Source organism: Sorex fumeus, unplaced genomic scaffold, assembly GCF_029834395.1.
Source record: "Sorex fumeus unplaced genomic scaffold, SorFum_2.1 ptg000122l, whole genome shotgun sequence".
Classification (NCBI taxonomy): Eukaryota; Metazoa; Chordata; class Mammalia; order Eulipotyphla; family Soricidae; genus Sorex; species Sorex fumeus.
Window position 1 is genome coordinate 48510398 of NW_026606179.1, and position 64337 is coordinate 48574734.

Consider the following 64337-nt stretch of genomic DNA (forward strand, 5'->3'; position numbering starts at 1 on the left):
GTCCCGGGAACGGCGCCGGTTCAAACAAGCAGCAAATGAACAGGCTAAGCCCCATCCTCTGGCTGCCCAGCCAGCCTGCAGGGGCTGGGGACACAGCTGGATGACAGCCCCCTAGCAAGGCCTTGCCGGAGTCTGGACTCTCTCACCTTGGTGATCTGCTCGGCCCACTGACCTTCAGTCTAATCCCCACACTCTCGGGGGCCGGCAGGGGACACTGCAGGGCACAGGGCAGCTGGCAGAAGGAACTGGGGGTGACAGAGCAGGACGGGGAGAATGCGTGGGGCAGGGGCTGGTGCAAGGGGAGTGAGCTGGACCACTGGTGGGGTGCAGGTAAAGCAAGGACTAATTATGAGGCCTAAATAGGCATGTTTGCCGCCCCAAAGCAGGGTACATGAGGCACACCCCATAATACCCCAGACGGCTAGACACTGTGGGACAGAACCACATGTCCTGAACCAGCATGCCGGGTTCAACCCGAGAGCTCGTCCTGGACCTCTGCATGGAGTGTGGTCTCAGCCTCTCTCTCTCTCTCTCTCTCTCTCTCTCTCTCTCTCTCTCTCTCTCTCTCTCATACACACACATGCATGCATACACATGCACACATACACATGCATGTACATACACAAACACACAAGCACACATACACACACACGCACACGCGCACACACACACACCACATAAACTCCTCTAACTTACCATGAGAAAGAGACCCCACAAGCTGCAACCAATCCAGCAGGTAGGGCGCTTGCCTAGCGTGTGATTTGCCCAGTTTCGATCCCTTGCACCCCTACAGTCCCCTTCAACACTGTCAGGAGTGATCCCTGAGTGCAGAGTCAGGAGTGACCCCTGAACACCATCAGGCATGGCCAAACCACGCCCCCCCTTCAAAATTAAAAAAAGATTAAAATGGAAGGAATGTATCACGGAGCAGGGGGTTCCCCGAAAGGACATACACACCAGGCCTCACTGCCAGACACAGTGGCCACTCACCGGGGGTCTAGGGGACCTAGTGGCACATCTGACTATCCTACCTAGAAGATGCCCTCTGCTGCCCAGTGGGGGTGTCCAAGTCTGCCCAATGCAGACAGGGCAGTGGTCCATGGGGTTTCAGATGAGCAGCTGATGATGTTTATCAGCAGGTGAGGTCCGGGCCAGCATCTGCCTCCCCAGGCTTCCGAAATGCTGCCTAGACAACCTCCTGCAGGAGGAGGCTAAGAGGGATGGTGGTGCCATGGGAAACTGAGGCCGAGAGACAGCTGAGCCAGTGGCCCAAACTGAAGGTGTGAAGAGAGGCCCCAGCAGCAAGGCCTGACCCCAGCAGCTCAGTCACCATCACGGAGAAAGGGGCGCTTGCTAGGTGAGTGCCCCACAATTTTCTGGCCCACTTTCTGTCCATATTGGGAGGCAGAGAGAGGCCTGGGGGGTGGACGCTTGCTAATCACACTGAAAGTAGTGGCCTTGGAGCATGGCCAGGTGCCTGTGACAGCAAGGTATGGCCCAGGCATCTGGCAGAGCTGTTGTCTGGGGTAAGGGGGTGAGAATGGGCTGTGCAGCGCCAAAAGGGCCTCTCGGATGAGGGACAGTTGATGCCTCTGAGTCCCAGTGGGCAGGGTGTGCTTGAGATCAGGCCAGCTAAATGGACAGGCGCCCAGGGGAGGAAGCTGGCCCGTCTACCTCTAAACCTGCCCTGGCAGGCAGTTGCCTCTGACTGCCTCAGCAGCTCAGGGCAGGAGCTGGATTCTCAGCTTCGGCCTCTCTCCCAGGCCACACCACACTTGGGTACCAGCCCGGGCAGCCCACAGGCCTGCACACGCACTCTGGAGCTAGGCCTGCTCTCCATGTGGTTGCACACACTACATTGTCCCTGCATGCTCAACTCTGGCCCACTCTCTGCATGCCTGTACATGCTGTGCACGTTACATGCCTGCACACTACAGCCCACTCTGTGTGTCTGTGCATGCGACAACATGCAGGCCCACTACAGACCTTAGCCCATTTTGCATGGCCGTACACATGCATGCATGCGACAGACCCAGGCCTGCTCCCACACAGCCACACGGAGCCATGCTTAGGCACACTGCCCTCCGTAGGAAGCTGCAGACACACCAAGCACACACCAATTTTGTGGCCTGACACACACATACACACACACACTCACACACATGTACACACACACCCACATGTCCACATGTGCCCACACCCACACTGGAGCCCACACTTTATCTCTGAGCTCACAATGGATCCCACGGCTTATATTTAAAGTGCTGGCCTTGGGGCTGGAGCGATAGCACAGCAGGTAGGGCGTTTGCCTTGCACTCAGCTGACCTGGATTCGATTCCCAGCATCCCATATGGTCCCCTGAGCACCACCAGGAGTAACTCCTGAGTGCAGAGCCAGGAGTAACCCCGGAGCATCGCCGGGTGTGACCCAAAAAAACAAACAAACAAAAAAGTGCTGGCCTGGCTCCCAGTGGAAAACACATTTCACGTTTCTTTTCTCATGTCACAGATCTGCCATCCTCAACCTGGTGCCACTCTAGTGCCAATCCCATTTTTAAATGACCAAGAAAGACAAAGTTCCAGTAAAGAGGGGGAATCTCCACCCCACAAGGCCTTTGACAGTGAGAAGCGACAAACGTCACAGGCAGAGGGGTCCACAACCTCGGGGGACAGGGGCTGCAACTAAGGGGATTCCAGGCATCTGGCAGGAGCAGAGCTGCAGTGGCGCCATCTCTGAACTACCTCGGCCCAGGCCACAGGGCAGGGAGGGGAGTCCGGGGGTCTCCCACCAAAGGGGGGTCATCTTGGACCTAATGAGGTGGCTCCTTCTGCCCCTGATTGCGATGCAGGTAGCAGGTGAAGAACAGGCACTTTGCCAATGCCCAAGCACTGACAGGAGGGGGTCAAGAGGGCCCTGAGCCAGCCCTTGCTGCTAGGGGCCTCCTGGAAGCAAATTCACAGCCGGGGCTCACACACCATAGCCGGGGAGGGGGGGTACACACCACAGCCAGGGCTCACACACCACAGTCGGGGGGGGGGGGTGTTACGCACCACAGCCAGGAGTTATGCAACACAGCTGGGGGAGGGGGTTACACACCACAGCCGGGGGGGGGGTTACACACCACAGCTGGTGGGGGGGTTACACAACACAGCCGGGGAGTTACACACTACAGCCGGGGCTCACACTCCACAGCCAGGGGTCACGTATCACAGCCGGGAGTTATACAACACAGCCGGGAGGTGGGGTCACACACCACAGCTGTAAGTTACACACCACAGCCAGCCCTCACACACCATAGCCAGAACTCACATTCCACAGCCGGGGCTCACACACCACATCCGGAAGTTACACACCACAGCCAGGGCTCACACACCACAGCTGGGGAGTTATACACCATAGCCGGAGGGTTACACACCACAGTCAGGAAATTACACACCACAGCTGAGACTCACACACCACAGCCAGGAATCATATACCACAGCCAGGACTCACACACCACTGCCAGTGGGGTGTTACACACCATCTGAGCACTCACACAGCTGAGGGATTTCCCAGAAGGGGCTCAGAGGTAGGACACCCTCCCTGGTGAGCTAAAGTCCCCTCCCCAGAGAATGCTGAGAAGCCCCGGACCCAGTTGCCAACAGGAAGCTGCTCCGCCGTCTCCTCCCCGTAGCTTCCCCGGGCTCGCCTCTCTGCAGGGCTGTGTCCAGACTCCCCTTTTACGCAGTCACCAGCCACAGCAAATTGAGGGGTACAACAGTGACACCACTTAACCTGCTGACTGTAAAGACTGACCCCCAGATAAAGCCACATTCCACGGTGCTGGGAGTTAGGAAGCAGCATGGCTTTTATTTGGGGACGGAGGAGCTAAAACAGTGGCACTGGGTCAGTTCCGTTATTTTAATGAGTCCCTGGGACGAAGTCCTGTCCCGTGGCTCATGACCGAGTTGGCGGCAGTCAGAGGCCGGAGCTGGTCCCAGAGGCCCCTGGACTTACCCCCAAACCACTGCGCTGTGCTGTCCCCGTGTCTTTTGCTGAGTTCCCACTCTGAGCTTCAAGGTTTTCCGTTTTCAGTAACTTCCTCCATCTCACAAGCTCATCACTCTAGAAGGATGGATGGCTTTATCTGTGTTCTGGGCTCATTAGAACTCGATCAATGAGGTCCATGCGGGCCCATTTTCGCAGTGGAATAGTCAGCCTCTTGCACAAAGCATAGATTACCACTTTAAGTGATCCATGTTCTGCAAACGTGATCACAAATTGAGTTTGTAACAAATATTCATAGTCTCAGACGTAAAAGTCTACAGTCCTTGGAACTAGTAAAAGAACTTTTCCATATTTCAGGAATATTGTCCACTCGTCCCTTTAGGAAACACACTTGTGCAGAAAAAAATATATATATACTCACTTTGGGATTACAAGATACAATATAAATAAAAGCAATATAAAATTTTAAAAAAATAAATGATTGAGGGCCTGCTATAGGGACAACCATAAGGGGTGGTTGGGAAAATTGAAAAAAAAAAATTGGTGGCGGGAAGGAGCAAGGGAGGGTAGTGGAGTTTGGTGTCGGAATATTTAATGTCTGTAACAAATCATCCTGAACAACTTTGTAGAAAAATAAATAAATAAATAGATAAATAACAAAAATAAAATTTACAAGGAAAAGAACAAAATAAATAGATATTTAACTCACATTTCATGATAACTGGTATGTAAATGCTTGCTGCCCTTTTCTCGTGGCTCTAACCAAAGTCTGAGGGTTAATCTGGAGTTTCTCAGCCTCCGAGGCTCCTGTTTCTCTCCAGGCACTTCTGCGCTCAGGGATCATCACTCCTGGCAGGCTCGGGGGACCATATGGAGTGCTGGGGATCAAACCTGGGTCGACAGCGTGTAAGAAAAGCACCGTATCCCCCATACTGTCTCTTCAGCCCAATGCCCCATTTTAAAGGGTTGTCTCTGCTTACTATGATACAGGACAGACTCTCAGTCCTGTAGATCCTGATTCTTACCACTGGTCATCACGAACTGGACGTGTGTCCATGATCCCCCATCAGAAAAACAGACATTGGGAGGCATGAAACTCATGCTCTGCTAAGAGAGAGCTTTGCCAGCAGTGGTTCCCAGAGGATTCCCTTCAGGAATAAGAGATGAATCGTGCCTGAAGCACTGAGAGAGGCTTCCTAGAGGAGGTGATATTCTAAGGGTGTTTTGAGAGCTGGGTAGAAGGTCTCCAATCACATAAAATACAGAAGATGTCCTAGGTGGAAGCAACAGCCCATCCATGGATGCCTGGGCCCAAACAAACAGGGAATGTTCAAGAAAAGTTCAGATGATTTGGTTTGGTTGGAGCTTGGGTACTTCGGCAAGAAGCACAAGAGAGGAAGTCAGGAGATCATCGTGGTTGGACCAGAATACAAGATCAGAGAACCTGCCTCTTACTCTGAAGAGGATGGAGCACCACCCCCCCCCACACACACACAACCACACACACACACACACACACACACACACACACACACACACAGGAGCTCCTAAAGAGGGCACCTGCTCATCAGACATGCTGGAACTTTCTAATGAAGATGATGGGTGCAGGGGACGAGGTGAAGGGCTCATGTGGCCACAGAATACCTCCTTCCAGTTTGAGCCGGCCAACTAGAAATTTGGGGTTTGCCCATGTCAGTAGAATCCAGAAGAGAAACCCAGGTTGGGGGAAGGCAGAAGGCTCAGTGTGAGTCGGGGAGCCGGGGTGTTTGCTCTTGAACAGCTGTGGTGTGCAAGCTTTCGGATCCAGTCTGATTATTTCAATGGAGTGCACTTTTCACTGCCTCTTCTTGTTTAATATCAACATCGGAGCTGGCCGCGACTGTCTCCAAACGATTCGGGGACTTGCTCTGCAAATGGCAGTGGCGAGCCCGCTATCCTTGGGAACTTCCAGCCGTGAAAAAGGCCCAGATGTTCTAGGATGATTTTCCTGGGGACTGAAAAATTGCCAGGTCTTAGCAAAGAACTGCCAAGGGGATGAATGTCTTGGAATAGGATCCCCGAAAGCACACACTGAGTGTCTGGGTGGGGTGAGGCACGGTGCTCTAGGCTGACAGACCCCTGGGAGGAAGACCGGAAGGAGAAGAGGGAACAGAGGGAGAAGGTGATCTACAAGACTGCAGGATTTGGGACTTCAGCCAGCCCTGCCAGGGCTCAGAGCAGGAAAGCTTCCAGGAGCTAGAGGCAAAAAGACAGGCACCCCCTGAGGATTCCCAGGAGCCCCCCAGAGGCCTCTTCCTTCAGAACCAAGCCCCACCCCCAATCATCCAGCAAGAGCCATAAACACCCTCTCCCCGCCCCCCCAGCCCCCCCACACACACACGCAAACACAATGGGAGTCAGGCCAGGAGCGTGCAGGTGGAGGGGTGAGAGGCACAGGAGAGGCGGGGGGTGAGCTCTGCAGCGGTTGGGGAGACAAAGGGTCACCCCCCCATAACAGGGTGGGGGGTACCGCAGTGTGTGCACGCCCTGAGACCAGAGTGAGCAATGTCAGGTTGTTTCTTCCCTGCAATTTTCAGGGTGGCACCCAGCCTTCCACAAAAGCTGGGGGAGGGAAGGGGTTGGCTCCGGCAACACGCAGAATAAATATTTACTGAGAACTTCCCTTTGCTCAGACTGTGCCCCGCCTTGGAGCCTCTGGTCTCCCCATCCCTGTTGCCCCCCCCTCCTCTCTGCCAACTCCTGGGACCACAGCTGAACCGCCCCCCTCCAACCTCCAGGCTGCAGGAGCACTGCCCCTTGCTGTACACATTCCTACTTCTTCAGCATTGATACACGTGGGAGGGGGGGAAATCCCAACTTTGTCTCATCCTGAGAATCAGCATCTGAAGCTGGCCACGATGCTGACCCCATTTGCCAGTGAGGGCCCAAAGGCCCAAGGGGACCCAGAGGCTCAAGGAGACCCATTGGTGAGAACAAATTCAGCATCACAGCTGCAGAGTCCTTGGGCTACCCCCACTGGCCCCGGGGTGCAAGATCCAGCCAGATAGCGTAGACAAGGCGAGAAGAGTACAGTGTCTAGACAGACATGGACTGTCTAGATGCCTGACCACCCCTTGCTGGCTTGGGATGGAGCAAAGGAATTCAGCTGCAAATCGGGGTCCTGCCATTCCGACCCACCGAGAAGCCGGAAAGAGATGATGAGGCCACGCAGGCAAAGTTCTGTGCCAGGGAGGAAGAAAGGGCTTGTGTTTGGTGTGTCACAGTGATGTCGGTGGGCCCCACGGGTGACTTATGTGAAGTGGGGAGGAGAAAGACAGCCACTTTCTCCTCACCCGCCTCTGCCACCCGGAACCCTGGGTAGGCTAGGACCGGTAAAGTCTGCAGTGAGCACCTGCTCGGAACGGGCCTAAGCCCCGCCAGCCCCACAAGGTGGCCGTCAAGCCACACCTGAAGTCCGCTTGATCTTCTCGGCATGGGAGTTAATCCCCGCCACCCGATTGCTCGGGGAGCCACGGACTCAAGCTGGGGCGAGAATTTGCTCTTTGCAGGAAAGGAGAGACCAGTCCCAAGCCTTACCCGAGGTTTCTGGGGTTCTTGTCTCGCTCGCAGAAAAGAATTTCAGGAGTAGACGAGCAGTGAAGTAACAGGTTTTATTTGGAGGCTTTTGGAGAGGGAGAGGAAGGGATAAGCAGATAAGCGGGGGAATGGAGAGTAAGAGAGAGAGAGTAACGCGTCCAGAGGGAACGCGGGCTTCTCCGAGGGTGGAGAGAGCGCCAAGTGGGCTCTCGAGCTGGTTCTTATAGATCCTTCTGACTCAGAATGTTCTGGAATCTCCTTGGGGCTGGGTCACTGGAGTCAACCGGATTGAAAGCGGGTTCCAGAGTCATCTGACTTGGAATGTCCTGGGGTCTCCTTGGGGCTGGGTCGCTGGAGTCAACTGGATAGAAAGCGGGTTCCAGAGTCATCTGACTTGGAATGTCCTGGGGTCTCCTTGGGGCTGGGTCGCTGGAGTCAACTGGATAGAAAGCGGGTTCCAGAGTCATCTGACTTGGAATGTCCTGGGATCTCCTTGGGGCTGGGTCGCTGGAGTCAACCGGATAGAAAAGCGGGTTTTGGAAAGGAGGAATTTCATGGGGAGGAGGCCCATATTTTCAGGGTCTGGGGATGGTCTTATCAAGTCTTTATTCTCTGTGTCCACAGAGTGGGTCGGTCCTAGAATTCTTCTATGAGACTTTGTTTCATTGCAGAGAGCCTTTCCCTATCTACCTGCCTACATCAACAGGTGAGGAAACTGAGGCCCAGAGATCCAAACAACATGTTCCCGGGACAGGCAGGCAGCAAGGCAGGGCTGGCCCTGAGGGCCCTGCACCCACAGTTCAAGGTGGCCCTTTCCCCTTATTTCTCTCTACACTTGGCTTCAGAACAAAGCAGCACAGCCAGGAGGTTTTGGGTCCCCAAAGAGCCAAACACGCACCGCGTCTGCCGGGCTTGCAGAGTCTGTCTGTCCTCCAGGCGCTCCCCACATCCCAAGGCTGGCTGGGCACTGGCCAGGTGCAAAACTCTGGGAAGACTCCAGAATTCCTCAGGAAGCTCAGGAATTCCCGGCATTTCCTACCCACTGCTGCCCCCTTGTGTTCAGATGAGGAAAGACAGTCGATCGCACTGCGGTGGATCAGAAGAAAATGCAGTGTCCAGGGAGATGGGGATCGGGCGAAGAAAGCTTCTGGTGTTTGTTTTCATTTAGGCACCACCACTGATAATAGTACTACCGATGCATTTATACCCTAAACTGGATTATGTCACTTTCATGGCTTAAAAATCCTCTAGGTCTGCCCCGCAGTGGCAGACACAATTATTAACTGTTAATCCCTGGCGGTCATTTGAATTTAAAGCAATTAAAATGAAATGAACAGGCATATAAGAATAAACTGCCACGATAAAAATGGAATCCTTACATGCTTCTATGTTATTCACCTTCTAGATGAGACTTATGCAGCAAGTTTTTAAACAATGAAATGAAACTTGGGTTGGTTCAATAAAAACAACCTCAACATCTGAAGTTCATGTTCTCTCTCTCTCAATCCCTCAACACACTCACACACACACACACATTTTTCTGTTTTATCCTCAGGTATTGCATCTACCATCCAGGATCATGAATAGTAAAACTTGAGTTTTCAAAGTTATAAAAGAAGAAAATGTTCTAATGAAAACTTAAGATGGTGGTGGTAGTATAATTCTGCCAACATACTAACACTCATTGAATTTTGTAGATCAAAATTGTATTTGTATTATTATACAAATAAACTTGTTGAATTATAGCTCAGTAAAACTGCTTTGTTTGGGGGACAACAGTGTTATGCTTGGGATCACTCCTCACTCTGCACTCAGGCATTACTCCTAGCATGCTTAGGGGTGCTGGGGATTGAGCATGGGTCATCTGCCTACAGTGAGAGGAGGAGGAGGAGGAGGAGGAGGAGGAGGAGGAAGAGAATTAGGGAGAGTAAGAGGGAGGAAGAGGAGGAGGGAGAGAGAGGAGGAGGAAGAGGGAGAGGGTGGAAGGGGAGGAGGAATAGGAGAAGGAAGAGGAGGAGTAAGAGAAGAAGGAGGAGGAGGATGAGAAGAAGAAGAAGAAGAAGAAGAAGAAGAAGAAGAAGAAGAAGAAGAAAAGAAGAAGAAGAAAAAGAAAAATGAAGAAGGAGGAGGAGGAGGAGAAGAAGAAGAAGAAGAAGAAGAAGAAGAAAAAGAAAAAGAAAAATGAAGAAGGAGGAGGAGGAGGAGAAAAATGAAGAAGGAGGAGGAGGAGGAGGAGGAGAAGAAGAAGAAGAAGAAGAAGAAGAAGAAGAAAAGAAGAAGAAAAAGAAAAATGAAGAAGAAGGAGGAGGAGGAGGAGGAGGAGAAGAAGAAGAAGAAGAAGAAGAAGAAGAAGAAGAAGAAGAAGAAGAAGAAAAAGAAAAATGAAGAAGGAGGAGGAGGAGAAGAAGAAGAAGAAGAAAAAGAAAAAGAAAAAATGAATAAGGAGGAGGAGGAGAAGAAGAAGAAGAAGAAGAAGAAGAAGAAGAAGAAGAAGAAGAAGAAGAAGAAGAAGAAGAGGAGGAGGAGGAGGAGGAGGAGGAGGAGAAGGAGGAGGAGGAGGAGGAGGAGGAGGAGGAGGGGAGGAGGAGGTAGGGGCAACGCTGCTATGCAATAGAAGCAATCTACATGTCAACAGTGAATGAAAAAATGTGGATGAGAGATAGGATGGAATATCGCCTAGCTCTCTGTGGATGGCAATTCTGTCCAGTATGTCATGGGCAAAACTTGCAGACATTCTTTGAAATGTGGCAGAGCCGATATCACCGGGAGGTCCCAGCTGGGGTAGGTGCTGTCTCCCTGCCTTCTCCGGATGGAATCCCGGTGACCATGAGCGTCTGCAAGCATGGCTCTGGCATGCAGGTACCAGGACATTTTTTCCAAACCGTGCAGCCGCATATGCGGCTGCGCAACATTTCCTGATATGCAAAGTGGTCAATGAAAAGTAAATCATCCAGCATTTCTCCCTGAAAATTAGGCTTGAATGGTGGTGGGAAAATCTGAGCAAAAGATAATGCCCAACCAAAACGCATCTGGACTGTGTATTTAACTATGGTGCTATACCGCCCTGGGAGGGGAAGGGTGTCTGTCCCTCCACCTGTCCCCTTCTTCGTCGGCGACATGGTAACCTGCATTTTTAGAGCCTTTTAATGAACAGCCAGGTATGTGACTGCATTGACAAGGCACTTGGGACTTCATGGAATGGGGGGTGGAATCGGCCCTGCTCCCCGCCATGACAATGCTCCGGGTTACCACCCTCAAATGCATCCTCCGGCTTCTGACCGACCATGAACCCAGAGGCACACATACTAATCTTGAACCCAGGGGCTGCTTCTGGCAGTAATCCCTCTAGGTTTATTACTAAAATATTAGAAATCCAAATTCACACAACATCATAAAGGTAAAAGGTAAAGGTAAAGGCCCTCCTGTTGATCGTCGATTTGCTCAAGCGGGCCCAGTAATGTCTCCATTGGAGACTTTGTTGTTACTGTGTTTGGCATATCGAATACTCTCGGTAGCTTGCCGGGCTCTCCAAGAGGGGCAGAGGAATCGAACTCGGGTTGGCCATGTTGGCGCTTGTAAGGCAAACGCCCTACCGCTGTGCTATAGCTCCAACCCACACAACATCATATGCTCCTTATAATCAACATTAGAAAACAAATTTTCTAATGATTTCTTTGTGGCAGGTCTTAATGTTGGGGAAAATTCCAAATAACAGTGGTGGGTCTTTTGTTGTAATATTGAATGTGATCAACGGAGAGAGAAGAGAGAGAGAGAGAGAGAGAGAGAGAGAGAGAGAGAGAGTAAAGTGGAAGTCTGCCACACAGGGTGGGGGGTGGGTGGGAGGGGGGATATACTGGGGTTCTTGGTGGTGGAAAATGTGCACTGATGAAGGGACAGGTGTTTGATCATTGTATGACTGACCGAGACTTGAACTGAAAGGCTTTGTTACTGTTCTCATGGTGATTCAACAAATAAATTTAAAAAATGTATATATATATATATATATGTGTGTGTGTGTGTGTGTGTGTGTGTGTGTGTCAGACAATAAAGATAGTCTGAGTCTCTTAGATAAGGCACCCGGAGAAGCCAAGTGAGAGGCAGAGCCTAGAATGGTGGTTGCCCGGCGCTGGATGAGGCAGGCTGGGTAGCTGGCATCTAATGGGCAGTGGGATCTTTTCTTCAGGAGAAAGAGTCCTGGGGTGGGCAGGGAGGCAGGGGTGCAGGTATTCATTTGCACCCCCCATCACTGCATGCTGGACAAGGGATGAGCCCTTACCAGCCACATATCTTTCCTTTGATGCTTCCATTGACCTAGGTGAGAAGCTCAGCCCAGCAAGCACCAGTCCTGGGGATTCCTGCCTGGTCCCATGGGAACCAGAAGGACAAGACATCATCCACCTGACTCATTGGCACGGGCTCCTGTTCAGACTCCAGAAACCTGCGTCAAGAGGTTGCCCCCCCACTTACCCCCCAGGCTAGGCAAAGACCACTTGGATGGTGTATACTAAGCACAAATATTCTATGTGTTTGCTCACTCACAGGTGGGCTAAGTAGTTCTGCCATGACAGGGTATTGACAGATGGCCCTTTCAGCTGGAAGGTTCTGTACCTCTCCCCTTATACCTGAGGGCCTTCATGCACCCAAATCAAGATCCAACAGCCTCAAGAGGGGCTCTCTAGTCTGGCTCTCTCTCTCTCTCTCTCTCTCTCTCTCTCTCTCTCTCTCTCTCTCTCTCTCTCTCTCTCTCTGCTCCCTCTTGAACCCCTGCCAACTTCCCAAGTGTTCAAGGAAAAATGAATGGGTGATGCTTGCCAACCGCCACTGCCACTCACCATCATGGTGGACCTGGAGGCCATGCTGGCCAATGTCAGCTACCTGATGGTGATAGAGGAGAGCAAGGCCACGATGGCTGCCTGTGCCAGCAAGAAGATTGTCCTGCCTGAGCCCAGACCTCCCAAACTAATTACCAACCAGAATAGGATGAAGGAAAAACAACACTTACATCAAGCGAAGCAAAAGAAAAGCTGGATATCTGGAAAACTACACTTTACTCCTGGAGAAGAAGACATCATATTGGGGAGATTCCCTGCAGCCGACCTCCACTACCCAACCGCTGCCACACTCCAGGTTGCTTTCCACACGCTTGGGCCGAGCCTCACATATAAGTGAACATATTCCTGGACCGTGACACATCATAAGACACTCCCTACCCATTTTCCATAATTACCACACCATATTTGATGATGGGATTCAGACAATAGGCAACAAATCATAAAGGGAAATATATATATATATATATATATATATATATCTCGGAGAGCCTGGCAAGCTACTGAGAGTATCCCATCCACATGGCAGAGCCTAGCAAGCTACCCATGGCGTATTCAATATGCTAAAAACAGTAACAATATCCCTCCCCATCCCCCGATTCCACCCTGATCATTGTATAACTGAAACCCAAGCACAAAAATTTGTAAGTCTACAACTGTACCTCATGGTGTTTCACTAATAAAATTTTTTAAATAATAAAGTAAAAAGTAAAGGCCCTCCCGTTGATCGTCGATTTGCTCGAGCGGGCCCAGTAACGTCTCCATTGGAGACTTTGTTGTTACTGTGTCTGGCATATCGAATACTCTCGGTAGCTTGCCGGGCTCTCCGAGAGGGGCGGAGGAATCGAACTCGGGTCGGCCATGTTGGCTGCGTGCAAGGCAAACGCCCTACCGCTGTGCTATCGCTCCAGCCCTTTTAAATAATAAAATAATAAAAATAAAAATAAAAACAGTAACAATAACAGATCTCATTCCCCTGACCCTGAAAGACCCTCCAATATGGCAGCATTGGGAAAGACGAGTAAGGAGAGGCTGCTAAAATCTCAGGGCTGGGATGAATGGAGATGTTACTGGCACCTACTCAAGTAAATCGATGAACAATGGAATGACAGTGATACGGTGATGCTTGCCAAAAAATGGGGGAAGGCCACCTTTCCTGGGGGACATTCTGAAATGCACAGAGAGTCCGAAGAGACTTTGGAGAGAGACTAAGCTCAATCAAGCACAGGCAAGCGGAGATTCTGGGCTAAGAGCGGGTGAGTGCAGGTCAGGGAGGGGAAATGACCGTAAGAGTGTCTCAGGGCTAAGGGATTCAACTGGGCTCTCTGGACCTCATCAGGTTTCCGCTAAGACCCTAGGAGGAGACCCTATGAGTAGGATGGAGATCCTGAGTCCTTCTTTGGGGGGGGGCAGGTGAGGTCTAGTTTTGAAGCCACACTCAAAAGCTTTGGGGAGAAAGTTCCCAAAGCTTACTCCTGGTTGCACAGGGATCACTCGTGATGAGCTCTGGGGACCATATGAGAGTTTGGGCTTTGAACATGGGTCAACTGTGCGCAAGGCAAGTGCCTTAGCCTCTATACCATCGCTCTGGCCACATGAGTCCTTCTATAAGGGACAATGAAGGGTTTCTGGTCAGACGGACTTGGTAGGGTTCTTGCTAAAGCTGGATTTTACCAAGAAGTGCACTGCCAGGTTTAGAAGGTTCTAGAATGAGCTTTCTAGAGGTGTGAGTGGACGTAGATTCACAGAGCTTACACCCGTGACCTGCCGTCGTTCCACTCCCCTTTACACAGACATTTTATAGAAAAAAATAGGCCCAAGGATAGGGGAGTTTTATGGAAGGGGTGAACCCCCAAGAGTATCTTCCAGAACCACTGGGTTTAACCCTAGCGATGCCAACACTGCCAACCTTGACAGCTGAGACCAAGTGACCCCATCACTTCTCCCCAAGCATCACTGGGTATACCTCTATAAGTGCGGGTCCAAGTGTCCCCCAAGCGTGTCCTTCCGGTCTTCCCACGAGCCTCCTGAATACACTGATGCAAGTCCTGAAGATGCTCATCAGTTCTTATCAGCAGCCACGAGATGGCGCCAACACACAACATTTCCTTCCCGACTTGCTATCTGGGGAACAGGCTCTTAATGGAGAATTTCTGGGCGGGAGGTGGGGAGCTGAATTCCAGCCCCCTCCCCCTTTGCAGGTGGCCGCATGGACCCTAGTCTCCCAGAATACGGTCTTTCTCCTCCTCAGAGCCCCTGCGCCGGTAAAACTGAAGGATCCAGAGGGACCTAGTCCTAAGGCAATAAAAAGAGCCCAAAGGGGCCCCGGGGGATCTTCTGGGAGCTTTAAAACTAACGAACTCCAACCCGCAGGCAGACCACTTGAATCAGAACCCCTGGGGTGCCTGCCTTTCTCTCCACTGGCACTTAGAAAAGGACAAATTCCACACTGCACAGAGCTGCAGCAGGAGCGGGGAGCTGTCCAGCAGGGGGCGCAGTGGGACCTCGAGGCGATGAGACAGTGCAGGTACCTGGCGGGGAAGGCGCCCAGAAGTTTCCCTCTCGGTAACCCAGCAGAGTCCGTTGGGGACGGGGTTAAGTCCTCTGCAAGGAGCCTGGCAGGAAAGAGTCCCCCCCCACCTTCCCCAGGAAAGACCGTTAGTTTTCCTGACCGTCCACCAAGCCCCCAGGCCACCTGTGGGTCACCCTTGCACACCGGAGCTCAGCTTTGAAACTGGTCCCTCAGCCCCAGCAGGGCGCCCAGGAATGGGTCTCTCAGCCTCGGTTCCTCACCAATAAGACGAGAATCGGGGCCCTCTGAGGTCAGGAGTGACAGAATAAGCTCGTGCTTGCCAAACACCAGGGGTTGGAGCATCTTCTTGACCTTGGACCAGGCACTAGTTTCTGGTACCCCAGGAGAAGGAAGATCATGTTCCCATAAAGCAGTCACAGGAGACCATGACAATCTCACTCATCGTGGCCCCACATGACCACAGCCTAGGCTGTCTGCCCAGTGAATTGTGAAGGAGAACAAAGCCCAGACATAGTTACTGCATGGGCCACACCACTAAGCCCAAGAAGCCCAGGGCCATGGACCCAATGATCCTCTTAGTATGCCACGTTCAGAATCCGCAGATTTGGGTGGGAAGCAGCCTGGTAGTCACCAGAGGTTGAAGGGAAGGTGATGGGGGTGGCAGCAGTGAATTGTGGGCTTGGGGGGGATATGACATCACTTAATCACTTAATCACTTAACTTCCCGTTAGTCGTCGATTTGCTCGAGCGGGTGCCAGTAACGTCTCCATTTGTCCCTGTCGCATGCTAGTGTAGCCCAATGGCATCTGTTCGCTCCGGGAACATGAAGGGCCTCAAACCGATCGTTCATGATCTTCACGAAGAAGTCTGACCATCTGGAAGGTGGGCGGCCACGCGGTCTTTTGACATCCCGTGGAATCCAGTCGGTAACAGCTCCAGTCCAGCGGTTGTCTTTAAATCTCATTACGTGACCAGCCCATCTGATTTTCGACACGTTGGCAAATGAGACAGCGTCCCTGATTCTTGATCGTCGACGGATGTCAGAACTCCGGATTCTTTCTCTCATTTGAGTGAAACGTGATATTCCAAGCATAGCTCTTTCTATTCTTCTTTAGGAGACCTGAATAGCGTTCTCATCTTGTTTGCGTAGGGCCCAGGTCTCTGAGGCATATGTTAATGCAGGAAGAACAGTGGAATCAAAGAGATGTGCCCGGAGCCAGAGGTTCTTCATCCTCTTAGCTATTTCTTCGACGTTCTTGAAGGCGTTCCAAGCCGCTCTCTTCCTCCTGCGAAGCTCGGGTGCCAGGTCATTTGTCATGTTGACCTCTCGACTTAGGTACACATAGCTGTTGCATTCGGAGATGGTCGTTCCATTGAGAGCGAATGGGGCGTCAGGAACAAGGCTGTTTCTCATAAACATTGTCTTCGTAAGATTCAGCTGTAGTCCTACCTTTCCACACTCACGGTCAAAGTCGGCCAGCATTTGTGCCGCTTGGCTGATGTTTGGTGTTATTAAAACAATGTCATCAGCAAAGCGGAGGTGGTGTAGTTGCCGACCATCTATCTTCACTCCCATTCCTTCCCATTCCAGTCGTCGCATGATGTTCTCGAGGGTGGCACTGAAGAGATTCGGTGAAATGGTATCACCCTGCCGCACCCCTCTCTTGACATCAACGATCACTTCTTTGTAGAATGGTGAGATCCTGGTAGTGAATCCGCAATACAGCTCACGGAGGATCCTGATGTATTGGGCTTGAATGCCCTGATTGGCTAGGGCTTCAATGACCACTTCCGTCTCAACAGAATCAAGGCTTTCTTTAAATCAATGAACGTTAAACAGAGAGACATCTTGAACTCCCGAGAAACCTCAATGAGCTTGGTTATTGTGTGGATATGGTCGATGGTGCTGAATCCTTCGCGGAACCCTACTTGCTCGCATGGTTGTCCTTCATCTAGTGTTCTGCCAATCCTATTTAGGATGACTCGAGTGAACAACTTGTAGATGACAGACAATAGGCAGATCGGGCGATAGTTGCCAATGTCATGGATGTCTCCCTTCTTGAACAGTAGTACGGTCCTGCTGGTTTTCCATTGGGACGGAACCTTACATTCAGACAGGTAGCGAGTGAAGAGCCGAGGCAGTGTATTGATGAGTACTGACGGCAGGTTCTTCAGGTGTTCAGGTCTGACCTTGTCTGGGCCGGGTGCTGTTTGTTTCTTTACCGACAAAATGGCATGTCAGATTTCGGAAGGGAGAACGTTGGGAACGACATATCCATCCTGTGGAATTTGGTATGTTGGCAAGTGGACATGGCTATCGAAGAGATTTGAGTAGAAGTCATGGATAATCTTCTCCATTGCCGTTCTGGAGGATGTGATGGATCCATCAGGACGTCGGAGGGCAGTCATCTTGGTCTTATAGTTGGCGAAGGACAGGCAGGCGTTACGAATACTTTTCCCAGCTTCTGCCGCATCTACCAGTACTTCTGCTCTTCTCTCTTTGAGGTCTTCCTTGATCGCATCTCTGCACTGCTTTGCAAGCTCGGACGTTAGCTTGCGGTTGCCTGAGGCATGCGCCAAACCACGCTGGCGAATTAGCTCAAGAGTTTTTGAAGATAGGCGATTTTTTGTGGCTATCTCTCTCTTGACGTTCCTCGCACATTCATGGAGGTGCTGAACCAGTCGATCGTATTCCTCGTCAATGTTGTCAACAATGGCATCTTCCCATGTTGCCGCAATAGTACCAAAGAGTTCCCAGTTGATGGTCATTCTGGGAGTTCTCTTTTTGAACTTTGCAGCCCTTTCTCCCCGCTCTGTGAAGTAGAATTTTGCACGAAGGAGGCGGTGGTCCGATCCCGTTCGAAATTTTGGGACAACAGCGACATCAGTCAGGCAAAACCGTCGATTGAATATGATGTGGTCTATTTCGTTGTGGAATCGTCCACCGGGAGACTCCCATGTCCATCGTTTAGATTCTGCCTTCTGGAACTGTGAGTTACCATGAATGGTCTTGGTCGACATGATGAACTCAGACAGTCTCTCACCCTGTTCGTTCCATTCTAGGCCATGGGTCCTGATGTGAAGTTCTTCAGCTGATCTTCTCGGTCCTATCTTGGCATTAAAATCACCCACAATGATCTTGTAGAAGGTGTGGGCTTCTTTATAGAACTTCTCTAGCTCCATGTAGAACTTCTCGATTTCTCTTTCATCATAATGAGATGTTGGTGCGTAGACAACGAAGATAGAAACTGCAGGCAGTGAGCCACATCTATTCACATGTAAACGTCCGATTCGGGTTGTTAGGCATTCGAATGAATCAATGCTCTTGGCCAAGTTTGTGTTGACAAGGACACCGACGCCTCCAACACCTCTTTTATCGCATGTTCCGAGGAACAATTCTTCTCCGGTGTCGAAAACGGCATGGTGAGATTCATGCCTTCTTGTCTCGGTCAGACCAATGATGTCGTACTTGATCATTCGCGCTTGTACCATCAGGTCCTCGATGGATGCATCTGATGCTAGCTTACGTGCATTGAAAGTACAGACGATCATTTTTGTCTTCCTTTGTTGTGGCAGCCTAGGTCGGCCTTGAGATTTTGTCGGCCTCTCCTTTCTCATCCTTCTCAGTGCTGCCATGTTGGTGAAGCCTTCAGGGTCAGGTGAATGAGACCAGTTGTAGTTACTGGTTTTGGCATATCGAATATACAGCGGATAGCTTGCCAGGCTCTTCCGTGCGGGCGGAATACTGTCAGTAGCTTGCCAGTCTTTCCGAGAGGGATAGAGGCTTTTGGGGCGACCTCTAATCACCCTTGTAGGTGTTACCATATTTGAACCCTATCAAATATGGTACGACAATTCCGGAAGATGGGTATTTAGTGTCTTATGATGTGTCACGCGGCCTCTTGCGGCCGCGCGGGTCCGGAAAGCGTCCTGGAGTGTGGCGACGACTGGGTAGTGGAAGTAGTGTCGAGAGTGGAAGTCTGCCAGTGGGGTATTTATCTGGGTAGGGTGGGTCTCCTGTGCGCAATTCGATCCCTGGGTGGTTGATGGAAGCAGACAGGGCAGGGTAGGGTGGGGCTCCTGATTAGAATCCCTTTGTCACCTGTGGTGGTGGGAGCAAGCAAAGAAGCTCTGTCCCTGGGTCCGCCGAGCCTGGAGTCCAAGGTCTCAGAGAGTTCTGCTTATCTTGTTCTGTGGATCTTCAGTCGTGCATGGGTCTCGGCCGGAGCTGCCACGCGGGTCCGGAAAGCGTCCTGGAGTGTGGCGACGGCTGGGTAGTGGAAGTAGTGCCATCATGTTCTGGAATTATTTAGAGGCGACTGGTACACAACTTGCACAAACCAGTGAACAGACAAACAGAAATGTTGCAAAGTTGCCAGAATTAGCTTTATGCTATTGGAGTTCTTTCTCAATATAGTTTTAAATAGAGAGAGTTAATTTTTTATTATTTAATTATTTATGCTTTTTGGGTCACACCTGGTGATGCACAGGGGTTACCCATGGCTTATGCACTCAGGAATTACTCCTGGCGATGCTCAGGGGACCATATGGGATGCTGGGAATCGAATCCAGGTCAGCCACATGCAAGGCAAATGCCCTACCCGCTGTGCTATCACTCCAGCCCCAGAGAGAGAGAGTTAATTTTTGAAGAAGAATATCTACATTATTTCATGTTGTGATTTGTCACGCAGAGGATGATTTTGATTAAATTTCAGGAAGTGGGGAAGCTAGAAGTTCTTTTGGGAAGTGGGTGTTTGGGCAGGGGAGAGAAACCCATGCGAAAGCCCAAAACTAAGATGACAGGGACCCACTGAGTCCCTCACTGTGCCTGGAGCTCAGGGGTCTGGGCAAGGATTGGGGAGAGCAGAGGGGCCTTGTAGACCAGGCTGTTAAGCTTATTCCAAGGAGGGAACAGTGGTGGGGTCATGCGAAAATGCCCCCCAACCATGGACTGATAAGAATCAGGGGGCAGAAAGCTGAGTGATAGCTTTGCATGTGGCAGACCCAGGTACCATCCCCAGCATTACACGTGGTCCCCTAAGCCCGGCCAGGAGTGACCCCTGAGAGCAGTCATGAGTAAGCCCTGAGCATCAGCAGGTGGGGTTCAAAAAGAAAAAGAAAAAGAATCAAGGGGGGGCAGAGGGATCATCCCGTGGGGTCGTGCGTCCCTTTCTCTGTTCACCTAGATTCAATCCCCAAGCACCACATACAGGCTCCCAAGCCCTGCCAGGAGTAAGCCCTGAGCACTTCTTGGGGTACTCCCCCACCCCCCAAAAAAGTGGGATGGGATGAGGCATTCCCTGGAAGAGGGAAGGCCAGAGTGGGAACCCCTGGGCTGACAGTCCTGCAGGGCTGTCCTTAGGGGTCAAAGGGTTCATACCATCCCCCTTTGGGGCCTGCACAAGCCACCCCCCACCCAGGCCTGCCCTCCTCCGCTCATGCATGTGCTTCCTGCTGGCGGCTCATGGAGGGGAGGAAACGTCCCAGCAGTGCCGTGGTGATGGACCCCAGCCAACCAGACCCTCAAATACCAGCCCACAGAGCATCAGCCAGAAGTTAGAATAGGGTCCACAGACCGGGAACCCCAATTTCTTCCTTGTGCCGTTTGACTGTAACCCCAGAGAGGTCGGTTCCTGTGACCACCAAGGTCCCCACCTTTCCTGATGTCTCCTTTGCAGGGCTAGTCCCCGTTCCTGGGCACTCCATCTGCTTTGAGGTTCTTCCCGTTTCTCTTATTCGCCTCTGACCCTAACAGCTATTGGGGGATAAGAGGGTGGAGTATGTGCTTTGGTGGGGGGGGTCTCACCTAGCGATGCTCAAAGGTTACCCCTGACTCTGCACTCAGAAATTACTCCTGGCAGTGCTTGGGGAACCATAGGGGAAGCCAGGATCAATCTCGCGTCGGCTGCATGCAAGGCGAGTGCCCTACCCACTGTACTATCCTGTCCCATGGGGAGGATGTGCTTTAGACACGTGGCCTAGTCAGCCTGGGGGTTCAGTGGAGCAAGACTAATCACCCCCTTTCACAGGGACACTCAGGGGAGCAGCGCCCCGATGAGCAACAGGGAAGAGAATGAGCACAGCTCGGGTCAGACCTCAATGTAAACCCCCAGTGAATGGCTTTGAGGTCCCCCCAAATGGTGGCCTTTTGCCCGAGATTGGGAAGAAGTTCTAATTCCTTTTTAGGTTTGGTTGTTTGTCTGTTTGTTTGGGGGGCCACACCTGGCAGTACTCGGGGATTAAGTCCAGTTCTGTACTCAAAGATCACTCTTGGGATGCTTGGGGGACCTACTGGGCTGCCAGGAATTGAACCCGGATCAGCTGCATATAAGGCAAACACCTTATGCACTGTACCATCTCTCCAGCACCGGGAGTTCGGATTCCTGTGTTTCCTTGTGGTCCTCAGTGAGTGAGCCTGGAGGACCTCAAGATTCCCGCAGCCTGAGTAGTCCCCCGGCAACCATCTGAGGGTCTGCATGATCTGGAAGTGACCCAGAGAAGGGGACACCAGCACAGGCAGGAAGCACTCCCCCAGGCTGGCCGGGCTGTGTCTGCCTGGCCACCCAGAGGTCCCTTTGCTACCCCTGGCGCCGCCTTCACCCATTGTTCTGGGGACGAGGATGGGGGTGCAATGAATGGGGCCTGGAGACAGGAAGGCCAGCCGGGGCTGGACCCTCTGCAGACAGGGAGACAGCCCTGGGACCACCCTGGCTCCCCGCCCCCCACTCCTGCAGCCAGACCTCAACTTCTCTCGGTCTCTGCAGGGGGCAGGGGGCAGAAGGCCAGCTCAGTGCCATATCGCTGACGTAGGTGGGTGATGCCAGGTATGGAGAAGAAAGGAGTGACCCTCCCCGGCCCTCTCTACCCCGCTGCATCCTGCAGTCCACTCCTGCCCTGCCAACACACATGGCTGTACCCAGAGGGGCACCGGTCACTGCCTGTGGCGAGCTCAGGTGCGGACAGTGCCACCACCACAGACTGCTCCGCTCAGGCTCCCACATGCCTGTGCCCGCAGCCTCCTGTGCTCACGTCCAGCTGGGCACTGCCCAAGCACCTGCTCCAGCCCAGTCCCTTCCCGACATTTGGCGGACAGGCCCTGTGCACCCCCACAGCCTCGGGGAGTGGCCTGCGTTCATCTCCACATCACAGTGGGCACTCTGAGTGCCTGAAGGGTGCGTGGCTTCATCCAAGAGCCCAGGCGGGTGGGCCTGGGACAACGCTCTGGCCCCGCTGGCCCTCGGTCACCCCCAGCCCCGGCTGCCGGATGTTGTGCGAGAGTGAGAAGCAGCTGGGAAAGTCGTGGGGAAGGCATTGTCCTGTGTCGGGAACTCAGCTTTCCTGGCCAAGGCACGGGCCCCCGTCCCCCCACCAGTCCCAGGGGCGCTCTCCAAGTGCAGACGTCCGGCCCCAGTCCCGGCCTCTCCTGGCCTGACCCCAGGCATGCAGGTGGCCGGAGGAGGACAAGGGGACCTGGATAGGTGCGTGGGGGGTCGGGGGTGGGGGTCTCTAGAATCCAGGGCTTCTTGGGCCGCTGCCCAGCACAGACTCACCTGGTACCCCCCTTCTGAGACCCTCAGGGCACATGACGGCCCTGTCCTATCTCCGTCCTGCCAATCTTATCCCCCACGCCCACCCCCACCCTGCACACTTCACACAGGGCAGAGACACAGCCCTGCTAGTGCCACCCCCAACACAGCGGGTGGATGATCCAGGTTCTGTCCCCAGCACCCCGTGTAGGCTACGTAGCACCCCAGGAGTGATCCCTGAGCACAGAGTCAGAAGTAAGCCCTGAGCACCGCCAGTTGTGACCCAATCCCCCCTTCCCCAAATAAAATGAAAAATTAAACAAAAAAAAATAGATGAGTGTGATTCATTGCACAATGACAGGTTGTCAGAGGACCTTGAGGGGGCACTAGACTGGGAGCCAGAAGAGGAGGGTGGGAATCCTGGCCCTACAGCTCAGGCTGTGTGACTTGGCAAGAGTTACTCAGCCTCTCCGAGCCCTGACTCCTTCCTCAGGGTGATGAGGCTGAGACTTGCACCTCTCAGGTGAGAGGCAGTTACCTGAGACAAGTGGGGAGTCCTCACAGAGGAGCAGAGCGGAGCCAGCACATCATCTGGCAAGGCCAGAAAGCCCACCAGACAGGCAGGTGCTCAGTCCCCCACGCTGGTGACCAGGGTTAAGTCCAGGGGCGAGTGTCTGGAGACTGCAAGTGTCTGGAGGGTGTGAGCGCCTGGAGGGTGGTGTGGGGGGGGAGGAGTAGGTGGGTGGGTGTGGGGGGAGAGGGTTCATGAGTGTTTGGAGGGTTCGCATGTCTGAGGGGTGAGTGTGTCTTGAGGGCGTGAATGTCTGAGGTACAAGTGTCTGGAGGGTATTGTGAGAGTATCTGAGGGTGTGAGTGTATCTAAAGGTGTGAGTGTATCTGAGGGTGTGATTGTATCTGAGAGTGTGAGTGTGACTGAGGGTGCGAGTGTATCTGAGGGTCTGAGTGGCCTGTACGTTCCCAGGTCCGCACCCCCAGCCGGGCACAGAGAGGACTAAAAGACACAGTGACTGACTGTTGTGCCCACAGTCATGGAGAAGGGGACCTGCCATGCCCCGAAATATACCCCAGAACACCATCACGCCCTCCACTCTCATGCATGCACACCTGGGAGACCCCACTCTGCGCCCACCCTGAACTCAGCACTGAGCTCCCAAAGGTCAGCCCAGCCCAGTTCTGCCCTGAGCGTGTCCTCCTCGGGTTCCCACCTTGCCATGGGCAAGCCCCTCCTTCCTGCACCCCCTGCCGCCCTGCACTGACCCCCCAGTCCGTCTCCCCAGAAGGCACATCAGCCCCCCTCCCTGCAGCCAGCAGCCCCTCCATCCTACCAAGCAAATAGGGCTCCTGGTGCAGCCCCTGCCAGCGCTCCCCCACCCACTGCACTGTCCTGGCAAGCCGGACCCTCACAAACAGTGCTCCTCGGCCACATGGGCCTCATGTCTGGGACGTTACTTGGAGACAGGGGAAGGACTGGAACATCCTCCCACGACTGACTCAGTCCTGAGTGGATCCCGGAGTGCATGGCCTGCCCCTTCCAGCTCTGGGCCCCACAGACTGTGGCCTTCTGCAGCGTCATGACTCCCCCCAGGGCTCTGCACTCCGAGGGGCCTCCCAGCATGGGGGTGCAAGGCCGAGGCCTCCCCACAGCCCTGCAGGAACTGCAGCTCTGGGCCATGAGTTCTAGCAGGAGAGAAGCCAAGCGGGGCCATGGAGCGGTGGTGGGGACGGAGGGGAGGTGAGGCCTTGAGGAGGGGCGGAAGGGGGTGGTGGGGGTGGGGGCAGTGCCCAGCCCCCCAGTTTCGCCAGCTGCCACTTCCCCATCTTCCTCTGTGGCAGGCAGAAAGGGCAGCTCTGCCCAGTCGACTGTGCCAGGCCTGGGATGGAGCTGGGCTGTGGAGGGGTCCTGGGGCTGCTGAATTCCCATCATGTCCCCTTAAAGGGGTCCCCTTGGCCAGGACCCCCAAGGCTGAGCCCCTGGAGGAGCAGCACCTGCCAGGGCACCTGCTAGGTCCCTCACAAAAGAGTGCAAACCCCTTGCAGGGGCTGTAAGCCCCTCCACCCCTATTGCCAGCCCTTGGGGTCTGCAGCAGGACATGGAGTTGGGTGAGGGGCTCGGGCCCCCCAGCTCCTGGAGCCATCACTCAGACACTAGTTCCCCTTCCTTCTCCTGGGAGCAGGTCACTCGCGCACAGGTGCACAGAGGCTCAGAGACACCCACGGGGCAGCACCGGGTGGCAAGCCCAGCGGGGTCCCGGGGGTCCCCAAGCCCAGCCGAGCAGGACACAGCCAGCCCCACTCTCTGCCAGCTTCATTCCGCAAGGCTAGCTGGGCGTCCCCAGGCCTGGGTGGGACTGTCCCTCCCCCCTCCATGGCGGCTTCCTCCCCAGCCCTAATCAGGCCCCCCAGACTCTCCGGTTTCCTGCTGGCTGCTGCCTCCTCAGCTCGGCGGGCATTTCCTGGCCCCGTGCCCTCCATCCCCTCCCCTGCCGCCAGAGGGGCCGGGGCAAGGACTGGGGATGGCAGAAACCAGGCCCAAGACCCCCCAGGGTCACTGGTCTTCCTCCTGTGGCCTGGGTCCCTCCACCTGGCAGAGACCCCCAGGGACAGCCCCATCCCCAGCACAGCCCCTGTTTACAGATGGCGGGAGACAAAGGGAACTGGGCCAGGACCTGTGCCCGTGGGCCACCAGCGCCGGGCAGCAGGAAGTGATGGTTCGTATCTCCGATGGGCTCAGCTTGGGAGCAGGAGGGGGGAGGGGGATGGCGGCCCTGGGGATGCTGGCCTGGCCCCTGAGGCCGCCCCCACCTCCCCAGAGAAGGCAGCGCTGGCGGTGCTGGGCTGACCCTACTCTGTTTGTTCATTCCACCAGCCAGGAGGGCGCGCGGCTGCTGGACTGTTCTCCTTCCAGAGGCCGCCTCGCCCGGCCGCCCGGCTGCCCCGGCACAAACACAGGAGGGTCAGCCAAGCAGGCACCTCGCTCCCTGCTGTGTCCCCCACTCCCCGGCCCCCTCCTAAACCTCCTCCTCCACATCACACTCAGCCCCCTTTTCTCCTCCATCCCTGGGTCTCTACTAAAGCACCCACAGACTCAGGGCCTCTCTCCTGTAATACAGCCACACGCCATGTCTAGCTGTATGCACACCGGTTCCGACTGTATACACCCTTCACTGTTTACACCCTGTCTCTGTATACACCCTTCTCTGTATACAGCTTACTCCAGCTGCATGCACCGTCTCCAACTGTATACACCTTGTCTCCAGCTGTATACATCCTGTCTCCAGCTGTATACACCATCTTCAACTGTATACACCCTGTCTCCAGCTGTATACACCCTTTCTCCAACTGTATACACCCTGTCTCCAGCTATATACACCATCTTCAACTGTATACACCCTGTCTCCAACTGTATACACCCTGTCTCCAGCTGTTTACACCATCTCTAACTGTATACACCTTGACTCCAGCTGTATACACCTTTCTCTAACTGTATACACCCTGTATCCAGCTGTATACACCTTTCTCTAACTGTTCACGCCCTGTCTCCAACTATGTACACCCTGTCTCCAGCTGTATACACCTTTCTCTAACTGTATACGCCCTGTCTCCAACTGTGTACACCCTGTCTCCAGCTGTATACACCTTTCTCTAACTGTATACACCCTGTCTCCAACTGTATACACCCTGTCTCCAACTGTATACACCCTGTCTCCAACTGTGTACACCCTGTCTCCTGCTGTATACACCTTTCTCTAACTGTTCACGCCCTGTCTCCAACTATGTACACCCTGTCTCCAGCTGTATACACCTTTCTCTAACTGTATACGCCCTGTCTCCAACTGTGTACACCCTGTCTCCAGCTGTATACTCCCTGTCTCCAACTGTGTACACCCTGTCTCCAGCTGTATACTCCCTGTCTCCAACTGAATACACCTTTCCCTAACTGTATACACCCTATCTCCAACTGTGTACACCCTGTCTCCAACTGTGTACATCCTGTCTCCAGCTGTATACACCTTTCTCTAACTGTATACACCCTGTCTCCAACTGTATACACCCTATCTCCAACTGTGTACACCCTGTCTCCAACTGTATACACCCTGTCTCCAACTGTATACACCCTGTCTCCAACTGTATACACTCTGTCTCCAACTGTATATACCCTGTCTCCGCTGTATACACCCTGTCTCCAGCCGTATATAGTGGTCTCCAGCTTGACCTGTTCTGGAGCCCACTCACCCCTCCAACATTCCTGACAGGCACTTCTGTGCCCCAGGACCATTTAAATACATATTCTCTCCCCTCAGAAAGTCTGTTTTCACCCCTCACCCCTCCAGCCACATGTCCTCTCCCTCCACGTGCCCTGAGCAAGACCCTCTCCCCGTCGGCATCTGTTTGCCCAGCTGCAGGGAGGCAGCAGGCTAGGGACTTCCCAGCCTCTCGTTCCAGCCTCTTGCTCGGCCTTGGAAAAACAAGGCAGCGATTCCAAAGATGGGGCCCCGCTGCCCGCCCAGGAGTTCCCAAAGCAGCGGGGTGAGGCCCAGCCCCGGACGCGCAGTTTGTCAAAGCCTCATAGGCTCTGCCGGTGATGAAACCCCAGCCTTGGGGGCTCCCAGCCACTCGGCTCATTTGTGGGTTGTGCGAGGCAGTGCTCGGGGCACCAGGCACTGCTGACGATAAAACCCTGCTTCCTGCTCAGAGCACGTGCCCAGGCCTCTGAGCCATCTCCCCGTGGGTTCTGGTGGGCTCAGCTCCCACCCGCCTTCTTGTCTGGGCACCTCTTTTGCTCCTGTTTGTCTCTCCCCCTGTGCAGGTGAGGCTCTGATCATGCCCATTTCACAGATTAGGACTCCAAGTCTCGGCACAGGGTGGGGGGCACAAAAGCAATAAAACTAGGGCATGAGACATCCCCCCAAAATCCTAAACTCCAGCAGCCCCCCACTTCCAGGCAGGTCCCCCCGGTTGAGAGTGCGCCCAAGGGCCACAGCGCATCCTGGGGTCACCTGGGCCCGGGCTAACCGGACGGCCTCTCTACCTGAGCCTGGAAATGGGCTGGAGGCCCACGCAGGTGGGTGAGTGGAAGCCCTGGGCAGGAGCTGGGCCCAGACTCCCAGCACGGGGACCTGCTGCCGGGGACCGAGCATCCCGGGCCTGCGGGGTGAGGCCGAGGCAGCCGCCCACCCCAGGACGGCTCTGCAGCTCGGCCCTCACAAAGGAACAATAACAGGAAGCCATCCCGGGGGGAAGTGAGCGTGGCCAGCTGGAAAACCTGCAGGGGCGGCGGTCAGCTCCCTCCCAGCGGCCGGGTGGGGCTCCCCAAGGCTGCGGCCAGTCCAGCTCACAGATCCCCACGCTCAGCCAGACGGGACAGACAACGGAGCTCTCGGTCCTGCGCGGGTCCCCCACGGTGAGTGCAGCGTTCCCCAGGGTCTGCCCACTGGCCAGGAGTCCCCCCGAGGCCTCGCGTTGAGGCTGGCTGGCTCTCAGAGCAGAGCCGGGGGGCACCCAGGAGGCCTCCCAGGGCGGAGGGTGGGGGCGGAGAAGGGGTGTAGGCTCGGGTCTCCGGCACCAAGATCCTCTGGCTCAGAGTGACTTGAGGCCCAGGAAGGTCAGGCCTTGACCTGAGTCAGCCAACACGGTACTCCGGCCTCAGTGACCCCCACCTGAGGAGTGAACCCTGGGGCGGACAAACTCAAAGATGAACCCTGGGTGGGGGAAGTCATCCGAGCCAGGCATCGCTCTGCCCTCATGACTCCACTAACTCTAGGATGGGATCTTTGGAAGGGCAAGGCTCGGTTTCTGTCCCCCTGCTGGCCGCTGTCCCTACTTCCCAGAGGCTGTGGAACTTGAGGTCCCATCTAGGGTATCCGTCCTGGCCCCAAATACCCTTCCCCCCTCACCACTCAGAACCTGGAGGTCAGAACCTCACAACAGCCATGATTTTAGGGAAACCCACCCCCCACCATACACACACACCACCACCTCCCACCTATAAATGCCTTGCAGACAGGTCGGGTAAGAGCCCACTTATTAACAATCATCCCTGGGTATAAATGTCAGCTCTACTACTCACTTACTGTCTGGCTTAAATGGCTAACCATCTTCAAATCTCTAGAAGTTTGATGGGCCTGGGGAGGGAATGCTCTAGGCGGTAAGTCCAACCCTAGAAGCTTGGCTTATGGCTGGAGAGAGACTGAAAAGCTGTTCTCAGTTCTGTCTCCACAAATGTTGGAGGGGAAAAAAATCACCGGAGGCTCCCTGGGGGAGGAGTCCCAGAAGAGGCTGGAATTCAGGAGGAGAGTCCAACAAAGAGAACGACAGAGATGGTGCTTTCTTAGGCAGTGGGCCCTGACTGAGGAGGGACGCTCTTCGACAGGGACACTCACTCCACTCTCATTCCCAAGCCTGGGAATTTGCAGGGTCTTTTCCCACTTCTTAGTGGAGGCCAATGAGGCGGGGGGGGGGGGGGGAGGATTGGAGAAGTTAAACATGGGAGTGGGGGTATCCTGGATAGGGGATGGGAAAGGTATGTGCTGGGGGGTGGGAGTCTCACACAGGATCCTGTCCCCAAACCCAGGTCTTCCCATCTGTAAAATGGAGAAAGGGGCCCCTTGATGAGTCCCCTGGCCTGAGGGACAGCTCAGATTGGGGTCCTGGGACATCGGGGTGATTTACCTGCCCCCAGGGAGTGTGAATGTCCTAAGAGAGTAGATCCCTAAGGCAGTGCCCAAAGACAGGGGCATCCTGACAGGAGAGGGGGTTCCTGGGGCAGGGCCAGCTCTGACCGGGCCAGGGGGCAGTGGCGAGAGTTTGCAGAAAATGGACAGGCAGGAGCTCCTGGACTCAGCCAGATCTTTGCTCATCACCAGCTGTGGGGCTTCCCAGTGGGGCCCAAGTTCAGCTGTTTGCTGGCCCCCGCCTGGCGGGGGTTAGGGGCCAGAAGGCCCCCAAGCTGCCAAGGGCCCCCAAGCTGTAGAGCACCAGGCAGACCTGCCCATGTGGGCTTCCTGGAGGTGAGGGCCTGCTGAGTGGTGCCTGGCCTGGAAGGGGTTAAGTAGCCGCCCCACCATTGCAGCGAGCGATTGTGCCACTGAACAAGGGCCGGACATGGCCAGGAAGCCGAGGGGCCTCGCTTGGTCTCCCCGCCGGTGCATGACTCACCCCTGCCCTGCTGCTTTTGGACACAAGGGGGACACAGTGGACACCGGCTCAGGGAAAGTCTCGGCCCCCCCACAGTTTCAGTGCTCCTCAAGCAACACCCCTTTGGCAGATGGGGTGACTGAGGCCAAGTGAGGCGGGGTAGCCAGCGCCCGGCCACAGGGGCTATGAGGCAGGAGGAGGAGGGAAACCCACAGCCGCAACCCCACTCCAGAGCAGAGTGACAGCAGCGGGTGCCAGGATCAGCCCGAAGCCCTGTGTTTCCAGGGAAGGAACATTCTGGGAGAGAGGCAAGATCCCAGGACGTCAGGCCAGGGAGAGACTGCAGAGCTTCCCCAACTAGTTCCCTGCAGATCCAGGAGGGAGAAATCACAAAAGGCTTCGAGGAGGAGGAGGAGAAAGAAAAAGAGGAGGAGGAAAAGGAAGAAGAGGAGGAGGAGGAAGAGGAGGAAGAAAAGGAGGAAGAGGAGGAGGAAGAGGAGAAGGAAAAAGAGGAGGAAAAGGAAAAAGAGGAGAAGGAGGAGGAGGAGGAGGAAGAAGAGGAGGAAAAGGAGGAGGAGGAAAAGGAGGAAGAGGAGGAGGAAAAAGAGGAGGAGGAAAAAGAGGAGGAGGAGGACAAGGAGGAAGAGGAGGAGGAGGAAGAGAAGGAAAAGGAGAAAAAGGAGGAAGAGGAGGAAAAGGAGGAAGAGGAGGAAGAGGAGGAAAAGGAAGAGAAGGAAAAGGAGGAAAAGGAGGAAGAGGAGGAAAAGGAGGAAGAGTAGGAAGAGGAGGAAGAGTAGGAAGAGGAGGAAGAGGAGGAGGAGGAAGAGAAGGAAAAGGAGGAAAAGGAGGAAAAGGAGGAAGAGGAGGAGGCGAAAGTAGAGGAGGAAGAGAAGGAAGAGGAGGAAGAAAAGGAGGAGGAGAAGGTGGAGGGAGGAAGAGAATGAGAAAGAAGAGGAGGAGGAGTAAGAGGAGGAGGAGGATGCGACTGAGAGGATCCTGGGAGTGTGGGGAGCACACTCTAAATCTCATCCTTTTCTCCCTCTTGGGCAGGGTCTAGGTCCAAAATGTCCCTACAGTGACCCAGGCGGGAGCGTCAGATTCCGAGAGGAGGGGCCAGCGGGTCAGGCTAGCAGGCAGGGAGTGGGATTTCCCTCTGGAGAGGAACTGATGGGACAAGGGAGAGGGACGCAGGCCTGGGCAAAAGCAGGAAATGAGGTCAGGTGTGAGTCAGTCAGCAGAGCCTGAGCCCTCGGCCTGGGCACCGGCACCAGGCAGGAGGGTGTGGGTCAGGAGGTGTCCCTCACAGACTGAGCATTCGCTGTGCCCAGGGCTGTTCCCTCTCACCTCCTTTCTTCCCTGTGACCGGGAGGCAGATCCCGCTGCCCCCAATGCAGATCAGGGCCAGGGCTGCCTCTCAGGGCCCACAGCTCCGAGGCCAAATGGAGTGACGTTCATTCCAATGTCACCCCCCACCCCAGCTGCCTGGTGCCGCTGAGCAGGAACAAGCTGTTCCAGGTGTTTCAGAGAGGAAGAGAATAGGCAGCTTGGGGCTACGGCCAGGCTCGGGGAGGAAGTAAGGAAAGGCTGCAGAGGGTGGACACTCTCCTGGAAGCTCAGGAATAGACCGAAGGACCCTAGAGTCAGACACCCCAGCACAGACATGTTCCTGGTCACAAATTAGGTGCAGGGGATTGGGAGTTGACCTCAGGAGACTGCAGAACACCCCAGGACTGAGTCCTGGCTCAGTGGGAACGAGCTGTGATAGATTGGTGATGTCTGCATGGAGTGGCAATCCATGAGGTCTGTTTGCCAGTCGTCCCTCAGGAAGCCTCCTGCATGGCTCCCCGTGTGTGTTCACTGGGGACCCCTAAGAAAGATGAGCATGGAAGGCACAGCGTAGTACAGCGGTGTTTGCCTTGCACGCAGCCAGCCCGGGTTCTATCCCAAGCATCCCAAATGGTCCTCAAGCACCACCAGGAGTAATTACTGAATGCAGAGCAGGGAGTAACTCCAAGCATCACCCAGTGTGACCAAAAAAGCCAAATTGAAAAACAAGAAGGATAAGAGTCATTGCAGGATGAGAATCCTTATGTCAGTGTGCCTGGCCATAGGACAGGCATCGGAAGTATTCTGGGGACATGGAAGAACTTCTTTGAGTTGTACCCATGCCACAACTGCTTCTGGCCCCCAAGTTGCTATCATGCAGGTCTGAGTTTAATTATGGGCATGTGCGTGTGTGGGGGGGGGGGGTTGGGAAATGGGAACGAGCCCAGATTGAGGGGCCAAGCAGTGTGACAGGCTGCAGTGGACATGCTGGTACCTTAGGAAAGTCCTGAACCTTGGGAGATGGGCTGGTTCCAGAACCTTCAGGGTCAGGGATGCTCTGGCCAGCATGGAGGGATGGATGTGCTCTGGGCTGCAGAAAGAACTGGAGCGCCCCCCCCCCCCAGGGCAGACAGCAAGGAAGCACATTCAGGCCAAGGATATGGAGAATCCTAGAGGTAGGAGGGGCCCTGAGTGCTCCAAAAACATCTAAGGAACAGGGAGTGGCCCTGGCTCAGGAGACCCCAGCTGGCAGGAGGTGGAGCTCTAAGGGGGCAGGGAGCTGCAGGCAGAACCCCAAGAGGAGGAATCATGTGCCTGAGGAGAGGGAGAGGGGAGGTGTCAAATGAGCTGCGGGTCAAGGGGGAATCTCCCCACCCCAGCACAGCCCCCTCCCCGCCCCCAGCCTCACCCCTGTATGTTCCCATGCTAGTGGCTGCCAGGGCCCGGAGAGCAATGCTGGGGGGTTCAGGCAGGTGATTTGGGGATCCCAGGAGATGCTGAGGCATCGTTAGCTCTGACCTCTGTTCTAGACTGAGGGTCAAGGTGGAAGGGAGGGCGGCCGCCCACATAGGGAGCTGGCGCCGCAGCCTGCACTGGGCCTCTCCTCCCGCTGGCCCCTGACCAAGCCAGAGCCTGTCTGAGGCCGGGCTGGGACACAACGTCCCTCCTCTCTGGGCCTCTACCCTCTGAGCACCCCTCCACCCTCTGCTGCTGGACCTGTGTGCTGGTAGGGGACGGGGCATGCCCCAGTCCAGAGCAGAGGCTCTTCAGGAGCTGGCTGGGCTAATGCTGGGGTCAGGGCTGTGTGTGCATTTGTGAGTGCAAGTCTATATGGCCCAAATAGGTTATGGGTGTAGCCTGGACCTTCGGACTCCCCATCCCCGCCCCCCACTGGACCCGGGCCTGAACCCTGATATACAGGCCTGGACAGAGTTCCGGCCAGGCTGCCTCTGGGCGCCTCCCAGGCGTCCCTCACCCCTCAGCCCTCCCTCTGAGGCAGAAGCACAGAGTTGGGAAGATTCTGCCCCAGGAACAGGAGAGGCACGGGGACACAGGGAGGCACAGGACCCTCAGAGCGAGCTCCAACCCCAAGACCCATCCAGGGAAGCCCAGCTGTAGTAGAAGTGGTGCTTCCATCAGGGCAAAGGGCACCTCTCTGCAGGGTGCAGCCCGGCCTCACCCACACCGCAGGCCAGGAGACCTGGGGCTCCATCACGGCTGTGGAGCAGCTCACCTTGAGCCCTGGAAGGAACTCTAGGAAGGCCAGGGCTGGGACACGGGCCAGGGCAGGGGTCACTCTGCCTGTGAGTGCTCATGGCACTGCTGGGGCAACATTCAGACCCAGCAGGGAGTGACAGTCATAGCACCTGACCTCCTGGGGACAGTCCCTCCAGCCAGAGGTTAGCATGATGACTTGTAACTCTATCAACAGCCAGTTGGAGGATAGGTCATTCTCTCTGTCTCGGTCTCTTTGTCTCTCTGTCTCTCTCTGTCTCTGTCTCTCTGTCTCTGTATATGTGTGTGTGTCTCTCTCTCACACACACACACAACACACACACACACACACACACACACACACACACACACACACACACACACCACCGATGTGTCTAGGTGAAATGCAGGAGGCACTCTCAGAGGTAAAAAGTACCAAAGTCCAAACCCAGCTCACCCCTTGCTGCTGTGTGGCCTGAGATACTCTCTGTCCCTCTCTGAACTATGCCTGCAAAACAGGTTAGCAGCCCCACCCTTGCAGCCCACAAGGTTCAATCTGAATTTTTGTTGTCCTTGTTTGGGGGCCACACCCAGTTCTGCTCAGGGCTTACTCCGGGATGACTCTGGTGGTGCTCGGGAGACCATACGGGGTGCCAGATTGACAAGGCACAAGGCAAGTTCCCTACCCCCTGAACTACCTTCCCCAGGCTGTGAGGTTTAAATGCGACCAGTGGCACCCCGGAGGGGGTGTCCAGTCCATTTCTTACCCCACCTCCTGCCAGGTAAGAAAGAGTCAGAGGAAGCATCCGAGGAGATTCCTGCCCATTCGGAAACTTTGCCTCTGCCAGTGGGGTCAGCCAGGAGCCCTCCAGGCCCCAATTCAGTCCAGGTGGTTCATCTGTTCTTCAGGGGGCTGCGGTCAGCCTGGGGTCCTCTGCCTGCAGGCAGCCCTAGCAGCAGGAAAGTGGGATCTGATGGCTCCCATGGGAACTGGGGGGCTCCGGCTTCAAAGGCTTCCTAATGGGGTTTTGATGGAGCTGTGAGCTCGGAATGGCAGGAGCAGCAATGGGGGACATGGGGATCAGTAGTGGGGGACACAGGGATGAGCAATGGGGATGTGAGGCAGCAGTGGGGACACGGGGATCAGCATGGGGACAAGGGGATCAGAACACGGAATGCAGGGAGCAGCAATAGGGGGTGTTGGAGGCAGCAGTGGGGGATGCGGGATCATCAATGAGGGGTGCGGGGATCAGCCATGAATGGACAGGGCTTCCAGAGCTGCGGAGAGCCACACATTGGGAGTCATCGTGAAGGAAAGAGGCAGCAGAGGGCAGAGGAGGAGAAGGATGTGCCCCTGTTCTTGTCCACCTTCCCAGAGCTCCCTCTGGAACTTTCCTCAACCAGATCAACGGGAGCCAGAGTTAGGGCTCAGTCCACAGCCAGGCACCGGGCTGGGGTGGGGGGCTGGGCCCATCAGGGCATCCAGCAGGACACACTTGGCGGCCACTGCCACTTAATGAGGCCCAATCAGAACTCCTGGTTTCCTCTCTCCCCCGCCAAGGTGCTCACCCCCATGGTCTGGATCTCAGTAAGGACCCAGCTGCCCCCTAATGTTGAGCCACCCTCGATTCCTTGCCAGCCCTTGTCCCTTCATTACAGACACCAGCAAACTGCTCGCCACAGACCCGGGCCCAGCCTCCTGTCCAGTCCACCTGAGCCCCCATCACTGCTCCCTGGGATCTCCCACTTCCACTCCCCATCTGCTCGTCTGCTGCCTCACCTCCCTCCTGCTTGGAGTAAAGTTCTCTCCAGGCCACCCCTCATGACCCTACACACCCCATCCAGACCGTCAGCATCTGGAGAAAGCACACATTTCCTTTCATTTGATGGCCAAGGCTGGGAGTCGGAGTCTGATGGTACTGCCGGGGCTGAGCTCAGGGCTGCGTCCTCCTAGTAGAACCCATCTCCTGCCTTTACCAGCTGCCAGGGGCGCCTGGGGGCCTTGGCTATGGCCTGGCCACTCACCAACTTCCATTTGCACTGACATAGCTTCTTTGTTTCTGGTTCTGACTATCCTGCCTCAACTTTTACACTAGGCCACCCACGTTGCTAGGACCACCTTCCCACTTGAACTCCTAGAGGGAAGGTCCTTTCGTCCTGGGAGGGGAAGATACTTGGGTCCAGGGGGGGAGGATCTGGACATCTTTGGGGGCCACATTCAACCCACCACTCTGACCTGTCCCCAGCCCCCTGCTGCTCATTTCTGACTCAGGGCTCTGCTTTTAGTGCTTCAAACACATTCACTCTCACTCTCTCTACCCCAGGACCTTTGTACATGCTGGTCCCTTCGACCCAGAAGCCTCTGACTATCCCTACCATGTTGGTTCTAGCCTTACCTCTCTGAGACACCCCCCACACACATACACCTTGCCACCTCCCCTGGTGATTCCCTGAGGGCTCTGATCACCAGCTGAAGTTTGTCCTCCCATCCTTCTCTGCCTGACGCTCCCAGGGGCATCTCCGGTTCGTCCCCTCCACTGGAGCCCTGGCACCCAGCTCGGAGTGGAGCCTGCGATTCTGCTCAGCTGCGAGCTTGCTCTCCCAAGAACTCTCGCTCCCAGACCCTCGGTTTCACTTCCGCCTATTTTACTCTTTCATTCTGGAGTTCCCTCCTCCCCAGAGGAAGGGAACAAGCAGCAAGATTTGCAGCAGTTCCTTCCTAAGCAAGAAGGAAACGCGCCTGCAGGCCTGAGCCCAGTGAGGCTGGGGCAGGGGTCACGACGGCCGCCTCCCCGCGCCGGGCTGCTTCCTGGCAGCGATCCATCCCCCCAACCAACCCCCCCACCTCGCCTTTGTTCACCGCCTTCCCACTCTTCCTCCCGCTGGAATGGCTGCCTGGTCCACATCCCACCTCACGGGCACCAGGCCCTCATCTCCTCCCTCAGGACTGAGGCCCTGAAAGCCAGGCCTCCCCAAGGGGCCCCAACACCCTCGGCCTGCTCCAGTGCTCTGATCCACCTTAACCCGGGGCTCCACTTCCTCCTGCACCAGCCCTGGCGCCAGAGTCTCTGAGGAAATGTTACTTGAGTGTAAAAACCACCCGGGAAGGGCCCAGTCCAGCCCCCGTGCACCCCCACCCCGGGCCAGGAGGGGAAGGCTGGGAGGGATCTCCCCACCCCACATCTGCTGGGCCCTGTCCTCCAGGCAGAGGCCCGGCGTCCACTGCTCCCCACCCTCCTGCTTCCCACGGAAGATTCCAGAAGCCACAGGTCAGTGTCCCGGGACCCTGCCTGGCTGGGGGTGCATGGAGTCTGGGCTGAGTGGGCCCAGCCAGAGATAGAAGGAAGCAACCTTCTCTCCGAAACCGAGGGTGGACCAGGCCCCCTTCTCTGGCTGCCCCCAGTCCTGGGCCCCACCGAGGTGCCCCCTACCATGAGCAAAGGCCCCGGCAATCGCCCAGGGTTTTCTCTTGCCATCTTGAACTTCTCCACAACCTTGAAACCAAGTTCCTTGAATTTCCATCATGCCCCAAGGTCAGCCCTGTGAACACAATCTCTACACACACACGCACACAGACACACACACACACTACTCTGCCTTCCCACTCTTGGGTAGTGTCTAAATCGCCCCCTCTCAGTGAGTTTAGGGTGGGAGGGGTGGGCCCTGGTGTTCCCTCAGAGCCTTCTGGGGGCATCTCAGGCACTGGCTGATTGGGGTGTTGGGGGACAAGCGGGACTATGCAGGGAACATGTTTGTTCCCAGAAGCTTCAGTCCTACCCCAACAGCTGCCAGGACAAGCCAAAGCAGAGAACAGACACTTTGAGGCCAAACCTGGTGCTGTCCCGTCTCTGCTGTGCATTCTCGGGCCCCTTGAAACGTCTCTCAGTGTGCTGGGTCTCTCCTCAGCTTGGGGTTTACCCACCTCGAGGGCGGCCTGCAGGGCTGAATGGGATAATACATGCAACATGTGTCCAGAAACCAGTCAGGGCTCCATAAGTGTTGGCTGTCGATCCCCAGCACCCCAGGAGTGATCTCTGAGCACAGAGCCAGGAGTCAGCCCTGAGCACTGCTGGGTGGTGTGGCCCCAAGACAAATCCCACAAAATGCAGCATCTTGATAAAATGTTGGTTGTTTATTAAGAGAGATGTGCAGGGGTCAGGGCACTTGCCTCGACCGCTGCTGATCCTGATTTGATCCCCAGCATCACATATGTTCCCCTGGGCACTGCCAGAGTCGCTCTTGAGGGAATCAGGACTTGCCCCTGAGCTTCACCAAATTGGTCCAAATCCCTTCAAATAAAATAAACAAGTACTGGTTGTTGAGGTCAGTTTTCTAGGCTCTACCCTCATTTCCCTAATTTGTGCCCTCTTGAATACAACTTCTCTGTCCCTCAGTTTCTTCATATGCCAAGTGAGAGTTACCAGGGTGGCCATTGCAAAGGGCTTCGAGAGCTGTAGCAATATCACCCCATTCTCCAGGAAGCCCTCCACTCACCCTCCAGACTCCTCTGTCACCTGTGCCTGGTGCCACCCTCTCACAGGTGCCCCTCCTTTCCAGGCATCATTTCTAGGCCCATATTCTCCTGCTCAGATTGGCATGCCCTAGGATGGGTCAGGGTCGGGCTCTGTGGGCCCCATGAAGACTCAGGGGCAGAGGGAACAGAAAAGAGTGCTCACATCCCTGAGGGTGGCTCTGACCCCCACACAGTGAGCCCCCAGCCCTAACGGGGCCACTCCTCTCTCCCCAGATCTGTGCCTCCCAGAAGATGCAGTTGCTCCTCCTGCTGCTCATGGCAGGGGGCGCCTGCCTGAGCTTGCTGGCTGCAGTTACAGCAGGGGGCAGCTCCACCAATCTGGACACCCCCAGCCTGGAGCCCATCCACCGGCGCCAGAAGCGAGATTGGATTTGGAACCAGATGCACATTGACGAAGAGAAGAACTCCTCCCTGCCCCATTACGTGGGCAAGGTAAGAGCCGGGCCTGGGGGGATGAGAAAGACAGAGACAGGTAGGGTGGTGATGGGAACAGTGGGTGGTCATCAAGAGGGAGGTGGCAGGAGGGGGCAGAGAGGGGAGTGGCAGCTGTGCTAGTGGAGTGGGACTCCAGCAATGACAAAGGAGGAAGGAGCCATGGCTGTGACAATGCAGGGGCAAGAGGTGGTGTGAAAGGGGACGTGGCTGTAGTATGTCTGATGGGGAGATTGGCGTGGCTGAAGAGAATGGTGGTAGGGATGCTAATGGGGTGGTCATGGGGATGCTGGTGAAGGACCGGCAGTTCTGGTGGTGGGGATGACACTGGTGGAAATGGCGGAGATGGTGGTTATGATGATGCAGACTGGTGCTGGGGTGGGGAGGATTGCGATGGCGAGGATGGTGAAGGGGAAGGTGGTGATGGTGGAGGTGATAGTCATGGTGGTAGTGATGGAGATGATGGAGGTGATGATGATGGTAATGATGATGGAGGTGATGGTCATGGTGATAGTGACAGTGCTGATGGAGGTGATGGTCATGGTCCTGGTGATGATGGTGGAGGTGATGGTCATGGTCCTGGTGGTGGTGATGGTGAGTGAAGGTGATGGTCATGGTCATGGTGGTGGTAATGTTCATGGTAATGGTCATGATGGAGGTGATTGTCATGGTGATGGTCATGATGGAGGTGATGGTCATGGTGAAGGTGATGGTTATGGAGATGGTCATGGTATTGGTATTGGTGATGATGTTCTAGGGATGGGAAAGGTGGTTGTGCTGGGGAGCATGGAGATGACAAGTTATCACAATGGTGGACATGCTGGTGTGGTTCATTTCCTGCCAGATTTTGGTCTGTCCAGTAAATGTCCTTGCAGAAGGGCCACCTGGTATCCAGACTGGTTTCACATCCAGTCTCGGGGTTCAGGCTTAAAGCAGAACCAGCCACAGCTGCCACTCACGGTTTCCTTCTGAGCAATCTGGAAATCTGAGCAATCAGCTTCCTACAGAATCATGCTGGTCACACAGTTCACCATATAGACCAGAGTTTGCCAACCCTGATCTAGCCATTGAAATTCCTATGAGCCTTTTTTCTCCCAGACATTTTCCCTATGTTCCCTGTCACCCTACACAGCAACCCAGATTTAGGATGCCCACAAGGTGCCGGCAGGATTGGGCCTTTCAGGGAAATCTCTAAGGCTCTAACTCTTCAGTTTTCAAACTCATCCCAAGACCCTAGGGGTTGACTCAGTGTCTAAAGGTGCTTGCAGTGTGAGCATGAGGTCATGAGTTTGATCCCTGGTGTTCCTCACGCGTGCTGAATGCACTCCCAGCAACTCTACAGAGATTTAAAACTACTCCAAATGGCTACTGTCTTGTAGAGTCAAAGTGATATTGATATCAAAACCATGGTTTTCATTCAAAGGGAAAAGGTCTCAGGGAGGAATTTTGCACACAATCTCATATAGGTGGATTAGAGGTTTCAGGAGTTCTCAGGAAGAGGAAACATTTCTCCCAAGTACTTTAGGATTTCATTTTAAAAATCTCTTAGAATCAAAAACATGGTCAGCTACAAGAAAGAACAGATCAACGTGCTGTGAAGGAATTTGGAACCAATCAGAAGGCACAGAAAGTGCTGGGAAGGTAACAGTGGACAAAGACAGACATGATCCCCACCCTCAGGGCCCCTGTGATCTATAATAAGGACCACTGGAAATGACCCACCAAGTGTTTTATAAATAAAGTTTTATTGGAAGAGAGCCATGCCCATACCCTTCCAACTGGCAGGGCAGCATTCCAGCTCCAGAGGCAGAGCCGAATAGCTATAACAAAAGACCACACATGACCCAGGAAATTGAACATACTTCCTCCCTGGTCCTGTACACAGTCTGCCCACCCTGGTCAGCAGAATCAGACAAAGAATTCACAGGCGATGGTGCTGGGGGAGACCGGTGGCTTAAAGCAGAATTTCTCAACAGGGAGCCATACCTCCCCCCACCACACCATGAGCCTTAGGATAATCCAAGGGGACCACAAGTGAAAACTGCATAAGGGGGGTGGGGTGGGCATGGTATGTGAAAAGGGGGTCAACCAGGCAGGGAGGTTAGAGGAAGGAAGGTGGAAAGGGGGCTGTGCTCAGGGAAAGGTTGAGAAACAGTGGAGCAGAGCAATGGGGTGTGAGGGGGTCCTGACTGGCCTGGGTACCCAAAATTCCACTACATGGAGGACTTCCCCCTCAGAAACCCATGCAGCCCCTGCCCTCGACCCCCAAAGGGTTGGGAACTACCACTGCTCCAATGGGGTCCTAGAAGGAGGGATGGCGTTTGCGCGGAGTCCCTCAGCAAAGCAGTGAGAGCAAGACAGAGGCCAGCCATGGGGGCCTGAGGAAAGGTCAGGGGGCTTGAGTTCTGGCAAACTTCAAGGTGAGCTCTGAGTCACAGACCAAAATGCCATTGGCCTACCTCTGTCCTGCCCAAACCGGCCATGAATCAGCCTCTGGAGAGAGGTTAACGCCAGGGAAGTTTGTGGGGTGAGTCAAGGAGAGTCAGCAGAACATGGGGGCCAGTGGTCCCCCCACGACCTTAACAGAACAGCCTCGGGTGAGGGCTTGGACTGGCCCAGAGCCACCGGAAATGTGTCAAGCTCAGCTGCCAGCCGGCTGGAGTGGAGGGGTCCCCTGTGGTCCCCACCATGGGAAGCAGCAAGAGGGCCCGGAAGAGCAAGCATAGGCTCCCCCATTACCTCCTGGCTCCCGAAGACGTCATGCAGGGGAAGGAAGTCTCTGTTTATCAAGGCCCAAGCCCAGCACCTTTGTTTATAGATTGGATGACGAAGGGGAGGGGCTGCCTGGGAATCTTCTGAACCCACGGCACAGGTCGGCACAGGGAGGGGGCTTTAAGAAACAGGACAGTCCCCCAAATCCCATCAGCTCGGCCTAATCACGAGGAAAAACGAGGGTTTCCGGGCGGGGGGCTCCAACGACACAGCCAACACAGCCGTCAGTTTCCAGAGAATGGCATCTGGCCAGGCGCAAAGAAACTCAATGGCTAGGGGCTGGAGTGATAGCACAGCAGGTAGGGCATTTGCCTTGCACACAGCTGACCCGATTTGATTCCCAGCATCTAGTATGGTCCCCTAAGCACCGCGAGGAGTAATTCGTGTGCATTGCCAGGTGTGAGCCAAAAAGTGAAAAAAGAAAGAAAGAGAGAAAGAAACTCAGTGGCTAGAGCAGGTGGTCATGGGAATTGGAGGGATTCTGGGGGACCCCAGAACAGGGAAAGGGCATTAGGTGAAACCCGAGGGAAATGGGTGGCCAATCAGAGTGTGAATGAAACTGCCCCGATGTTCTGCTAAGCACACAGAGGTCACTGGAATGAGTGGGTGAGGCCTCGGGGAGCTGCATCTTCTACTCTTTCTAGAAGTCTCTGTCCTGTCACTGTCCTCCCATTGTTCATTGATTTGCTCGAGTGGGCCCAGTAACATCTCCATTGTGAGACTTGTTGTTACTGTGTTTGGCCTATCAGATAAGTCACGGGTAGCTTGCCAGGCTCTCCGATGGGCTGAGGAATTGAACTCGGGGCAAATTTTTCCATAGAAGAAACATGTGAGGGCCAGAGGAACTTATATTGAAGTGAATCTCCTGCCCCTCACTCCCCCTGCACCATCCACCGCCCCCCACACACACACACCCAGACACAGGCTGGGACACCCTCCCCACACCCACCACGCTTACAGTGCCTGAGACTCCCTCCTCTCAGATATGCAAAAAGCAGCACCCCAACTTCGGTCCTGCCTCTCTGCTGTCCATGTGTCCGGGTCACCGTGCCCGGCCATGGAGCACCGGCTTCCCAACAACACCTCAAAGTCCTGCTCCTCCTCTAGCGTCCTCCCCGCTCTCCAAGCTTGGGGGCTCGTCCCACCCCGTCTCCACGTTCTCTCCTTCAACCTCTCTTGTAGCCTCTGTTCTGGATTCTCACCTCACCAAACCTCAGCATTCATTCTCTCTCTCACCTCCCTTCTCCCCTTCCCTGTCTCTCTCCCTCTCTCCTCTTCTTTCTCTCTCCCCTCACTCCCTCGCCCCGATTTTCTCCACTTTCTAATGCATCCGCACCAACTCCCTTCACTCCAGGCTCTTGCTCCACTGTCCCTTGCTCAGAGTCCCTGAGGCTTCGAACCCTGACAAGAAGAGCCGCAGTATGCAATCCGCCCCCCATGTCTGTAGACCTGCAGCTTAGACATGTTTCCACTGAGGTTCAATTTGAGCACCTGACCATCTTAGAAAGGACCAAATCACATGAGCAAAACATGGTTATGTTCCCCAGGCTCCATACACAACACGACAGTCTCTAGAAGGCTACGAGTGCAGCGCTCACCCTCACACCCTTCCAACAGCCTTGGACACTGGGAACTGGCAGGATTAAGGGCCGGAATTTAGCAAGTCATCACACATAGATGAGGTCCCCATCTTGTCCTTGGGATGCTAAAAATTGTGTGGAATCACGGGGGTCAGGAGAAAGAGCTGCACACTGTGCTCAAACCCCGCACTCCACAATAGTCTGAACACTGCTGGGTGCAGGCCTGGTGCTCTCCATCAGGCAGGGTCCGAGCAGCTCATATTGAAACAGGGATCAACCTCGAGCTGTCCTAAGTGACCCCCAGATCCTCTGAAAATAGCTTGTGAGGCAAAAAATAAAAATAAAATCACATCAGGGATGGAGCAATAATACAGCACTAAGGGCGTTTGCCTTGCACGTGACCGACCTGAGTTCAATCCCCAGCATTCTATATGGTCCCTCCCAAGCACACCAGGAGTAATCGCTGAGTGCAGAATCAGAAGCAACCCTTGAGCACCTCAGGGTGTGGCCCAAAAAAAAGAAGCACAAAGAAACAACAACAAAAAAACCCACAATGTCATATTTAGGATAGCTGGCCTGTACCCGACATGCATGCAGAGGAATACACATATATGCACACACATGAGCATACATATGCATGTGTGTGCAGACGTGTGTCCCACACAAAGCCCTCCTGGTCTCTCCTCTCTTAGATCAAGTCAAGTGTGAATCGCAAGAATGCCAAGTATGTGCTCAGGGGTGAGGCCGCTGACAAGGTCTTCAAGGTGGATGCGAACACAGGCGACGTGTATGCCTTTGAGAGGTTGGACCGAGAGAAAGTGTCTGAGTACCACCTCACCGCCCTGATAGTGGACAAGGACACCAACAAGAACCTAGAGTCACCCTCCAGTTTCACCATCAAGGTTCACGACATCAACGACAACTGGCCAGTGTTCACACGCCAAGTGTTCAATGCCTCGGTGCCCGAGATGTCAGCTGTGGGTGCGTGCCCCCAAGCAGCCTCAGTCGTGAGGCACCCCACCCACCCACCCACAACTTCTCTGCTGGGGCCAGAATTGAGAATTGGGGGAAAGACTCCTAAGGCCTTTCCTGTCACTTTATCTTTTTTTTTGCTTTTTGGGTCACACCTGGTGTTGCACAGGGGTTACTCCTGGCTCTGCACTCAGGAATTACTCCTGGCGGTGCTCAGGGGACCATATGGGATGCTGGGAATCGAAACTGGGTTGGCCGCGTGCAAGGCAAACACCCTACCCGCTGTGCTATTGCTCCAGCCCCTCTTCCTGTCACTTTAGATGGTTTGTTAGAGACTCTGGTCTCTGGAGCATGGGTTAGGGCATTTGCCTTGCATGCAGCCAACCTGGGTTCGATCCCAGCATCCCATATGGTCCTTCCTGCACCACCAGGAGTAATTCCTGAATGCAGAGCCAGAAGTAACTCCTGAGCATCACTGGACATGACTCAAAAAGCTCAAAAATTAAAAAAGAAATTTTGCATCTCGGCTCTGAGAGAATCCCAGCCTGAGCTCAGCCTGAGTCACAGACCTTAGAGCCGGACTGACCCCAACCCTGGACAAAGGCTGAGGGGGCCTGACTCCTGACCTCCCAGGGAGCCAGCACAGTGGAGACCCAGTAGAGACTCTTCTCTGGTTCTTCTTTCACACACACTGGCGTGTGTGGCCCCTATTGAAAATAACTTGGATGGAACCCTCCCCAGCTCTGGCTCTCGGGACGGGCCCCCAAGCATGGAGTATGCAGCCAGCATGCCCGCTTTGCCGCCAGGGTGAGGAACGTCCTGACTAGGGTCGGAGCAGGAGAGGGGCCAGGCCATCACCCACAAGTGCCACCAGCCAGACCTCAGTCTCCTTTGATTCTCTCCTACCATCCAGAAGGTGCCAGATCAGTTCCTCCCTTGCCTCTCCTCCCAGGCTCCCTGGGACCAGAGCTTCCTGCTGAGAAAGGGGGACCTGGAGCAAATAGGGAAGAGCTAGACCCAAGCTCCAGGGGCCCCTTTGACTCCAACCTCCCCTGCAAGGGAGGAACAGCAGCCTTGCCTCTCGGCCTTGCCTGTGCTCCCCACTCCTCATAGAGACCCCTACATACACACACACACACACACACACGCTCTTGAGAAAGGTCTCTGCCCAGACCCCCATCTGCCCTGGGGTGGGACTGGGACAGGGGCTGGGCTTCACATGGCAGCACCCCTGGCTTCTCCACAGGGACCTCAGTGATCCGTGTGACCGCAACGGACGCCGATGATCCCACGGTGGGGGATCATGCGTCCGTCATGTACCAGGTTCTCAAAGGAGAAGAATACTTTGCCATCGACAACAGCGGTATGTGACACGGCTCCATGGCCACCTGGGCTGGAAGGAAGGGGACATTCCCAGGGCAGGGGCCAAAGATAGGCGACCTCACCCTGAATCACAGTGCCCTGGGCTGGTGGCCATCCCACACAAGTGGCTGCAGATGACAGAGGAACTAAGACCTTGAGGGAACAGCATCAGAACCCCAACGGGAAAGGAAGAATGCAGCCGGCATGTCAAGGAAGGGGCGCAGGCAGGGAGGGTTCCTGGTCCAGCTCTGCACCCGCACCCTCTGGAGATCCTGGCCAATGCCAACCAGCCTCAGCCTGAGACCGGGGAGGCAGAGGGCCCCAGAGACAGCACAGGCTGTCTGTGGGGCCCTCACCAAGCACATGGCTGACCCAGATTGGTGCCTAGCACCACATATGATCCTATAAGCATTGCAGGAGCAGCCCCTGAGTACAGTGCTGGGAGTAACGCCCAGGCCCCATGGGCCTGGTATGAGCTGTGATGTCTGAATTAGCACAGGTCTCGAGGGAGCAGGCCCATGGCAGGGATCCTTTGATGAGACTTTAAAACCTGCATAGGGGCCAGAGACAATGGTAGGGCAAATGCAAGGGGCCCTGAGCTCAACATATTGGCACCATCTGCCTTTCCCCCACTCCCCGCCACTGCGCACAAGCAGGTGTAGACCTAAGGACTCCTGAGCACTGTCTGGCCTGAGCATGAAACCATCAGAGCCGCCATGCATGCTGGTGGCAGTGACCCTGGGATTCCTCTGACAGGAGCACCACTCTGCACAGCCCCTGTGGAAAATAACTGACGAAACACTAAGAGCTGCATCTCAGGAGCCAACAGGCGATTCTAGCTGGTCAGAGCAGGGCACATTGTCCTCCAGACTGGGAGGCACTCAGTAGACCCAGCTGCACCCCAGGATGCACCAAGGCAGGTGTCCTCAGGTCCCCAGCCCTGGCCACTCTGAGCCCAGCAGCGCTCCAGCTCCTCCCCAGAACAAGGCACCGGAGACTTTTCCTGGCCCCAGCTCTTAGGGCTGGCCCCAGCCCCTCTACATCAGGATCCTGGGGCAGCTTTAAGTTGGTGTGTCAGGGCTCAACTGGGCTGAGTTTCCTAAGACTCAACCCCTGATGGGCTCCTTTTGCAGGACTCATTTTCACGACCACCAAAAACTTGGACCGAGAGGAGAAGGCCCGATACGAGGTGGTGGTGGAAGCCCGGGATGCCCACGGTCTCCGGGGGGAGTCGGGCACGGCCACCGTGGTGATCACATTGAAGGACATCAATGACAACTTCCCCATCTTCACCCAGAGTAAGCTCCCCACGGGTCATGGGGGTCTGGGGGCACTGGGTGTGGGGAGGGGAGCTGTCCTCTCCCTTTAACATTCTTGAGGTCACCTACCTGTACCCCCATCGTGTCCCCTCCAGGCCCGGGGAAGCAGCACTCCCTGCTGTGTGCCCCCATGACCAGAGAGGGTGCATCTCCACGTACCCCAAAGTTCCACGGACTCAGGAGAGTACCCCTGAGCGAGGGTGGGGCATAGCAAAGCTCCAGGCACCCCACCCTCACCCTATGGATGTCTGACAACATTGGGGGTGGCACCACCAGTGTTGGGTTTCTGCACCCACTTTCCCTGTGGGGTGGGCTGCTAGCTTCTGGAGGCTGCACATGTCATTCCTGGAACCCACTGTGCCAAGGTGCCTGGCAGGACAGGAATGACGGCTCAAAGGACTGGGGTGCATGCTTGGCAGTGGGACCCCAGGGTCCATCTCTGGCTCTGCCTGGTCCCCTGAGCACTGCTGGACATGCTCCCCACTTCAAAGAATGCCTGATTTACAGGAAGTGCCCAGCTAGAGAGCTGGGGGACAGAAAGAACAGAGCCTCTTTGCCATGGGACCCCAAATTCCAGACAATATCACTCTATCACTATTATTTCCTGTTCCCGAGTGTATTCGGATCATAGGAGACATAGGCCTGGTCTGTCTTACTAACCCCTGTTCTTGGGTCCCCCCCACCCTGGCATCAGGCAAGTACACCTTCACCGTGCCCGAAGACATCCGTGTGGGCAGCTCCCTAGGCTCCCTGTTCGTGGAGGACCCCGACGAACCCCAGAACCGGATGACCAAGTATAGCATCGTGCAGGGCGAGTACAGGGACACCTTCACCATCGAGACAGACTCCAGCCGCAACGAGGGCATCATCAAGCCCATGAAGGTGTGGGGGTTAGCGGGGAAGGCCCCAGACAGGGTGCTGGGGCTCCAACACCCCGGTTATACCCGGGGGGCAGGTCCTGGGTGACAGCCCATTAGAGATGCATGTTCTGAGGGTGCTGAGACAGTGATGGAGCTGGGGGTCCTGGAGATGGGAAAGGGGAGCCAGGGAAGAAAAGCAGAGGACCTTCGACAAGGGGATCCCTGGGCAAATGCAGAGGCAAGAGTTAGGGAGTAAGGAGATCCTTGGGGAGGTGACCCCAAGAATCTGAGGAGCAGAGAGGGGAGGAAAGGGTCCTGAGTGAGCAGGAAGACAGTGCAGAGTGGGACAACCTCAGGGCCAGTGAGGATTGAGGCTCAGAGACACAGCACTGAGGCTGTAGGATGGAACTGTTAGAGGCAGGTAAGGAGAGAGAGTCCCAAGAATGTGGGGTGCCAGCAGCTTCTGCCCCTTGAATCAGGGGGTGGCAGCTTCTGCAAGTGCACTGGGAATCCTGGACAGAATACCCCAGAATCCTGTGCCCAGCCTGACCTCCCTTCAGGTCCCTCTCCCCAGTGTCCAGGGGAACCAAGACATTTGTCACAGTGCCAGGGAAGAGGGTGCATGTGGTGCTGCTGCCCGAACAGCGTAAGGGGCAAGGTACTATGTGGGCAAGATGGGGGCAGCATCAGAACGAAGGCTGGAGGAAAAACCTCATCCTCTAGAGTGGCAGATAGGACCACTAGTCTAGGATACCCCGAGAGTAGGACTGTGACAAAGCCATTATGTGTCCCCAAATACTTGGGACAGAGCCAGATGCAGAGCCAGGGATAGGTGGGCAGCCCTGAATGTTCACAGAGATGGGCAGCCATGCCCAGTGCTTTTCTCCTTTTTGACCTTGGAAATCGGTTTCTCTGGGTCGCGAATGGCTCACCTGAGCGCAGGTGTTCTCCCAGTCCTGGCCTGCAGGGGGCAGTGCAGGCCCGGCCTCACCTCGGGTGCCCTTCGCCTCGTTTCCCCCCTGCCACAGCCCCTGGACTATGAGCGCATCCGACAGTACAGCTTCACCATCGAGGCCACGGACCCCACCATCAACCTCCGCTACCTCAGCAGCAACCCCACCAAAAACATCGCCCGCGTCATCATCAGCGTCACCGACGTGGACGAGCCCCCCGTCTTCCAGCAGCCCTTCTACCACTTTCAGCTTCCGGAGAACAAGAAGAAGCCTCTGGTGGGCTCTGTGCTGGCCGTAGACCCCGATGCTGCGCAGCTGAACATTGGGTAAGCGGGAAAGGGCCAGGGGGCAGAGGACCGGGTGGTCAGTACTAGACCGGTGGACAGAGTGGTCCTGCTGGTCTGAGACCGGGGCTTGGGAATCTGGATTGCCTGCGCGTGGGAATTGGTCTTCTTCCGTCCACTCTGTGCTTTGACCCTCTTCCTCTTCTGTTTCCCGGGTGTTTCCAGGACGGGCTCCTTCTCCTTGTCCTCATCCTCCTCGGTCATTCTCTTGGCCTTCAGAGGAACAGCTTTACAGGCACTTTGTTTGCTTGGTTGGTTTGGGGGCCATATCCAGCAATGCTCAGGGGTTACTCCTAGCTCTGCACTCAGGAATTACTCCTGGTGGTGCTCAGGGGACCAGCAGGGATGCTGAGGATTGAACCGAGTCAGCTACATGGCAAGCTCCTTACCTGTTGTACTCTATCTCTGGACCCTATTTTCTTTGTTTTGGGGCCACACCTGGTGGTGCATAGGACTAACTCCAGGGGCCATCTGACCACATGGGGTTGGCCGTGTGCAAGGCAAGTACCCTGGCAACAGTGCAACTTAACAGCTGTCCTCTCTGAGCACTCCAGAATTACTTTTCTGACAGCTCCTTTCAGCTTCTTTGTCTAGACCCAAAATTCAAAATATTGCATATTCATAAATATTATTTTTTTCACCGTATCACTGTCATCCCATTGTTCGTCGATTTACTGTGGTGGGTGCCAGTAACGTCTTTATTCCTCCCAGACCTGAGATTTTTAGTAGACTCTTCTTACTCATCTTTCCCCAATGACTGGAGGCACTTTCAGGGTCAGGGGAATGAGACCTGTTATCATTACTGGTTTTGACGTATCGAATATGCCATGGGGAGCTTGCCAGGCTCTGCCGTGCAGGTGGGATACTCTCGGTAGCTTGCCGGGCTCTCCGAGAGGCATATATTTATATTTCTATGATTTGTTGCCTACTGTCTGAACCCCATCAAATATGGTGTGGTAATTATGGAAAATGGGTAGAAAGTATCTTATGAAAGTGGAAAGTGGCCTGGAGCTTGGCGGTGGTTGGGTAGTGGAGGTCAGCTACCAAGGCTGAGTCCCTTGGGACAGGGAGGGCTCTCACCCATCCCACTCTGGGGTGCACCGAGTGAAAACAACCTGGCGCAGAATCCGGATGATTCTTTAATGCCTGATATTGAGGGCTAAGCGATAAGACTGTAGGTAGGGTGTTTGCCTTGCACACAACCTGGATTCTGTTTGTCTCAAGGCTCCTTGTATGGGACCCCAAGTCACACCAATAAGCCCAGAGCACTGCCAGGTCTGGCCCCCAAAATAAATAAATAAATAAATAAATAAATAGAGATAAAATATGCCTTCAATCAATGACATCTTTTGATCTGCAGTTATAGGCTTCTTTCAGATCAGGGAAGTTTTCCTTCATTACATCTTTTGCTATGTCTTCTGATCTCTTTGTTTTGTAGTTTTCCTCTGTAGAAGTAAATGTCTACATTGCAGAACACATTTTTAAATGTTTAATTTGTTAAATGTTTTAATGTTTACTATTACTAAAAATATCATATGATACTATGTTTATTTTTTCTTCTCAGCTCTTTATATTCTTTTACTTGATTTCTGGAAAACCTTTCCAGATTATTTGGTCACAAAATGAATTTCCTCTCCGTCACTTCTTACCTCTTCCCAAAGGGGCTGTCTCTGCACCCATCTGGATAACAGCTCAGGGTCAGGGGGTGAGGCAAGGACCAAGATTCATGGGCCTCACCGTGTCCTGGTGAGGCGACTTAATACCTGTAAGCACCATGGAAACCACCAATCTCTCTCCCCTCTGGACAGATACTCCATCCGCAAGAACAGTGACAAGGGCCAGTTCTTCCGAATAAGCAAGCAAGGGAACATTTACAATGAGAAAGAACTGGACAGAGAAATGTACCCTTGGTACAACCTGACTGTGGAGGCCAAAGAACTGGATTCCCGTGGTGAGTAGCCCAAGGGCCAGGGTCATGGCTTGTCTCCTTCTCTCTCAGGTGCAGAGCCTGACACTGGGGGTGTCTCTGTCTGGAGGTGGGAGCCAAAATTCTACTCCCCTAATAAGGTCTGAGGTGACAGAGGCTGTGGGTCTAGCCACCCCCTGGTGATACAGGGTCCAAAGCACACCAGGCATGTGCAGCTTTGGCAGAAGCCTTTAGTAGCCCCAGTTGGCTGAGTGTCACTGGGAGTGGCCTCCAGGCTCCTTAAGCATTGTTTGGGAGCCCTTAAAGTATAAAAATAAATTACAATACAAAATGAAAAACACAGCAAAGGAAAAGAAAACCATACCCCTATAACCCCACTGTACAGAGATAATTACTATTAGCACTTCATTTTTTAATTTAATATTTTTTAGGGAGTGCGGGCCACATCTGGTGGTACTAAGGACTCTGCAATCAGCTATCACTCCTGGCAGAGCTCAGTCTTTTTTAATACATATTTTATACACGTGAGATCATAATATTTATGTCAAAGTCATATTCAGCATTTTTATTTATCCTAATTCCAGAATCATTTTTGTTGTGCCAAAGTGTCTTTTTTAAACTGTGTTAAAATTTTAGTATAGGGCAGGAGACAGGTCAGTGGGCTTTGCATGTGGGAGGCCCCATCCAGTCCTGACACCATGATTTCTTGAGCACCATGCCTAAGTACCCCAAAACACCAGCAGGTGTACTCCTGCCACAAAAAGCAAACAAATGAACAAAAATAACCTCCTCAAATTTACAAAGGCACACTCTAAATGGCCACATCATGTCTTTTTCTAAAGTGGCATAATTTATTAATCCCAATTTTCCTTAGGTTGTTTTTCCTTAAAATTGCTTTTCAATTAGTTGAATATTGTATCTATTTAAAAGTAATTACTTAAAAGTTACTAAATTATTCAGTAATCAAAATGCTGGATTAAATTAATTTAAACTTCTGATTCGCTTAGGCTGTTTACTTTTTTGATTCTGGCAAATAGTTCTTTAGTAAACATTCTTGTGCATGAAGTTTTATCTCTTTTCTCTTCCCCTCCTTTCACCCATCCCCAGAGGTGCAGAATCCCCTATCCAAAGGACCCTCCCAGCCCTATGCCCCTACCTTCTGCTCAGGTGGTGACCAACCTTTCCCCCTACAGGGACCCCCACAGGCAAAGAATCCATTGTGCAGGTCCATATTGAAGTTTTGGATGAGAACGACAATGCCCCTGAGTTTGCCCAGCCCTATGAGCCCAAAGTGTGCGAGAACTCCGAGAGAGGCAAGGTGAGTCTGGGTCAGGGGAAAGGGCAAGGCAGTACCACACATCCCAGAGTCAGCATCTGAAGATCAGCATCTCCTGACCACAGCTGGAGGTCCACTTCGCTTCAGGTATCCTGCACGACATTCTGAGGAAGAACCATTCTCCCCATTTTACAGATGGAGAAACTGAGGGTCAGAAAAACCATGGGGCATGTCAATTGGCAAGGAAGGGGATGGTAGGAAGAGGGGCTTTGGGAGGATCGTTTAAGTTAATGCTGTAGGTGAAAAGCCGCCAGGGTCAGGTCGTGGAGTCCGGGTTTCTGCTACTGACCATTGCCAATCTTCCACACTCCAGCTGGTGGTGCGGATCTCAGCTATCGATAAAGACATTACCCCACGGGATGTGAAGTTCCGGTTCTCCCTGAGCACTGAGGACAGCAACTTCACCCTCACAGATAACCGCGGTGAGGATTATCCATCAGTCAGCCTGGCTCTTGTGGTGTGGCCGGGGGGCGGGGTGGGGGGGTGTGAAGGGGAGGGCAATGAAATGGGGGCTGCTTGTCCCTAGGATTTTCCAGTCAAACTCATAAACCAGAGCCCCTGACCAAACTGCCAGATCCCCACTGCCTGCCAATCACCCCAAGATGCTCGGGTCAGGGAGGAGAGATGCTTGGGTCATTGGAGAGTACAGTCAGCTGCCTACACAACTTCACAAAGGGCACCTTCCCACTCCTGATCTCTGCTCAGCACAGATGATCCCGTGTCCTGGCACTTTAAGTCACTCCCAAAGAACCAAAACTGGAAATGCAAAATTCAGAGTTCCCAGCACACAACAGCTTAACTTGGCTGCACAGACTTCTTGAGTCCCAGGCAGTCCTGGGACGAGATCCACTCCACCAATCACAGCCCAGAAAGTCCCGTCATTTCAGCTGTGGCCAATCAGAGCTTCAGATGAGTATGTTGCTATAAGAAGAGAGGATGTCGTCTTGTTTGAATTCAGCCAATAGCAGACAGACTTTCTCAGGGAAGTAAGAGTATTATTGGTCTACGTAGAACAATCCTTCACCTGTTTGTGGGGGAATCCGTGCCTGTCCCTGATTATCAAATCGGAGGGGAAAGATAATCCCTGTGCTGAAACAGGAAGGTTTGGGAGTGAGAGTGGGATCCTGGGACAATGCAAAGGGGCAGAAACCCAGATATCAGCCCCAGATTGTCCTTGAAGAGCCTCTAATGGGGGAGCGGGAATGATAGTATAGTAGGTAGGGCACTTGCCTAGCACGCGGCCAACCCATTTCTATCCCCAGTATCCCACAGGGTCCCCTGTGCACTGCCAGGAGTAACCCTGAACACCACTGGGTGTGGCCCAAAAATAAAGTTAAAAAGTGCTTCCTTTGCTTTCTACTTCTCTGCTGGTTTCCCAGGGGGCTGACCAGTATTGCAGGGCTGATGAATACTGAAGCAGGAAGTCACTGGCCATCAGCATCAAGGTTTCCTAGGGGGTCTGGGGGGAACCTGAGTATGAGTATGTTTAGAAAGTTCAAATTGCAAATCGGAGCTGGGAGTGAGAGCCCGTATTTGGGCAGAAGCTTAGCCCCGGTTCCAAACTGCCCAGGAAATTCTCGATGACATGTCATCATTTCCTCTGCATCCACCCAGCGGAGGTGGACATGGTGTTTATAATAGGCCAAACTTTCAGAGATGGCAGATACAGTCTCAGAAGTTAGTCCAATGCTCAAGGAGTTTGAAAATGTAATTTTTCTCCCCTGCTTGCTGCTGGAAACTTGAAACCATGCATTCCTGTCATTGGAGTGGAATTATAAAGGAAGAAAGGGTTTCTGGCAAGGACTTGACATTCTTGTCTAGTCATTCTCAGAGGCTAGATGAGAGCCACCACCCAAAATATCCCTTTTCTGGAGCCACACACCTCCTGTCAAAATGACCCTGCCTGGGGCTACAAAGGCCAGAAAAGCTCCACATGGACTGGCACAGTCCAGGAAGGCTCCCTGGAGGAGGCAGGCCACCCAACTAAGATGAACTAGGACGTGGGGACTCAGAGCAGCAGCAGAACCTAACACTGAGGCTTGGGTGTTTGCAGATAACACAGCCAATATCACCGTCAAGTATGGGCAGTTTGACCGCGAGCGAACCAAGGTCCACTTGCTGCCCGTGGTCATCTCAGACAACGGGCGACCGAGCCTCACAGGCACCAGCACGCTGGCTGTGGCTGTGTGCAAGTGCAATGAGTACGGCGAGTTCACCTTCTGCGAAGGGCCGGCGGCCCAGGTGGGCGTCAGCATCCAGGCACTGGTGGCCATCTTCCTCTGCATCCTCACCATCACAGGTCAGTGGGGACACTAGGGGTGGTGGTCGGGGGATCCAGCAGCCCAATGGCCTCAGGGTCCCATTCTTAGACAAAGAGGTGAGAGGTGTGGCTCATTGGGGACCTGGAAGGATGGGGATAATGGGGGGGGAGGGGGACCGGGGACAGGATTTAAGACCCCTCTCTCACCTTAAAATACTTTATATGTGATACTATCTCATTGAACTTACATATTTTTAGCACTTACTGTGGCCAGGCCCCATATCTGGTAAATTTTCCCTAACTTCTCTGCCACCTGCATCTTTACCAGAAATATCTAGGGCCAGGGAGATGGAGCAAAGGGCTGGCACCAAAGCTTTGCATTCAGGATGCTCATATATTTTTTCCCATTTTTTTATTTATATATTCCAAGTTTCCACCTTTTACTTCATATAAACACTGTGGTCTACAAAGTTGTTCATGATAATTTGTTACAGGCATTCAGTATCCCAACACCAATCACCCTTCTATTACACCTTCCCTCCACCACTGTCTCAAACTTTCCTAACCATCTCTTATGCCTGTCCCCACAGCAAGCCCTCAAAAATTTATTTAATATTGCTTGTTATCAATAATTGGCTAAAATAATGGTCAAAAAATGTTTCCTTAGAAGAAGTTAGTGAGAACTGTTTTATCTCACCTTGAAGCCATTAAGTCCTTGTATAAGAGATTACTAAGATGTTGATACAGGTTAAGCCTTCTCTGTTTCTATTGTGTTAATCAAGATTGATTGCCTTCTACATTATATCCCATTCAATCTAGTGTTCTACTACTAGTTTATCAGTGTTGCAGAGTTTGTTGTAGAGTTTGAGGTGTCTGCTCCAGGAAGTCCAAAATTTTTAATAGGGTGATACAGCTGGAGTTAAATTTTTAACTGGGTAGGATGCCCAGATTTGATCTCTGGTACCTAAGGATCCCCCAACAGCCCAACACTGCCAGGAGAAACATCCCTTCCCCATCCCATAGCTCTGAGCGCCATTGGGAATTGCCCAAAAGAAAACAAACAAGAGGTCCAGAGAGATACTGCTTGCTTTGCACACAGCTGACCCGAGTTTGATCCCCAGCATCCCATATAGTCCCCTGAGTAGTGCCAGGAGTGATCCCTGAGTGCAGAGCCAGGAGTAACCCCTGAGCACCACTGGGTGTTCCCCCTCCCCCCACACACACAAAAGAAAACAAGTGAGAGATAAAATAACTGGCTGAATGCTTGTGGTGAATTTCACATTTGGTTTCTATGACACAGTGCTCCCATTTTGATAGCACAGCGGCAGGGTGTTTGTCTTGTGTGCAGCCAGCCCGGCCGAACCTGGTTCAATTCCTCTGCCCCTCTCGGAGAGCCTGGCAAGCTACTGAGAGTATCTCGCCCATATGCCAAACACAGTAACAACAAGTCTCAAAATGGAAATGTTACTGGGCCCGCTCGAGCAAATCGATGAACAACGGGAGGACAGTGTTCCAGTGTTCCAGTCTTCATAATGCTCTACACGGAGAAAAGCAGGAATATTGGTCCTAAAATATGGGGTGGGGGTCAGGATATAGTGTAACATTAGGGTTCATGCCAAGCATTCACTGACCCAGGTTCAATCACAAGGTCCTCTGAGTCTCAGTTGGTACAGACCCGGAAGCCCCTGAGAACCACTGGGGCAATCTGGAGAATCTCCAGCACCACAGGGCCCAAACAGCATCGCCTCCTCCAACCCTTGCAATAATTCACTGGCCAAGCTGCAAGAATAACCAATGGTGGGGCCAGAGTGATAGTATAGTGGGTAGGGCACTTGCACAAGGCTGACTTGTGTTGATCCTTAGCATCCGACAGTCCCCTGAACCTACCAGGAGTGATTCCTGCGCACAAAGCCAAAAGTAACCCCTGTGCATCGTCATTATGACCAAAAAAATCACCAGTGGGGTCCCTGAGCCTCCCACGTACTATTTGTGATCCCTATCCCACCCCAAAAATGAATGATTATAATTCTTTTAACTCAGTAGACAACACAACAAGAAATTTTACTAGAAGTATGAGACAGGAAGCTAGACAACTAATCACGTCTGTGCTAGGAAATGACAGCACTTTTGTTTGCCCTCCCCATGAGCACAGCCATGCTGCACACCCTTCAGGATGAAATGTTTACTGAGTTGAGTGGTCAGTGATTCTCAAGTGTCTGGAAGAGCTTCATTATGAAGGGTTTAGCCACTTTGATACAACAGCTTGTTCTGCACATCATCTTTACCAAGTGGGGTACGCAATGTGAGAAGCTGGAGGCAGAATAACAATCCAACTCCTCTCCCCCAAAAGAAATAGTTCCTTGATTCCTAATAAGTTTCTTGAACATTGTTGGGGGAAGATAGCTATTTGATAGTGGAGTAGGTGTCACTGTCACTGTCCTCCCATTGTTCATTGATTTGCTCGACTGGGCCCAGTAATGTCTCCAGTGTGAGACTTGTTACTGTGTTTGGCATATCGAATACATCATGGGGAGCTTGGCAGGCTCTGGCGTGCGGGCGAGATACTCTCAGTAGCTTGCCAGGCTCTCCAAGAGGGGCAGAGGAATCAAACCTGTGTCAGCCAGGTCGGCCACATACAAGGCAAACGTGATGTAAAGAAAATTTTGACATAAGATCTGGTTTTAATGTTAAAACTAGGTCTATTATGGAACATTCCATGTAGACCTGAGAAGTATACCAGCTGTTCCCATTACATAGAATAAGACAGAGAAGTCCCCTTAATCCATTCTCTTTACTTGCAGGGAAATATGAAGAGAATTAAAGCAGAATTGTTAATAATTTACACTCAGCATTGGGCCTTTGACTCCTAATGACCCACTTTGGGGCTGGAGCACTAGCACAGTGGGTAGAGCATTTGCACAAGGCCAACCTGGCCGACCCAAGTTCGATTCCTCTGCCCCTCTCGGAGAGGCCAGCAAGCTACTGAGAGTATCTTGCCTGCACAATAAAGCCTGGAAAGCTCCCCGTGACATATTCAATATGCCAAACACAGTAACAAGTGTCACAATGGAGATGTTACTGGGTCTGCTCGAGCAAATCGATGAACAATGGGAGGACAGTGCTACAGACCCACTTTTAATTTTCTTTTTTTTTTAATTTTGATTTTATCCTTTTCGACCGAAAAAAAAAATATTGCCCTATAGCACTGTTCTGGGCCTTTGTTTATCTAAAACTCACTTTGAAAAGAAAAAGAATCCAGATCTTCTTTTACAAACAAAATAGGAAATTCTAGAACTTAGGAGCTGAACTCCTCTCCAAGGGTTTTCTTTCCCCTTCAAGGGTTTCTTCAGCGTGGAAAGTTTTTGTTGAGGTCATAGCAGACTTAGGGGCCTTTTAGAACTGCCTTCATCTGGGTTCCTCAGAAAGGAGGGACTGAGATAAGGAGTGGGGTACAAGTGGTCTATCTGGGAGCTTGTCCTGGGAAACCACAGCAGGAAAAGAGGGAGTGAGACAGGAAGAGAGGATGTGGATGAAGGGCACATTGTCACACGAGGCCCCACTTGAGGATCTCTGGAATGCCTTGCTCTCAGGGTAGGGAGGCAGTGTTTAGGACCAACTCACATCACCTCACAGTTAGGGTCCCCCCCAAGAGGCATCAGGACTCCTGCACTTCACCTGGCCAAGCTGCCCTCCAGAGGAAGCCCCATATTCAGAGAGCACCTGGGTGCTATAGGAGCCAGACCCAGGAACAGGACACATTGACTGCTCCAGGCATTTCCTGCCAGGGGCTGCCCACCTGGCCCCTGCCCTTCTGGGGCTTCTGTAAGCAGAGAATAGACCCAGATTCTCCTTGGAACCACAATGGCATCACCACCACACCAAAATATGCATGAACCTTAAAACCATCTTACCCAAATAAGAGCAGCTGTCTGATTTTTTTAAATGCAAAACTCAATCGTTGTCATCACCATTATTACCACTGTCACCACCGCTCCAATCTTGGGCATCCATGGTTCTAGCCTTTGTCCAGTTACTTCACATGTATTTTTATTTTTAACATTTCTAACAGCTTTAGGAGTTTTTAAATTAAACAAGCTTACACACCAAAAGTCTTGAGTACTTCCAATGTAACAGGCCCTATACTACACAAAATATAGAAACGGCTCAGTACATTCAGTACATGAAGCTGAATTGGTAACTATCCATTACTTTTTTTTTCTTTTTGGGTCACACCTGGCGATGCACAGGGGTTACTCCTGACTTTGCACTCAGGGGACCATATGGGATGCTGGGAATAGAACCCGGGTCGACCAAACACCCTACCCGCTGTACTATCGCTCCGGCCCCTCTATTTATGTCTTGTTGTTAAATTGGTTTAGATGCCCAGGGTCTATTCCCGGCTTGGTTCTGGGGTCACTCCTGGCTCTGTGGAGGGTAAGGACCAGGCGGTGCTGGGATCAAATTCTGATCTCCTGAGTGCAAAGCATGCTCTGCGGACCCTTGGAGTTCTCTCTCCAGTTTTCTCTTGCCTATTTCTGCCCCAACCGCTGGCCTCCTGGCCTGTGGGTGTGCCCGTGGGCCTGCCGCTGTGGTATGAAAAAGCAGGAAATGAAGATGCACGCAGGTGGACTGAGACAGGGAGAAGGAAAAGAACTCGAGGGAGTCCCACTCCGGTTCCCTCACTTTGCCACGCCAACAGTGCCAGCCAATCAGAGCCACAGCCTGGGGTCACGTGGTCCTCACGGTGGGGTAGGGTCAGGACGGGCCAATCAGGTGTCTGGACCAAATCACACCTTCTGGCCGTGGGAATTCCCAGAGCATCTAAGGGTGGGGGAACCCCAGTCCTCTGCAGAACCGTTTGTGACTAGCTCTGACACCCCTGCACCCCTGCAGTGATCACCCTCCTCATCTTCCTGCGCCGCCGGCTCCGGAAGCAGGCCCGCGCGCACGGCAAGGGCGTGCCCGAGATCCACGAGCAGCTGGTCACCTACGACGAGGAGGGCGGTGGCGAGATGGACACCAACAGCTACGACGTGTCGGTGCTCACCTCGGTGCGTCACAACGGGGGTGGCGGGGCCGTGGGGGCAGCCAAGCCCCCCCGGGCGGCGCTGTACGCCCAGGTGCAGAAGCCACCGAGGCACGTTCCCGGGGAGATGGCCGCGATGATCGAGGTGAAGAAGGACGAGGCGGACCACGACGGCGGGGGCCCGCCCTACGACACGCTGCACATCTACGGCTACGAGGGCTCCGAGTCCATTGCAGAGTCGCTCAGCTCGCTGGGCACCGACTCATCCGACTCGGACATTGATTACGACTTCCTCAACGACTGGGGCCCCCGCTTCAAGATGCTGGCTGAGCTCTACGGCTCAGACACCCGGGAGGAGCTGGGGTTTTAAGGGGGGGCTGCCCGCCTCCAGGCCCGGACACCCGAACCACAGCGGTTCAGGCTGGTCGGACACCACGTGATGAACCCTGGCAGGGTAGAGCACTGAAATCCCAGTCAAATCCGGCACCCCTTCCTCGTGGGTCTCAGTGACCTCACCAGCGTGGGGAGCCAATGCAAGTTTCTCAAAGGGTCCTGGAACCCATTTCAGGGATGTGGACCCTCACTACTGGACAAGCCAAGCTAGAGATCTGTCTCAGCATGGACTGCCACCTAACCCCATGTCTAACTTAAAGGCTTCCTCTGGCTTCTCAGAGCAGCTCACTGACCACTATCCAAATGTCCATGGCCTATCCTGCTGGAGGGGAAGGTCCCGGTGGCATGACCTGGGGCAGGAACTGCAGCTCAGACCCAGGGGGAATGAACCACCCATCACCCATCTCTGTATTGCTTCACCTTCTCATACACACCCCAAGCCTCCCACCAGCCGCATCCTAGCCTGCCCAGAGCAGGAAGGGCCCATGGGCAGTTCCCCACCATAGCCCCACGGTCCCCTCAGTCCCCTCAAGCCTGCCAGGGAAGCAAAGCTGCATTGCATGGTGACAGTTCGTCCAACACCATGCACAGCATGATGACAAGGCTGGTTGATTTTTTTAAGCAACTGTGAATTCCTGCTGAAGGGGACAGCAGAGACCGAGTGTGACAGATCTGAGGATGAGGGCTCGGAGCTGTGACCCCGATCTCCTCATCACCAACACCCCTCCAGTTTTTCCTGGGAAGTGAGGCAGCTGTTTCCAGAACTTTCTCTGCCTTACCAGATCACTCACTCATGTTTTCCTTTCTCTTCTCCATCTGGGGGGTGACTCCCCAACCCCCATCTGTCTACTCATGGCTTGACTTTAGAGGCCCCCAGAATACCTCCCACCACCACTCAGCACAGGGTCCAAACCCGGACATACTGCACAACAGAGCCGAACCATTTGCCTTCACACCTCGTTGTTGCCCCATCTCAGGGAACCCCATAAGGGGCCCGTCCCTCCACACACCCTACAGGAGGCGAAGCCCCAGCTGGCTCATGCCCTGTGCTCATCACCTCCCACTTCCAGCCACGCCTGGAATCTTCCACTATAAACTCACCCTGGGGAAGAGACCCCTGCAGCGGCAGGGGGCAAGGAAGGGAGGCCAAGCTGGAACTCACCCCCTGAGGGGCCTCTACACTGGCCAAGACCCCTCCTGAGTCAGGGGAATGTAGATAATACTGATCATTGTTGTTTTAACCAATAGTTTTTCACATTTTTTTAAACTAATAATACTTACATGTTTCTAGCTTTCACCAACATATAGAATAAGGGGTTTGCACAATAAGCTGGTTGCTAGTTAGGTTAACCATTAATTCAGGGTTTTTAGGTAAACAGATTGCTGTAACTTTTTATGTTCTATCATTGTAGTATTCATTCTGGAAATGACTATTGGTGTGTGGGGTATACTGTATTATTTTTTTTTTACCTAAATAAAGTCTTGAGGTTCCTTCATGTCTGAAACTGAGTACTCATATGCAAACAATCGCACATACACACCACAACTTTTGTCTGAGAAACATAGGTCACAAAGGCACACAGCAGCCAGGATCTTTGAGACATAGAGAAAAGAGCTGAAGTAGAGACTAGTCATAGACACCTCATCAGATCCCTGTCCCCCAGGAGCTCAGTGCCTTCCAGCCTCCCCCCGCCCCACACACACATTAGACAGGGCTTCCTGGCACTGGAGCCTCGACCCCATTGTCCTTTGACAGATGAATGGGGGCATTCAAAGGGGTGGGGGACATCAGTCTACAGAGAGGGAGGAAATCAGTTTCCAATGAACACCTCGGTGATACTAATTGAGTCCCTGGCTTTTTATTGGAATACAGAGACTCCATCATTGGACAATCTGCACTATCTCCAGAAGTGAGGCAGAAGGATACCCCCCCCCGTTAGACTCGGGTCCTGAATTGGGGTGTGGATAATGCCCATTTCTGCAAGTTTCCTATCCCTGTGGGCTGGAACGATAGCATAGCGGTAGGGTGTTTGCCTTGCATGCAGCCTGCCCGGCTGAGCCGGGTTCGATTCCTCTGCCCCTCTCGGAGAGCCCAGCAAGCTACCGAGAGTATCTCACCCGCATGGCAAAGCCTGGCAAGCTACCCATGGTGTATTCAATATGCCAAACACAGTAACAACAAGTCTCACGATGCAGCCATTACTGGGCCTGCTCGAGCAAATCAATGAACAACGGGAGGACCGTGACCAGGATCCCACCCCTGGACCATGGACCTCTGGACCCTGGGTAGGGTCTTCCCCAGATAGACAAGCTGCTCTGAACAAATATGTCTTAGAGACTATTCTGTCATCATTCCAATTTTGTTCTAACTCTCCTTGTGATTATTTTTGGATCTAGAGGGTATTTTGGAATGTATTTCTTCATTTCCATATATTTTTGAATTTTCCAAATTTTCTACTTAAAACTGTGATTTAATTTGATTGTGACTAAGGATGGCAAAATGATACAATTTTTTTGTCATTTTAATGACTGTAAATGTATGAGACTTGTTTCTTATCCTGAAGACTCTCCATGTGCATCAGAAAATGTCTTTTCTGCAGGTCTAGTTAACTTAAGTCTAGTTTGTGTGTCAGGCAAAGCCTTAATTTCCTGATTAATTTTCTGTCAAAAGCCAAAAGCAGGATGGTGAATTCTTTAACTATGTGTGTTACTACTATAAACTGTATCTTTTGTAAATAGACATATTAGTTGGATTCTAGAGTGTATTCATTCTACCAATATCTGTTTTTGACTGAGCTATTCATTTCTTTCATATTTAATGTAATTACTGATAAGGTTGGATTTTATGTTGTCTTGCCTTCTTATGATGCTAAGTAGATATTTTCTAGTGTATTGTTTTAATTATCTTACCATTCTTTATACTTTTTTTGGTTTTTTGGATGACACTCGGCGATGCTCAGGGGTTACTCCCAGCTCTGCACTCAGGAATTATTCCTGGTGGTACTCAGGGGATCACCTGGGAAGCTGAGGATCGAACCCAGGTTGACCAAATGCAAGGCAACCCTACCTGCTCTAATATCACTCCAGCCTCCTCATCTTTATTTTCTTAGCTAAAACCATAATTCATTTTTGTTTTTGAGCCACCCGTGACAGTGCTCAGGGCTCACTCTGGCTCTGCACTCAGTATCAATCCTGGTATGCTCAGGGGACTGTTTGGGGGGGTGGTCCTAGATTGAACCCGAGTTGGCTGTGTGCAAGACAAGTGCCCTACCTGCTGTACTACTTCTCCAGCTTCAACCATAACATTTTAAATTTTGACTCATAATAATTGTTAGAAAACGTATCAACTGTAGTATACAAAACTTGCCCCTATAACATCCTCTTGTGGTAGCCTTGTTAAACACATTACACTTTCATACATTGTGTGCCTATCAACATAGATTCATAATTATTGTTTAATTCAGTTGTCTTTTAATTAATATAGATGGGGAAGGAATAAACACATATAGATATGCAGATCTTTATTTGATCTTCAAGTTTACTGATCCTTTTTTTTCAGCTAACTCCTATCTCTGAGTGAACTTTTCTGTTCCTTCAACATCAAAAGTTCTATTTTGGTTCCTTGTCATTTCTACTTCTTTATTAATGTTCTTTGTTAGGTAAGATATCATACTCACACTTTACTTCCTTAGGCACAGTTTCCTCTAGTTCTTTGAACATAATTTAAATAATTGGGTTAAAATCTTTGTTAAGTCATCTGGGTTTCTTCAGGTATAGTTTCTATTGATTGCTTTCTGGGGAGATGGGCCATACTTTATTTTCATTTGCATGCCTCAGAATTTTTGTATGAAAATTGGAATATGGGGTTTGTGGAAACCTGATTCCCCTGTCCTAGGATTGGCCATTGTTTCTAGGGCTTGTTGCTGCTGCAATTCATTTACTGTCTTTCCTAAGCGAATGCAGCAAAGTTATACTCTTAGATATGCGTGGCCATGGAAGTCTCTGCTTATGAGTGGTCAGTTAATGACTGCACAGACCTCAAATGCCTCCAGTCAATAGGTTTCTCAGCATTTGCTTAGGGACACCATGTGTGTGCTGGCAAAGTCCTTCCATGCTCAAGCAGTTGACAACTGTCTTTGCCTTCACTTTCAGCCTACATAGATAGAGCTTCAAAGTCAGACAGAGGCTGAGCACTTAGGAACTTCCCAAGTCTTTTCTGCACATGTTCATAGCTCTGCACATGTGAATATTCTTTTACACTCCTGGGAATTCTTATAAAAAGCCACCTGTGGACAGCTCATTGACTAATTTTTCCTTTTAAGATTTTTGGTTCATTTCTTATTTGTCTTAGCTTATTAACATGGCCTTATGCAATTGGGAAAAAATTATTGTCACTGATTGTTTTGAACAAATGTCCACAGAAGTAAGACATGAGAGACTGGAGAGATAGTATAGTGGGTAAGGTGCTTGCCTTGAACGCGGCAGAACCAGGTTCAATCACCACATATGATCTCCAGGAGCGATCCCCGAGCATAGAGCATGGAGTAAGACAGTGGAATAAGACATAAACTATGCCAGATGCGGCATAAAAATGAGAAGAGAAGAAAACAGGGCAGATCTATAATCACCACCTAGACTTTGTTCTCAGCATCAAGAAAATCCCTGGGATTGCAGATCACTCCCAACCTGGAGAGGCTATGTATGTGTCAGACTCCTGCATGCCAGACCAGACCCCAAAGAAGACTAGAAGACCACGGCACTAATCTGACATTGGCCATGCCTGGGTAAACCTTGATGTGGAAGGTCGGATATTAATTTCTTATATGGGAGCCACCAATCCCCATTACTCGCTCAACGAAATAACAGAATACACCAAATAGAAAAATTTACTTAACATCTCTTATCCAGGCTGTGTTTGTGTTTAAATAACTGTGAGAAGGTTAAGAGAAAAATGTTTCAGTTTCATGCCTTTTTTGTAACAATGATTCCAGTTCTCTCTTCACTGTTTCTTTAAACTTACTTTACATTTATGATGTGAAGTTTTAAAACTTGCCAAGAGGCTTTTATAAGCCTTAAAAAATATTTCATCTTGGAGCTGGAGTGATAGCACAGCGGGTAGGG

At 53.0% G+C, this 64337-nt stretch overlaps 1 protein-coding gene across 2 annotated transcripts; it reads left to right on the forward strand.

The window, feature by feature from the left end:
- The first annotated feature begins 27813 nt into the window (after positions 1 to 27813).
- On the forward strand, positions 27814 to 60712 carry CDH5 (cadherin 5). 2 transcript variants are annotated; one of them, XM_056136827.1, is made up of 12 exons: positions 27814 to 27873; positions 37894 to 38112; positions 43157 to 43445; positions 44683 to 44799; positions 45932 to 46096; positions 46812 to 46999; positions 48006 to 48256; positions 50083 to 50225; positions 51395 to 51519; positions 51851 to 51959; positions 53591 to 53836; positions 58691 to 60712. In XM_056136827.1, exons 2-12 carry the CDS (start codon positions 37912 to 37914, stop codon positions 59191 to 59193), a joined length of 2337 nt encoding a protein of 778 aa, XP_055992802.1. In that variant the 5' UTR covers positions 27814 to 27873; positions 37894 to 37911; the 3' UTR covers positions 59194 to 60712. The 2 variants fall into 2 exon arrangements, with proteins under 2 accessions (XP_055992802.1, XP_055992803.1); XM_056136828.1 differs by lacking the exon at positions 27814 to 27873 and adding an exon at positions 36344 to 36415.
- The last annotated feature ends 3625 nt before the right edge of the window (positions 60713 to 64337 follow it).

Coding starts and splice junctions, on each gene's coding strand:
- CDH5 (XM_056136827.1), top strand. CDS start 37,912: ATGCAGTTGCTCCTCCTGCTGCTCATGGCAGGGGGCGCCTGCCTGAGC. Junction 43,446..44,682: donor GCCCGAGATGTCAGCTGTGG/GTGCGTGCCCCC, acceptor GCTTCTCCACAG/GGACCTCAGTGATCCGTGTG. Junction 53,837..58,690: donor CTGCATCCTCACCATCACAG/GTCAGTGGGGAC, acceptor GCACCCCTGCAG/TGATCACCCTCCTCATCTTC.